The 72,089-nt window shown below is 42.7% G+C and overlaps 1 protein-coding gene and 1 pseudogene across 4 annotated transcripts; one reads left to right on the forward strand and one right to left on the reverse strand.

The window, feature by feature from the left end:
- Positions 1-5,328: 5,328 nt before the first annotated feature.
- On the reverse strand, positions 5,329-37,033 carry AZIN1 (antizyme inhibitor 1). Of its 3 annotated transcripts, XM_081258189.1 has the most exons (13): positions 36,698-37,033; positions 32,105-32,242; positions 24,450-24,595; positions 18,613-18,810; positions 16,430-16,603; positions 15,094-15,266; positions 13,272-13,406; positions 11,267-11,348; positions 10,837-10,911; positions 10,076-10,235; positions 8,800-8,915; positions 8,262-8,476; positions 5,329-7,651 (listed from the first exon to the last, which is right to left on the reverse strand). In XM_081258189.1, the coding sequence occupies exons 4-13, from the start codon at positions 18,712-18,714 to the stop codon at positions 7,540-7,542; spliced, it is 1,344 nt and encodes a 447-aa protein (XP_081114315.1). In that variant the 5' UTR covers positions 18,715-18,810; positions 24,450-24,595; positions 32,105-32,242; positions 36,698-37,033; the 3' UTR covers positions 5,329-7,539. The 3 variants fall into 3 exon arrangements, with proteins under 3 accessions (XP_081114315.1, XP_081114316.1, XP_081114314.1); XM_081258190.1 differs by lacking the exon at positions 24,450-24,595 and having other exon boundaries at positions 18,613-18,792; XM_081258188.1 differs by lacking the exon at positions 24,450-24,595.
- A 13,527-nt stretch (positions 37,034-50,560) lies between these two features.
- LOC308630028 (large ribosomal subunit protein eL8-like) lies at positions 50,561-51,372 on the forward strand (annotated as a pseudogene). The gene has a single exon. The product of its transcript is annotated as a large ribosomal subunit protein eL8-like (transcript).
- The last annotated feature ends 20,717 nt before the right edge of the window (positions 51,373-72,089 follow it).

Here is a 72,089-nt window from a genome sequence, read left to right on the forward strand (position 1 = left end):
GGTTCTGACCTTCTTAAATAGACGTTGAACATGATATAGTCTTTTTCTTTTAATGACTGAGTACAGAGCGCTCTGACAAGCTGCTCTGTAGGGCTGATGGATGCATCCCCCAGCTACTAGCCAGCAGCCGCTGAACACTCACAGCTGCATTCTTCACTGGGAATTGGCTCACAACTTTGTTCATCTCTGACAATTGCCCTCTGCCACAGGGAACTGCTTGCCCAAGGTTATGTCTCTTCACAAGGTGCAGCTTGTAGCCAACGGCTGGCTACTACTGCGATACAAAGTCCCAGACCCCCCTTCTCAGTTTGGTCCAACTCTGCAGGGCCGGCCCAGCTCCAGAACCCCCGACTGGCTCAGCTAAGGACTCGGCTGGAAATACATTATGGCTCAGCTTCTCCCGCTGCCCCCTCCTGCCTCCCTGCTCCTACGAGCACTCAACCCTCTGCGTGCAGCTGTCTTCACCTGTGTTCAGGAAACCCAGTCTAAAACAGTGACACAGGTTTATCAAGGCTTAGGTTCAAATCCCTGCTCTGATACATCTTAGCTGTAAAAGTTGGGGGCAAATTCCTTTACTGATCTGAGTCTCCATTTCTTCAAGTGTAAAACAAAGAAATTAGATAATATCCCTAGGATACTTTGAGCTCCTATTTGTGTGTCACACAGAGGTATCATGAGGCTGTGGAGATGCTTGTCCTTGACGAAATGGCTTAGGCTAGGCTTTTAGTTCCACTGTGTCCTGTTTTTGCTCTTCTTTTCTCAATTGCCATCAAACTGCTGTCATTTGAGGGTGGGGTTGAAGACTTGAGTGTAATCATTTATTACTGATACACTCTTCAAATCTACTCCCAACAGGGTGAAGAGTAAGTCAGTTTTGAAACCGTTTGTTCCAGGGTCGTTGGTTCACTAGGGGTCAACGTTAAGATAACCTGAACTTCGTGGTTCTTAACATATGAATATGCAAAATACACACTCCTCAAATAGCTACCAGCTACCTCAGTTCATCAAGAGTGTAACAAGCCACACCCACCCATAAACTGATGTTACCTTCCACTTTCAGATAACCCCCTTCCACCACTTCACAACTTACAAGCTGCAACACTTCCACAAACCGTGGGTCTTTTTCAAGGTGAAGTGCTACAGTGGCTGTAGTATCTATGTATTTGTTTAACACGTGTACAACTGTACAGCCATTTTAAATTGGTTACCATCAATATTGTAATGTCGTACTGACAGCATGAGCGCTCGCAACCTCATAGTCCCCATCAGCACATGGTGCGGTTTCACATAGTGTAATGATTTTTAGGAAAGCGTATGCCAAGTTCTAGCAAAACTGACTGTACATAAAAGGGAGGGGGCAGTAGCACTGTGCCACTTGGGTAGTTACTTTCCTCAACGTGAACTTCTTGTATGTTCACATAGGTTCTCATAGGAAGCTTTACACGCCCTCCCCTGACATCAATCTAAAATACTCTAGGGCTTCCCTGGTGGCGCAGTGGTTGAGAGTCCGCCTGCCGATGCAGGGGACATGGGTTCGTGCCCCGGTCCGGGAGGATCCCACATGCCGCGGAGCGGCTGGGCACGCAAAAAAAAAAAAAAATAATAATAATAAAATAAAATAAAATACTCTAAACCCAGTTCCTGCTGGGGCAACATGAAGGTAACATTAACTAAACCCATTTTAAAAAATACTTATTTTTGGCTGCGTTGGGTCTTCGTTGCTGCGCACGGGTTTTACCTAGTTGTGGTGAGCGGGGGCTACCCTTCGGTGCAGTGCACAGGCTTCTCATTGTGGTGGCTTCTCTTGTTACGGAGCACGGGCTCTAGGTGCGTGGGCTTCAGTAGTTGTAGCACGTGGGCTCAGCAGTTGTGGCTCACGAGGTCTAGAGCACAGGCTCAGTAGTTGTGGCGCACGGGCTTAGTTGCTCCGCGGCATGTGGGATCTTCCTGGACCAGGGATCGAACCTGTGTTCCCTGCATTGGCAGGTGGATTCTTAACCACTGCGCCACCGGGGAAGTCCCTAAACCCTTTTTTTTTTTTTTCGGTACGCGGGCCTCTCACTGTTGGGGCCTCTCCCGTTGCAGAGCACAGGCTGCGGACGCGCAGGCTCAGCAGCCATAGCTCACGGGCCCAGCCGCTCCACGGCATGTGGGATCTTCCCGGACTGGGGCACGAACCCGTGTCCCCTGCATCGGCAGGCGGACTCTCAACCACTGCGCCACCGGGGAAGCCCCCTAAACCCATTTTTAAAACACATTTTAAGATGATGCCTTTCTTTTGGGAAACACTAAAGTTCTCTTCCCTCTCCCAGCAAGCTCTTTACGTGTCTCTCGTAGAATCAGAAAAGGAGGAAACCAAACTTCAAAAATGCCCTCACTTCCTTTATTTCTGTTGCGAATTTAACAGTAAGAGAGACTATTAAGAGGGTAGGTTTAAGTCACAGAAGTAACTAAAGCTCAGGGGCATTACTGAACAGTAAAACAAAGAAATTGCCTAAGTGCATTAAGACTGGTTTGAAGCAACAAAAGCTCAGAGTATGTGACTGTGTTGCATAAACTACAACTTAAGAGCACCCCACTAAGCTTAAAAAAGAACAGTTGTAGATAAATGCAGAAATTAAAATTCTATTCCCATATATCCTTATGGTATAGGGATTGTTGGTATACCCAAAATTATAAAACTTTAAAAATCCCCCCCAAATTAAGCTCAGCGAGCAGATGGAGATAGTCTGAGTGGTCTCCCCAAATTTAAAAGTTCTCTTAATTTGTTCATGCACGTAGTATATATTGAGAGGCACGCTTACAATGGTGGACTAGAAACACGTTTCTTCCTGAACTAAGGCGAAAACTCACAAGGATGGAGACATCAGATGAAAAAATGAAGCTGGAAAGTGGACAGACTAGTAAATTATTTAGAAACTGCAGGAAACAGAATCCCAAGTTGGCAGGGGGTACCAAAAACCCCTCAAATTCTAAAACGTTGCAGAGAAATTGGCAGCAGTCCCATCTGGAGGAGGGGCAAAATAAGGATTGTCTGGAAGTCTAAGCATTCAGTTCCGAAATCCTTTCTCCTACCCTGCATAGCTGGGCAAGAGCCCACTCTCATTCGTCATGACTGGAGATTCCTTCTCTCAAGTGGGTAAACGGGCCTCTGGAATAATGGACATGGAGCACTGCTGTGGGCAGGGGTACCCTACTCACTGCACACTGAATACAGAAGCTCAACCCCTCTGACCCCACTTGTCTTCTAGAATGCTAGCAGATGGCCCATTACCCTTCAGGAAGGAGACACGAAGTGTTCACTGAGAATGAGCAAAGACTTCAAAATTATGACACGAGTTTCCCCAACCGACCCACTAGGACAGAGCACATTCAGTTGGCAAATTGCACTCACAGCTCCCTATTCGCTCTTTAGCCCCCCACTCAGACAGAAGGGCTACCACACATCCGAAGAATGCCTCTAATAAAGATACAGACCAATCCAAAAACATAGAGAGAAAAAAAAAAGAGACCATCTAGGTCTGGGCTGGGGGTGAGGGGTGCAGGGGAGAGGGCTGGCTGGGGGGAACTTCCAAAAAGCTCTCTCGGAGATCATTAGCTTGTAAAAATTACAGAGATAAAAAAAAGACTTGGGGGACTTCTTCACGGTCCAGTGGGTAAGACTCCGTGCTCCCAATGCAGGGTGCCTGGGTTCCATCCCTGGTCAGGGAACTAGATCCCACATGCATGCCACAACTAAGAGTCCACACGCAGCAACTAAGACCCAATGCAGCCTAAATAAATAAATAACTCCGCGCTTTCACTGCAGGGGGCGCAGGTTCCAACCCTGGTCAGATAACTAAGATCCCGCATACTCCGCAGTGCGGCCAAAAATTAAAAAAAAAAAAGATGGTAGGAAATCAATGAGATCTAGAGAATTAAAATTTTCTGAATTTTAACCGTGTCCCCCTTGCTCTGTATACCGTTGCTAAAGATTGAGTGGTGACAGAATTGTAAGCACAGGCAAACAGGATGAAGTCTGGCACCATCATTTAGGAAAAACTCTAACTGGAATCTGGGGCTGAATCTAATCAGAGTAAGATCCTGCTGGTTTACCAAAGGATCTTTATTCTCTTGCACTCTCATGCAACCCTCCCCCCCCTTTTTTTTTTGCGGTACGCGGGCCTCTCACTGTTGTGGCCTCTCCCGTTGCGGAGCACAGGCTCCGGACGCGCAGGCTCAGCGGCCATGGCTCACGGGCCCAGCCGCTCTGTGGCATGTGGGATCCTCCCGGACCGGGGCACAAACCCGCGTCCCGCGCATCGGCAGGCGGACTCTCAACCACTGCGCCACCAGGGAAGCCCCAACCCCTTTTTTCTATTGCCAATACATGATCACTTCATCTGTTAGCCAGCTGTGGATTAACTTTCCAACTTTCCCATAATTGATCCAGTGCTAAATTTCTTCCTAAGCCATCAACTACAAAGGGGTTTGACAGGCATAAGCAGTATTATAGTAGAATCAGGATTTCAAAGATTAAAATGGAACTGCTTTTGAAACTGAAGCCAATATAAATATAGATCATGGAATTCAGGAGTAAGAAAGATGGTGCTTACCTGCTCCAAGACAACACACAAAAGCTGGTAGCTTATCCCTTTAAGTAGGTAGAGATCAGCCTCCAGCAAAAGCTAGACTAGAACCAGTTTTTGTTTCTTACCCCTAAGCCAGGTTTATTCCCCTGAAAGCCTGCATCTGCAAACACTTTATACCATACTTCTATCCCTACTTCAGGATGGATGAGGCAGGGATTAAAGTATTTGTAAGATTTATTCACAACTTGAATATGCAAGAATATTAAGATTTTTTTTCTGATTTCATACTTTCAAGCCAATTAAGCAAGCATCCTTTACTACATTACTGCTCAAGTTGCTAATAACTATTGCGAGGAAATCAAGAGTAACTCCCCAAAAAGAGACCAAAAAAAAAAAAAACTGGTGTGGCTTTTTCAACCCAAATTTGCATTCAGTATCAGTGTCCACATTTACTTGGAAGGAATATCTAGCTTAATTTATACAGAACTATTTAAGTCTAAGTTTAAAACTGTTAGGAAGCTGGTGAATATGTGACCCCAAAGAAAAATCTTTGGGCTCACATATATATAGGACTTTATCAAAGCCTTCAGTATTCCATATGTAATATCCAGAATCATTTTACCAGATTCAATTTGTTACTATGTGATAAAGCAAGTTAAGAGTCTGAAAGAATACTTACAAGTTAACACACAAAACTGATATGTAAAATTACAACTCTTTCACAACAGAAGCCAAAGCAAAGCAAAACTAAAATGTGAGGAGGAATAAAAACATTTTATCTGTGTATTCAGAATCACACACAAGTTACCTTTACAGTTCAATTTACTATATAGAAATCATTTGGGTTTTATAGGTTTCAGTTAAATTCTGAACTGAGATTACAATATTGTTTAAAAAAATTGTTACATTAATTCATTTTTTAAGCAAACCAAATTGAAATACATAAGTTCAAACTTCTGATTTATGGCAAACAGTCTTCAAATACAACACAGATATTTCTTAAAGTTACCGTATCATTCATGTCTTACTTGCAACTCTGAGCTGTTATACACAGAATAGCTCTCCTATAAATACGGCAAAATCGACACATCACGAAGCTGAAAGTTGTATAGTCAGGCCAATGACTCAAAGTTGTACCACCTCTCAAAAGATTTGGCATTTCTGGACCAAAAAGCACAAGTAAAGAAGGTTAGGAACAATTCCTCCTCCTTATTACAGTTAAAAAAAAGTTGCATGGTAGCTTGGAATTTTGCATAAAACCCCACATTACATCTTGGAAAAAGCCCAAGGGTAGTTAGATGACAACAGATTGGGGTCTTTTTTTTTTTAATTAATAGAACCACAAGATTCAAATGGGAATTAATCAAATCAAAAATATTAAGCACCTACTGGTTTAAGAGATTGAAATTTATTGGAGATTCATGATCAATTTCCTTCCACCTTGAAATCAAGGTGTAAAAACCAGCTATTAAGTGCATTCCAAACTTCTCCTATGTAGCACAGGTAGAATTTTCTGTCCATTGGCACCAAAGTGAAGTCGCATTTCCTCTTGGTAGACAGAAATTCCACATCTGAACATAGAGTAAGTTAGGAAAAAATGACCCCTGTTGCTTATTACTATTGTGATTCTGAGATCTAGGATTACTAATATACTAGCAGTGAACAACGCAAATTCCTGGCAACGACTGTCATGTTAGTGACTCTAACTCACTTCCCCCAATCACCATAAAATTTTAGTATGAAAAGAATTAAAACTACACTAAGCTGAACAAATGGGAAATAACAAGAAGCTAAGTGAATAGCTATAACAAAACAAACCCTAAGTCTGAAATCACTGCAATTGAGAAACTGAAAATAGGTGTGCTTCTCCCCACCCCACCTCACAAGTTTCAATTTAAATAATATTCCGTGCAAAGGAGCATCAGGTTTCTGGATATAGATGTAGCCCTTCTTTAAGATTTAGTGCGCTGCAGAGTTTTCTGCAATTTTACTTCCCTCCCCCAAAGTTTTTTCAAGGTACTTAAGAGAATCTCCCATTTCAGCCAAAAGATTTGTGATTCAAAGATTTACTAAGGTACTCTATGCATTCTATCTGTACAGAAACACCTATTAATTATTACAATTGGTTTATGCAGGATTAACATTTTTGGTGTTAAAATTGTTAAACATCATGCTTACTGCACATCAACTCTCCATAATGAATCTCAACTTCACAATGATTTACCAAACATTTTACTTAAATTACTAATTAAATAACTGAAAAATATACTGAGCCAAACTAAACTTAAATGGGCTATAAAGGAAAATAACCTTCTAAACAGTCCATATACACATCTATTTCGAAACTACCTTTGCTAGCTAGCCCCTTTCCCAAAGTTTTAGCCTGAAAAAACAGTAAAATCTACACAAAATTTTATTGCAATCATACAAGGGTTACATTAGGTCAAATACAACAAATACTATGATGCAATTGTACATTTATTAAACTACAGTTCAAAGCACAAATTTACACATTCTAAATACACTAAACGTATCTAATGAAATCACACTGGTCTTCCACTGACATTTGATATATCTGGGTGAAAGACATTAACTTTACAAGACTTTTTAAACACGAATCCTTAGTATAAAAACTGTGTACTTGTATGTAAACGGTTTAATGGGGAACCCAATTAATGGGCTTCCATCTCCACTAAGTCATCCATTTTGTTGCATATTTTATTTTAAACGCTTAAGGGGTAGGGCAAACTGGTAAGTTTAAATGTGGATACATTATCTTAATCTCCCAATTACCCCCAGTGAATTATAGATGAGAGCTAATTTTGTCTGGTCCCAAATAGCTATTACTAATAGTTTTTGTTTCCAAGAGAATTAACAGAATAAGATTGTTCAAATTTTTTCCACACTGGAATGTAGACCAGACAAGCTTAACCTGCAACTTCATATCTAAAAAAGCGTTAATGCCTGCTTAAGCTTCAGTGGAAAAGTTGTCTTCCTGGCTCAACTGAATGCAAGAAGGCACAAAGAAGAAGTTCTTCATCATTGTGTCTGAAGTAATTCCAGCATCTTGCATCTCATACCTACATAAGAAAAAAGTAGAAAATTTGAATTTAAGGATAAAGACCACACAACCACATAACAAATGGACAATGAACTAGGACTGTAAAATAAGTGATCTTCCAATTACTCTTTTTTAAAAAAATTTTTCATTTATTTATTTGGTTGTGTTGGGTCTTCATTGCCGCACGCGGGCTTTCTCTAATTACATCGAGCAAGGGCTACTCTTCGTTGTGGTGCGTGGGCTTCTCATTGCAGTGGTTTCTCTTGTTGTGGAGCTCAGGCTTTAGGCGTGCGGGCTTCAGTAGTTGTGGCACATGGGCTCAGTAGTTGTGGCTCACGGGTTCAGTAGTTGTGGCTCGCGGGCTCTAGAGCGCAGGCTCAGTAGTTGTGGCGCACGGGCTTAGTTGCTCCGCAGCACGTGGGATCTTCCTGGACCAGGGCTTGAACCCGTGTCCCCTGCATTGGCAGGCGGATTCTTAACCACTGCGTCACCAGGCAAGTCCCCCAATTACTCTTAAAAGATCATTTTGCTATTACTTTTAAGTTGTGCGTTCATTACAGAATTAAAATTAGCAAACGTTCTATCACCTCAAATACCCAATCTACTTTAAAACAAAAACACCATCTTACCAATCACTGTATGACATCATATAATAAATAGCTGGCCTCTGAAAATCGTTAAAAGCAGATGGTTCATGGAAAGAATCTGCTCCCATGTTATCAAAGATAAGCCAATCTCCCACATTCAGCTCAGGAAGAAGACAATTTTCCACAATTTGATCAAGCTCATCACAGGATGGACCCCAAAGGCTGCTTGTAAACAGAGGCTCATCTTCCTTGTATTTCTGCAGGAAAAAAAAGGTTGTTGTTTTGTTGGGTTTTTACTCAGGCAGGCACTGAATTTGAAGGTGGATAAGAGCATTTTTACTATCTCAGATCAAATGTGCCCCTGGAAGAAAGGCCTAGAAGCAGCGGCAGTGATGCTCCTTAACTCCATCTAAGGAAGCAACTAAAGGAACTCAGCCAGAGATATGCAAATCCTCATAAAAGGGGCAACCTTCCCGCATCCTAAAATATTTCTCCAAAAATTGGGATGTATCTTAAAAATAACAGCTCGTTCATAAACTGCCATATAAGCAGTTTTTATATTATTTGTAATAAAACTTGCCTTGTGAACCTCTGGAATGGTATTTAAGTCCTCAGACAGTTTACTTGCGAAAGAACCATAAACACCATCGTTCATATAATACATGAAGGTTGGTTCATCACTTCCGGTTTTTCCTACTGAAATGAAACAGGAAAAGGAAAGATGAGTTTATAGTAGAACATCTGAAAGGTGTATTAAAGTCTGAATTAGTATTTACAGAACTGACTCGTAGGTTTCACATTCCTCAAAACATAAACACCGACACATATATACTGACATACCTTAAAACTGTTAGCCTAAACTACTGAACACACTTCACAAAGGAGGATAACCAATGAAGACGTGAAAACAGTGCTCTACATCACTGGTCACCAGGTAAATGCAAATGAAAAACTACAGTGAGATACCACCGCCACAGGCCTACTGAATGGATGAAATTTAGAACACTGACACCCCCACCCCAAAAAGTCAGTAAAGGTTGGGAGCAACCAGAACTTGCATATATACATTGTCATTGGAGGGGCAAAATAGTAACGCCATTCTGAAATCTTTGCAGACACCTACTCTGTGACCCAGCAATTCTATTCTTAATCATTTACCTAAGAGAAATGAAAAATGTCCACAATACCAGTAGTACAAGAATGTAGTAATAGTTTTATTCTTAATAGCCAAAAACTGGGAACAATCAAATAATCATCAGCAAGAGAATGGATACAATGAATATACAATGTATATTCATTCAGAAAATGAATATTAATTGGCAATAAATGTAAAACAAAATGGTTCAGACATTATACTGAGCTGTCTTAAACAGAAGAATATATGTTATATGACCTCATTTATATGAAGTTCAAGAGCAGCCCAAACTAATCTGTGGTGGAAAAATAACCAGAGTGATTATCTGGCAAAGGAACAAAGCTGAGAAAAAACTTTTATTTGTAGCTTGATAGAGATGACAGTGTAAGCCTTCATTAACTTGTCAAATCATACATTTAAGACTGTACTGGTTCTTAAGGGGAATCAATCACCTGGGTAAGTTTATCTAAAATAAGCCTGTCTCAACATCAGTATCAAGAAGAGCTGGATTCAGAAAGTCTTATTATGGAATGGGGCCTTGGCTAGGGCACTTTGAAAAGCTCCCTGGCTGCTGCCTACTGATGGATGAAGACCACTCACAACTTTATAATCCATGAAATGTCCTACAGTAAATTTATACCTGATTAGTATCTGATAAACTCATCTTCGAACTAATTGGAATTACCTACTAACAGAAACAACTATAAACTTTGTAACTTACCTCCAGAGGAAAACTTGTTTTCAACAACTTTCTTTGCAATGATATTAACTGCAAGTGTAAATGCAGAAGACACATAATAGCTTCCGGGTTCAGAAATTATCTTAATGCCGGATCCTTCAGGAAAGTAGACATCCAACAAAGGGCTGATAACATGATTAACCTATGGATTTAAAACCCCACATTATGGTTTTAATATTGGATTAGATAATTCACAATATTAAGAGACTGATAGCTATTAAATTTTCTAGGAAAATTAAGTAGTTGAATTATAGACCATGAAGCTTTGCAATAAAGCAGGCTTTCAAGTCATCAAAGTTTATTTTCTAACTATCAGAATGGCATAAAAAAAAGATATATCGTAACTCCAATGGCAAATGGCTACTGGTGATTGTTTAAAGTCATGTCTCTATATTCAATCACTATCAATGAAGGAGGAAAATTTCAAGTAAGTTTCTATATATTAGGAAGGTGAGGAGTGGTGTGTATCTGGATAAAACAGCTCAAGCTCTCCAAGTTATGAATTCATCTGTGCCATCAAGTACTGAAAATAGAAACTTTCTGTGATAAAATTATGCTACAGAGTTTAAACTTTTCAAAGTTAAGCTATCTTCTCATTGCCTATTCATTTTCTTAAAATAAAATTTTAAACAATGTTACACCTTTAGGTGCTGCTGTAAAAATTCTCGTCTACAAATCTACCAGGTTAAGTAGTAAAGAATGAGAGATTATTCCAGTATGTCCACCCACTGAACAAGGTTTACCTCTTCCAATTGAAATTCGGTTCCTGTGAAGCCTCCACCAATGTCTAACATGCTCATTGTGAAGCCAAATTCTCCCTAGAGATGTGGAGGGGGGAAAATCTTTAAATGCTTTTCCGAATTGTAATGCATATAGGGACATTTCAAAAAAAAAGGAGGTAAATAATCTCTGTTCCGACCTTTAGTACAGTAAATTTCTTGCTTTCTACTAACAAAAACAGATTCATTCAATGTTATATATATTGTCTTCCTGGTGTTTCTGTATTATCTTTAGACATGCAAGTAAATTACTATGTCATCCCTTCACACCCATTTTTAAAAATGTGCATGTCATAAGAAAGAATGAATGAGAGTACTTCAGAGGTAGAAAACCACTGGATCTTAGATAACATCCTGGCTTAAAATATCGAAATAATTTAAGGGAAAAACTTACAGCCATGTCAAATACACATCGAGCATCAGATAAAGCATGTACATATACTTGAGATTCTTTGCAAGCACTTGAAACATGAAATCTGAAAGAAATAAGAGTAATAAATTTGAAGCTGATGCAAGTTTTAGAGGCCTTTCCTGTAAGTCCTTTCTCATTCACCATACTGACACAAAAAATATTCAAATTAACCTTACCAAATATTTAAAGCATTAGAAGCACGAGCCTCTAATCATCCAAGTTACAATACCAGCCTTTTAGAAAAGTATTATCCAATATTAGGATAATACTATAATTTTATAAACATTTTTTTTTTTTTCTGTACGTGGGCCTCTCACTGCTGTGGCCTCTCCCGTTGCGGAGCACAGGCTCCAGACGCGCAGGCTCAGCAGCCATGGCTGACAGGCCCAGCCGCTCCGCGGCATGTGGGATCTTCCCGGACCGGGGCACGAACCCGTGTCCCCTGCATCAGCAGGCGGACGCTCAACCACTGTGCCACCAGGAAAGCCCTATAAACATTTTTTAATAAGTTAGCAGTTATGCTTCATGACTATCAGATAGGGACATGATTTTTATGCATATATGGTAAAGTAACAAGCATCACCCTACAAAACCTTTAATTTGAACGCACAATTTTATCTAAAAATATAAAAATGTATCTATTGTGAAATAAATACAAGTGAACATTAATTCAGCTGAGTAGTACTGATACTTGTTAGTATTCATTAACAGTGATACTTATCAATGATTCAGACTATTTAAATTTAAATAGGGAATTCCCTAGCGGTCCAGTGGTTAGGACTCCATGCTTCCACTGCAGGCGGCCCGGGTTCAATCCCTGGTTGAGGAACTAAGATCCCACAAACTGCATGGTGCAACCAAATAATAAAATAAAATAAAATGAATTGAAATATGGTTCTTTCTATACCCTGACTGTGGCAGTGGTTACAAAAATATGCTAAAATTCATAGAAGAATATACCCCAAATCAATTTTCCTGTGTTAACAATAAAATTTAGCTGAACTATTAAAACTCTCCAATGCTGTTAATATTATCAAGTAAGGCAGATTTAAGCTTAACAGTGGTGATTCTTTACCCATCTTTATGAGCAATTTTAAAATTTGGAGCATTAAGCTGCTCCAAATTTGATTCAGATCATGGTTCTGAAACTATGATCAAAACCATTAACTCTCTGGGTCTTAGTTTCCTCACATAAAATTGAGAGGGTAGGGCTTCCTTGGTGGCGCAGTGGTTGAGAATCTGCCTGCCAATGCAGGGGACACAGGTTCGAGCCCTGGTCTGGGAGGATCCCACATGCCACGGAGCAACTGGGCCCGTGAGCCACAATTACTGAGCCTGCGTGTCTGGAGCCCGCGAGCCACAACTACTGAGCACGCCTACCACGAAGACCGTGCTCCGCAACGAGAGGCCGCGAGAGTGAGAGGCCCGCGCACCGCGATGAAGAGTGGCCCCTGCTTGCCACACCTAGAGAAAGACCTCACACAGAAACGAAGACCCAACACAGCCATAAATAAACAAATAAATAAAAATTAAAACTCATGACATATGTCAATATTAAAAAAAAAATGAGAGGGTAAAAAAAAGTTACTGATTTTTTGAAGTGCTCCCGAGGAATTAAAAAGAAGAGAAAAAGTCTTAGGATAGGAAAAAGAAAAAATGAAATGACATCTCCAACAACTTAGAAGCTGAATGCCATTTTGGTATTCATTAGAATGCTAGTAAATCCCTCCATTCAATTTAAAAAGAGGTGATTTACATTACTAACTGAATTGTTATTTACTATTTTCTCTCTTTACTGGGTGAGGGGAAGGTACAGGTACAAAATAGTATGAAGGATAAGCATATTTAGTTGCTTTCCTGAACTAAGGGAAATGTGTATATTAAACCCAAAGTTGAATCTATTAGAGTTCATGCAAATGAAATTCTGAATCAGTAACAGAAAGACAAAGATTATCACCACAAAATGAAGTTTAGAACAAATACTCACTTAACCCCAATAATTTGGACATCAAGTTCTTTAGCACATTCCAAAAGATGCCTACAGTTCTTCAGGGTAGTGCCAAACTTCATGTTACCCTCTTCACCTCCAATATTATCTTCTGTTGCAATATGTAGTAAGACCCTAAGAGAAGGGGAAGATGATTGGGGCAGAGTTGGTTTACATCATCATCAGCACATGTGAAGCCTGAAGATTGTAGCAAGTGTGTTGATTATGTTGTCAGCGCTCCAAAATCCAGCGTCGGATGAATCAAGTGAACCTAATGAAAAACAATCCTGTATAGAGAAAAAACTAGCAATTAGGGCCTAAAGCATGAAGCTTACAAGGATGGGAATTTGGAAAATGCAGGAAGTTAAGACTCTGTTGTAGCATCAAGAGTCGGTTGGGCTCTGTAATGAAAGACATTACTTTCAAATCAAGTCCATCAGTCCATAAAACCACCTAGAAAGACTAAATTGAATAGCAATGCCATCATTGTCTTTCAGTAAAAACGATCAGGGCTTTAAATGTTCCAAATTTCCTAAATTGTTCTAGTTAGCTAACCTTCTACCACTTATTCTGAACATTCCTCCCATTAATTTTGTACATATAACAAAAAAATTAGGAAGTCCTAAGTTATTTTACGTATCTCAACAGCAGCCTTTTAGACTGCTGATTCAAATCTATTTGGTATTTCCTTCCAAACCACGACAACCAAGACAAAATGATCACGACGGTCAGGCAATCTCCAAGTAATTACAAACCACTAAAAAATGCAATTATACAAAAATGCTGTTTGTAAAAGCAAAATTATTCTACCTACAAGCAGAACCAGCTCTATCAAGAATATACCATTCCAAAAAAAAAAAAAAAAAAAAAAAGAATATACCATTCCATTTATAATCTAATACAGTAAACACCCCAAATCAGGTCACAGAAAAGGAAGACTCCCCCCACCACCGCCCCCAGAAGACTTTTAAGAGAGACAAGAGGTTCCCTAGAACCACTTTATCAAAAAACTGGCCTTTATCAAAACAAAGGTTTTCAGAGTAATAAATCCTGTCAGGATACCTTTCTAAGAATACCATTAAAGTCAATAAGAAAATTATGAATACAAGGAAAATATGGATATGATACACATTTTCAGCAACATATAACATACACAATAACTTATTAAAAAGGAAACAATTTTGTACTAATATACTTTCAGTATACTGTAAAATCCTCTTGATATACCAATTCATGGCAATATTAATTTTGCCTTAAATTTTTTTGCTTTTAAAAAGTTTTTAGTTAAAAAAATAACTCTTGGGATGCATGTAGGTACAAGTAAAAACATTACACTTCCTGTTTGAGGAGAAGGGCCTTAAAGAAATCCCAGGAATCTATGGACTAGGTTCCTAAGACACTGACACAAAGGACAACCATTCAAGAAACCACATCTAAGGGCAGATTAAACCCTCAGCTAACCAGGAAAAAAGGCCGACCAAAACACATCCTGTTCCCAATATGACAAATAACTAGCATGGTTAATGTAATTGTGAAAATATAGCTGTGGCTCTAATTTGATTATCCTACCAACCAGATTCTCTTCCTTGAATTAAAGATTATAAATTCATATCCCAAAATGCCCTTATCTCATCCCAGCTCCACAGAAGGATCAGAAGTAGCCAATAAAATGCTAGTAGCATTTTCCATAAAGGAACTTGAAATAAGTCACAGTAATCACAACATATACCACTGCTCTACATAAATGCCCCCTTTTCCCAGGCTTAAAGACAACCCCAAACCCTAGGTAATAATATTCCCATGTACCTAGTTTTACACTTACTTGGCATTTGGGTGATTACGTGCAATTTTCTTCAATTCGACTTCATTGTCACATGTCATGATATTCACTCCAACTTTTGCTGCATACTTTATTTGAGACACTTGCTTGCAAGGACTTATGTAAATGATGTTTTCTGGAGATACACCCAATTCTTGCACTAAAGCCATTTCAGTCTAAAAACAGATTTTAAACAGTGTCATCTAAAAGTCAAGCTTTCTATTACTTTTCAATCACTAACACATACCTTTATTTTTTGGTTAAATTCAAATTATATAAGGTTAAATTAGGATTATGTATGTCATAACTCAGATTCCGGTAATGCTTACTATACTGTACTCTGTTAAAAACCTTTTAAAAAGGTATACAGGGACTTCCCTGGTGGTGCAGCAGTTAAGAATCCACCTGCCAATGCAGGGGACACAGGTTTGAACCCTGGTCCGGGAAGATCCCACAAGCTGCGGAGCAACGAAGCCTGTGCGCCACAACTACTGAGCCTGCACTCTAGAGCCCACGAGCCACAACTACAACTACTGAAGCCTGTGCGCCTAGGCCCATGCTCTGCAATGAAGAGAAGCCACCACAATGAGAAGCCTGCACACCACAACAAAGAGCAGCCCCTGCTTGCACTAGAGAAAGCCCACACACAGCAACAAAGACCCAAAGCAACCAAAAAATAAAATTAAAATTAAAAATACTGATCCTATTTTTTATAAAAGGTATATCTCATTTTATTGCACTTTGCAGATACTGCATTTTTACAATTGAAGATCTGTGGCAACCCTGTGTTGAGCAAGTCTACTGGCACCATTTTTTCAACAGCATTATTTTATTTGAAGTATGTACATTATATTTTAGACATAATGCTATTGCACACTTAATAGACCACAATACAGTATAAACGTAACTTTTATATGGACTGAGAAACCAAAAAATTCATACGTGACTCGTTTTATTGCAGTGGTCTAGAACACAATCTGCAGTACCTCTGAGGTACGCCTGTAATTACCATCAGAGAAATCTCATAGTTTAGGATATTATCTTGCTGTCATAAGAAGTAATTTGGTCAAGCTAGCTCTAGGCTAAAAGTGAGGAATAACAGTTTTTGATTAAAGAAAAATAAAGCTTATAAAATCTCATCTCACTAAAACGTTCCTTGAAAGGTACACTTGAAAGTTTGTAAATTTCCAATATTAAACTGCAAATTTAAACCAGAGTTAGGAAACACATTCAAAAGTCAAAACTTCCTTGCAATTGTTCTCCTACTGCTGTGGGTCACCAAAAATTAGTCAATTTTAAAATGCTGCCGTTTAGTAATAAAGTAATGAAAATGACTTACTTTACTGGAACAAGCAAATCCAGTTCCAAGAGCTGCCAAAATCTCAAGTACAGCTGGAGTGGAGTTGCACTTTACCGTGTAGAATGGCTTTATCTGAGCCACTATGTTCTGCCACTGACTGTGTTTCTTCACAATCTTTCCAAGATCTCCCACAAAAAATGCATTTTTCCCTGTCTATTATGGTTATGAAAAAGAGAAACATAAAAAACTATAGAAAACAGAGTATCATAAGTAGGAAAGAACTCCCTTTTCCTCCACAAATGAGCCAAGAATAAACATTTACATAGTACCACACTTAAAGCTTGTTTCTTTTTAAATTTGACTCTGTGCTGTGCTATGCTATGCTGGTATAGAAAATATTCTCTTCAATTAAAAAAAATATATCAATTATAGTGACTTTCTACTTCAGAATTGCCTCAATTTTACTTTTGGGGAGTGGAGGGGAAGGAGACTACCTATTTCCTTCCATGCTTTCCTTAACTGTTTAAAATAAACCTACTTTAGCAGTATAGGATCTAATTTCCTAATACGGTGAGTAGAATGAGGAATCCTGAACAAAAAGCTGTATCTCCATTATGAACTTCACTTAAAGACAGTAAAACAAGGAAACAAAAGAAACCCATTTTTAAGGAGATAAAGTTGGTAGTTTGTGTGCATATAGGTGGCAAACTTGAATTTAAAAATACAGAAGTACACTAAGTGTCAGATAAGTCTGAGTAAGGATATTCTTCCCTCAAAAGAAAGAAAACTGGGGGATTTCCCTGGAGGTCCAGTGGTTAGGACTTGTGCTTTCACTGTTGTGGCCTGGGTTCAATCCCTGGTTGGAGAACTAAGATCCCGCAAGCCTCATAGCGTGACACAAACAAACAGAGATGTGTAATGATTTCGAAGTTGGGGCTACTCTAGGAGTAGAGAGATGACTATGCATGTCATCCAGAGCATAAATTACCCAATGTTAGATGGCAGACAAAATAATCTTATTAAAAACATACAACATCCAAATATTGTTTGAAAAGCCATGAAGATATTACTATTTTCTATAACCCACATTATTTGAAGATATACATTACTGGAACATACTAACCAAGAAACAGACACGACTAGAAATTATGGGTTACGGGTGGCACATATAGGACAGTTGTACTGAAGTTACCCCATCCTTAAAAAACATGCTTCCATCCCCAGGAAGTGTGTTGTAAAAGTGACTAAGACTAGTGACATCAGAGAATTAACTGTAGAATGACTTAGCTGTAGAACAGACTGAACGGTAAGACAAGCGTCACTCTTCCTCACCCCCCAAAAAGAATTCTGACGGCAGAAGAGAGAAATAACAGGATTTTGCTGGTGTGTGAAAAGACTTAAGCACATTTGTAAAGGTCAAGAGAAGAAGAAAGTTTTTTGGATATCCTATTACTGAACACCAGTAACACAAAAACAATTCTTCGAATTTGGGGAATATGGGAAATTAGCTTCAGCAAAAATTCTATCAGTAAGGCAATAAACAAAATTTTTCTATCAGTAAGCATGAAACAAAAATGATCTTAAGTAGCAATAAATATGATTCTATAGAAATTGACACTTGGGCAGTGGAGAGTAAGCATTCAGTATAAATTCTCATTCAACATACACAACCAAGATTATCTGAAATATAAATTAAAATCTATGGAAGTACACAGTTCAGAAAAATGGGTAAGAAGCCATGTACTGATTAAGTGGATAGCTGGCAACATATCAAGAAAATAAAAGAACATACAGGGCTTCCCTGGTGGCGCAGTGGTTGAGAGTCCGCCTGCCGATGCAGGGGACACGGGTTCGTGCCCCGGTCCGGGAAGATCCCACATGCTGCGGAGCGGCTGGGCCCGTGAGCCATGGCTGCTGAGCCTGCGCGTCCGGAGCCTGTGCTCCGCAACGGGAGAGGCCACAACAGTGAGAGGCCCGCGTACCGCAAAAAAAAACAAACAAACCCAAAAAACATACAAAAACAGGTGCTATAAAGCACAGAAGAGAAAGGGCTGTCTAGAAAGAGAATCTCATCACTTCTCAAGGGGAACTGGGGTTGTCATGTCAAGACAACCTGGAACGAAGTACTTTTATCAGATTAAGACCTTGGAAACAAAGCACTGATGCTTCAGATTTCAGAAATTTATAACACTGTTTTCAGAAATGTGAGATGACACACTTACCAGGGTATGTTCATAAACATAGTTATCAATAACATTTCCAAGGTTTGTTCCTTCATCCAACAGGCCAACGGAGTAGTTTGCATCGTCAATAAATCCTTTCATCTCAGCCGTATTCCACAAAGCCGAAAGTCATAAACCAGGAAAAACAAGAGACGGGCCACCAAGCCTTACGTCTGGGTCCTTAGAATATGCAACAAACTGTCAAAATAAAGTTATTTCAAAGTCTGTATTATTTCTTTAGTCAAACCTAATGTATAAGTTGTCAATGAGAGTGTGTTAATAATAAGTACCCAATTTAGTGAAGAATCTGTGATCACTTAACACTTCCAGAAACACTAGATCACTAATATCCTTTTCTTTAGTGCCCATTTTAAAGCAAATAAATGTGAATTTATACATTAAAAAAAATAAGCTTAATATGACAATTTCTTGAGAAGGTAATTGACACATATGCACAAAAGATTACAAGTAAACATGGTCACCTTACATACAGAGTTGCAGAGCCAGTCTGTTTTATTCATCTTGTTTCATGACTCCTCCATCACACACACAATTTTACTCATTTTAAGTAAAGAAAGCTAGCAGAATAAATGTCTGCAGCTAAGAAATCAAAATAGTCTAAACTTCAATACACTGCCAGCCACATAACAGTGTGCTACCAGGTAACTGCAGATAAACGTCTTCTAAGTAAAATTCTAGAGTAGGTGATGTGTAAATATCAACAATAGGAATGAGTGAAAGTGGAGGCCAACTTTAGGGGACAATCCGTAGCTTTGATACACACTATCTAGATCCCACCACAAGCTAAAATGGACTAGTTAAATCAAGTTAACAATGTTAAGTCTCTTATGAGGTGAGCTGATTGGTGACAATGTTACTGGACTAGGAAGTCAGAAGACCTAGTCCTGGCTGTGTCATTTAATAGCTGTGCAATCTGAGGTCAACTTCAGTTAACCACCTTAACTACTTCCTCAAAAGACTGTTGTAAAAAACAAAATTAAAATCACTTGTTTAAGTGTTGACTCGGAAGAGCTAAAATTAAGTCGCCAACTGTCAGAAATACAAAAATGCCATCATAATTTGAAACTAGGAATAAGCTAGGGACCTATACATCCTAAACCATTTATTTACTAAGAACTCTGATTTTTAAAAGGGCATCAGACTAAATCCAACCCCTCCCCAATCAAATAAAGTTTTCCCTCTTTCTCCAAATCACCCACTGTCCTCTGGAGCGGCACACACAATAGGTTTATGTTCTTTGCTGAATTCACTGGTCCCTACATTACTTTAGGCAAAGATTTATTTTAATATAAAGTCCATAAACAAAACAAGTCCTCTAGACAGGATGCTACTCATTGCCTGGGACTGATTTCTGGTTGCCACATTAATTATAACGGACATAGACCAGATCTTGGCAACCTATTTTAAAACCTGCACAGCTTTTCCTACATCCTTGATTGCCCCCTTTCCTTTCCCCTCTCCCTGCTCTATGCAAGAGTTCACCAAGGGTGACGGCCCTTGTCCTAAAAATATACTCCATTTCAATGGTTCTCAAAAGTGTCGGCTTTCACGGAGCAACTAAGCCCGTGCGCCATAACTACTGAGCCTGCGCTCACGAACTACAGCTACCGAAGCCCATGCGCCTAGAGCCTGTGCTCCACAAGAGAAGCCACCGCAATGAGAAGCCCGCGTACCACAACAGAGTAGCTCCCACTTGCCGCAACTAGAGAAAAGCCCACATGCAGCAACAAAGACCCAATGCAGCCCAAATTGAATAAATAAAATAAATAAATTAAAAAAAAAGTGGTTGTACCAAAACAAACTCATCAATAAGCCAGAGCATTAGTCAAATTTCATAAAATACAAGCAGTATTTTAAAAATGACAATTTTATTTCCAATAACTCAACTACATTCAGTTTAGCTGAGCAAATCTCTTAGATTATGATACCAGAAATGATTTAAATCTGTGCCCAGAAAGTACACATTTTAGGCTTGAGGATACATGTTTATTTTAAGCAATATAAGACCAGCTGGAACATCAATTTTAGAGGGGTATTCAACTATGCACTAAAGCAACAGAACAGATAAAACCTACTCATTCAAAAAGATCAATTATTCTATTAATGATGAAACATACTTAATCAAGGTCTTTAGCCTAGTATTTCCACTCATGAGACTCCTAAGGAGACTCTACTCTCTATGCAGTATTTACCTGGGAACCTTGAGTTATCAATTACTGACCATCACAGGCAACTGCTACCAAATGTAAAGTCTAGCTTTTAAAGCCAGGACAAGATGAACCTCAATTTCCTACAGCTAGTGTTTACAAGAAGGCTAATTTTCCTCTAACATCAGGGTCCTAAACAGATGCAAAAACATCAGGCCCATTCAATTCAGTCTTACCTGCTGAATGCCCACATTCTTCAGAAATTTTTCTAGATTAAGTAAGGTTATGGTCATAGGGATAGGGAATTTTTTCCAACTATTTTCAAACTATATAATCTACAGGTTCAACTCTCACTGCCTGCTAAACTAGCTTAAATCTAAAAGCAAACATTTTTTATAGCAGTGTGCCAAGTACTTTATACAATATTCTCTTAACCTTTAAAACCACTATGACAGGGACTTCCCTGGTGGCGCAGTGGTTAAGAATCCGCCTGCCCATGCAGGGGACACGGATTCGATGCGTGGTCCGGGAAGATCCCACATGCCGCGGAGCAACTAAGCCCGCGCACCTAGAGCTCGTGCCTAGCAGCGAGAGAAGCCACCCCCCACTGAGAAGCCCGCGCAACACAATGAAGAGTAGCCCCCGCTCGCCGCAACTCGAGAAAGCCTGCGCACGTCGAAGACCCAATGCAGCCAAAAATAAATAAACGAATAAATAAATATTAAAAAAACCCACTATGACAGTATTATTCTGTTTTACAGATGAAGACACTGAAGCACAGAACAACTAATTAGGCTAGCTCTAGAAATGCTGATGATCAAATTAACAGGCATACCTTGGAGGTTCAGTTCCAAACCACTGTAATAAAGTGAGTATTGCAGTAAAGCGAGTCACACAAACTTTTCGGTTTCCCAGTTCCTATAAAAGTTATGCTTACACTATCCTCTAGTCTATTAAGTGTGGGGAAAAAACCCCCAAAATCCCACACACACCAAAAAATCACGAACAATGTATATACCTTAACTAAAAAATAATGCTGTTGGAAAAATGGCACCAATAGACTTGCTCAAAGCAAGGTCACCACAAACCTTTAGTCTGTGAAAAATGCAGTATTTGCCAAGCGCAATAAAATGAGGTATGCCTGTCTGTTAAAAGGAAAACGGTCTCCCCAGCAGTCCCGTTCCTAGAAAACACAGGATTCCTCTTTTGGAAATCAAACACAACTCTCAGTCTCTCTGATAGACTAAATGACACCCCCATAATCAATTAACCATTTCTCAGACATATAAATTCCCATAGTTCTTAAACTAAAATAAAGTTTATTCACATGTGGTACCAAAACATCCTATCATGCCTTCTCATAGCCTTTCTAACCTTTCTTTATGACTGGTTTCTACATTTCAACCTTGCTCCTTCTATATCTTTTGTCTAAAACTCTCAGGTAACCTCTAAATTTGAATTTTTCTTTCTTTTCCATCCATCTTATCAACAGTTTACATGCAATAACGTACACCCCTGCTTTGACTAACGTATACACCATTGTAACCAGCACTACCATAAAGATAAATTTCTTCATGTCCCTTTTGTCCACCTCAGACAACCATTTATCTGCTTTCTGTCACTACAGACTTTTGTGAAGTGGAATAATTTTAAACAGTAAAGGCCAAACTGAAACAGCTGACAAATAAATGTACTACGAACATGAATAAAGATATGTTAAAGCATGCCCTGCTCTAAAGGAAAGATTGAGAGTACATTAGAGTGGCTATAGTACCATCACTGAAATGGAACTCTGACTTCTGAAGTAACCATAGGGTTAGTTTACCAATCCTTAGCTTATTCACAAAAGGACTGTGACAGAAAAATAAAATAAGATTTGCTATATCGGCAGGACCTGACAAAAAGGATTTTGGGACCAACACACCTAAAACAACTAAGACAGATGTAAACGTATTTTTTTACTTCCGTAATTATACCAAGCACTGCAATAATAGTTGATTAAAACCAATACTAATAACGTCTATACATAAAAGATGGTAAATGTTGAGATAAGTGAGCTCTATCTCGGTTTATCTTCTCAGATGCTCCCTAGGAAGGTCTTAAGATTTCCGTAATTTCCTAGCCCAGAGTAGGTGCTGAGAAAAGATGAAAAAAGGACGATTCTAAGAATGGGGAGCTCTGAAACTTAAGGGTTGTGGTGATGACAGGAAAGAACTCCCTGAAGTGTGTTGAAAAAGAGGTCCATCTTTCACTTCCTTAAAAGGAGCCCAAAACCTTGATATACAAGTGACCCACATGTAAATGCAAAGCTCAATTGTCAGTTAAAAACTAAATGCTATGCCCAGGAAAAACTAATTCCTCAAAAGAATCCACAAAACACAAAGACCTTCAGGAAAGAGGGTTTCTAACACATTTTGAGCCACAATCCCTGTGCTCAAATGAAATGTTCACTTGGAAGCCCAGTATTTCCAACAATTGAAAAGGCTTAAGTTAAGTTGGTGGCTAAGCATAGACTGTTCTTGAGTCTTTCCTACGCCCGATCTCACTGAAAGAGTCCTGAAAGCACTTCATAACCATACCCTCAGAAGCCTATGCTTGCAATTTTCTTAACACGTGAGCAAAAATACTTTAAAGTTTCACTGCTGCAAAAAGGTTCATGTTCTACATTTCTGCTTTACAAGGCACTAAAGTAAAGAAATATTTGAGTAAAATGTTTTTAAGAGGCATTTAAAGTTACTTGGTGGTAATGTTAAACCAAAAATCTGACACACAGCATGCCCTAGGGAGTCAGAATGAAAATAAGTGTGCATGTGCTGGGGGTGAGCAGAGTTTGTACTGTATGCCAGATCCACCAAGTTAATCCACATCACAGGGAATTTCCAAGGATCTCTCCATTAAGAATGCACACTCAGGGAATTCCCCTGGTGGTCCAGTGGTTAGGACTCTGCACTTCCACTGTAGGGGGCCCATGTTCAATCCCTGGCTGGGGAACTAAGATCCTGCAAAGCGCTCCAGCCAAAAAAAAGAATACAGCAGACTCAAACCCAGATGATGCCAAACTTTCCCCATGTTCCAATCTAATCCTGGTTATAATTCCCAACAGACACTGCACCATTTTTTTTTAATGGTGTATAAATCAGAAACAGGACTGATTTATTGGTTCCAACATGTTATAGACCACTACATACTACAGTCTACTGTTGCTGGACACTGACTTATTTAAATTAAACTTAAAAGAGCAAATCCATTTTTAATAAAAGCTTCCAAGTTTATTTTTATCAATAGACACTAAAATGTGCTCTCTACTCACAAGAGCCTTTGAGCTATTCTCACAACCAAACACCTTAATATATGGTGAAAGAAAGCTCAGCTTATTTTACACTAATACAACTGCTGCAATCACAATACTATGTTTATAAATGAAACAATTTCCTCTTGGACATCATAGCTGGGAAGAAAAGAACAAGTTTAACATTCCTTATTTACACCTTCATATTGGTGTTTTTTGATAATACATTTTTCAGGAAGAGCTGCCAAGGAAAGAAAAGGCTCCCAAGAACCACACACTGCTCCCTGGAGTCTTTCATGAGGTCGTGAGTCCTCATGTCATCGAGAGGGTAGCTCCAAGAGGAGTGGTTGCAGCAGCTGGGCACTTGCCTTGTTACACACCTGCTACAAAGGCTTCTACAGTTGATTGTACTTCAGAAGAAACTGATACATCTCTCAAACAATCACAAGATAATTCTGGCAGCAACAGCCCACTTGACACCAAGCTGGATGAATATGAGTCTTGGATTTCTGAAGTGAAGACCTCCCTGGAAGTAGAACAGGGAGAGCTGAAAGTTTGAGAGTACTGTTTCAGAGACATCTAAGCAGGAAACCCAACCTTAACACATGACCAGTTTTCTAAAAGGACTTTTACTCATTAAAAATGAGAACTTAAGATATTTTGAAATTTATACTACTACTATTATTCTGAAGAAGCCTAAGGGTATTTCTACCTTTATTATTACTTTTACACAGGCATTTGATGACTTAGCACTCAGCTCACAGATTTAAAAATAGACACAATGGGGAAAAAAAAAAGATAGACACAATGCTGTCAAAGTCACCTCTGCATTCTACATCCCACAGAAAAATGTTACTTACCACAGAGAATACCTTTAGAAATAATCGGCCACAAGGGATGACACCGGTACTACAAACATGAGGTCTGGAGCAGGCCTCCAGGAAGGTAGTTCCAGGAAGCTACGTATCAGAACTGGTAGGTAGAAGTTCCAATAAATTGTGTGATCATAAGACTGTATGAACTTTTGCCATGTTGGACCAAAAGTGATGGATAATAACAACAGCCTACACTGAGTACTGAGGATCATCAGGACAGGGGTTGCTTTAATTGACAGCAAGAGGAAAGCCAATAATGGCAATAAACACCCTTACATTTATTTTTCAGCTGATAAGGTTGAAAAAAACTAACTCTAGAGGAAGAACACTAAAGGTGACTGCTGAAGAATTATTTTTTAAAAAACAGACAAGAACAAGAATGAATAGGAAATACATAAAGGTGGGGGGAATCCTAAAGGAAATGAGCCCAACAGGCTAAGTTTGAAATGCTTGGGTAAAGGCTGCCCAATGAAATGCCTCACATTAAACTCTAAAAATACATCTAAATGAGGAAATGGAAATACAGGATTTTCATAGCAATATACTTTTGCAAGTGAAATGTCAATTAGGCTCTCTTAAAAAAATGTGTCTTGACTATCTGATGTGAAGACTAAATTTCTTCTGGAGCAAGTATGTACCTGTACAGAAGTGAAATATGTAAATTCCTATGGTAATTAAAATGTAGTAACATTACAGGTAACTATTATAATGCAACATGAACAGCAGCAAATACATAACCATATTATTTCAAGCTCTCTAGTTTTCCTGGTGCAGCACAGGAAATAACCTTTTAAACAAAGGCACTAAACTACTATTTTGATTACCCTAGGGCAGATCTCATTGCCACCTCACCAAGAGGAAAATTTATTTTTATTATATAAAGCATGTGTCCATTACAATGACTGCAGTAAACACCAGGTTAAGGAAGACTGAATACCTCAGAAGCCCCTAAACATCTTTACCAGGTAGCAGTGGTTGCATCTCCTCTAGAATAAGCATGTTCGGACTTTTCCAATCATTCCCTTGTTACTTAATCTTTTTATTCCTCTATCTGCCCTCTAAAACATCGGCTTTACTGGTTTTGAAGCATGAACGGAGTCACTGTTGTTTTCCTACTATGACGTCTTTTGCTCAACTTTATAATTTCAATTCCTTCACACAGATAGATGGGACTGGAGTCCCATCTATTAATTTTCATTGCTGTGTACTATTCTTTGTAGATGTACAACATTTATTTATCCAAAGAGGACCTATAGGTTGTCCCATTTTTTTGCTATATTGTTTATAAACACCATAATATAATTTCTTGCTGTTATTTATGTACCCAAGGGGAACACTGCTCAAGTTGTGGTCTGCAAACTAGCTGCTGATCCACAAATGAAGAACCAAGCAGTGTGCCACAGTCTAGGGCCACATACCTGGGAGTGAAACTGCTATGTTATTTGTGAAAAATTGTTTTTAAGCCTTTTGCTCATTTTCCTACATGTTTTTTGCTTTTTCTTATTGACCTGTAAGAGCTCTTCATGAATTCGGGATAGCAAATCTCTCTCATTTTGAGTTTTATTTATTTTGCTATAGTGTACATGTTCAACATACTAGGATATCCCACCCTACTCTTGGTCATGCCAAATATAACATGTCAACCATGCTGAACCTAGATGATGAACTAAGGAGAGACTATACTTATTTAGGAGCACTTTATAAACTGGGCACCACAGTATCTTTGCAGTAAAAAACAAAAAACAGGGAATTCCCTGGCGGTCCAGTGGTCAGGACTCCATGCCTCCACTGCAGGGGGCCAGGGTTCGATTCCTGGTTGGGGAACAAATATCCCACAAGCCACCCCCCGCCAAAAGAAAGAAACAGATCAGAAATAATCTGAAGTCATATATTCAACATAAACCTAATATTAAGTTCAGTCTGTATGAGCACATGAAGTATAGCAGGGAGCTGGATCTTAAGAACATGCTGGGCAACTAAAGAATTCAACTAGAATATAAAACTGAAAAGCCCCTACAGTCAAGAACAGTTTATCAGACAAACCTAAGGAGAAAGAAGAGAATGTGTAATTCTTATGATTCTTATTAATAGATATTTTAAGATTAATATGGCTAATACCACTAGAGTGATGCTGTCCAACAGAACTTTCTATGATGATTGAAACGTTCTTTGTCACTGTCCAAAACAATAGCCATTAGCCACATATAATTCCCAAGCACTCAAAATGTGCCCAAGCAATTGGAACAGCTGAATTTTTAATTTTATTTGATTGGAATTCTTTAAATTTATATAGCTACCTGGCTAGTGGCTACTGTACTGAACAGAGCAGTTCTAGAGAATGCTGTTTTCATAAAAAAATTTTAAACTTCTAAGGATCAAGTCCACACACATCACAGATAAAAAAAAAAGAACAAAAACCATGGTACCCCCAAATAATTTTGCTCAAGGTAACAAAGATCAATTCACAAGTTTACAAAACTAGACAGTAAAGGAAAGAAAGGTCAAAACTCCACACCAAGTAAATCCTAGAGAAATGAAACGTGTGCTTACATAAGATAATGAAGAAAGGTGGAAAAGTTTAGAGCAGAGCATTCCAAAAGGGTTTTATCATCTTGGCTCCTGTTGCAACTTACTCAGTTACAGGCATTTAAGACCTCATGGTGGCTGGGTATGGTTTGGGCAGGCTGAACTTCATCAGCCTAATCCTTGCAACTCGGTACACTGCACAAATATTTTCTACTTATGCCATAATGTTCTTCACATTATTCCCTGGATTAGAAAAAAGATGGCCAAATCTTTGTTTTGGTTAGGTTGTGACAAACTGCTTCAGCGTGCATGGATGGCCCTGGAATGGAGTTGAAGGACAAAAGCATCTGTGTCTTCTAGGCCTTACCAGCACGACAGCATTGCACTTGCAATGGCCTCCTTAGGGTGGTCTGAACAATGGCCAGCCTAAAACTGCAGCCTACCATTTACCTAGATTTTATAGCTTATGACGTACAGTTTGCACAATATCTTATTTACTCCTAATCAGAAGAATTAAGTGTCTCTAAATGCTTTTTTGAGGGCAGAGGAGAAAAACCCCAAACTCAAAAACTCTAAAATTAAGACCAAAGGGAGTGTAATGGAATACACAGATTGGTAGTGACTATTAACTTTCTCAGCTCTCTTCTGTAATAAATGCAAGAACAATTTTATTCCCTTTAAAAATGGTCTACACTGCTTTCTAATCTATTTGGCCCCCCCAGAAAAGTCTAAATTTGCCTGAAGAAAGAATACCATGTCCCCCAAACCGTTTTATCCATTAACATCCTATTATTCCCATTGGGATTATATAGAATGCTTTTTTGCTACTTTACACAAGCAATGAGGCACCACTGAATACTACTTTTTGTATGCCAAGGGGATACACATACTTTAAAAACTGGTCCCTAAATCAGTGTGTTTTCAATGATAGTTTTATTCGTCTTCGTGATCAAAGAGCACCAACAACCATTAATAAAAGTTCTGTGAATTTGCTTACATCACAGAATCTTTAAATTACCAAATATTGGTAATTTAAATATTTAAAATTTTAGGCAAAACTTGTCCGTTTAGACAAATCAATTAATTGAATCCCTTTTCTATTCTTAGAAACAAAACATTAAAAGGTATATGTTGGGCTTCCCTGGTGGCGCAGTGGTTGAGAGTCCGCCTGCCGATGCAGGGGACACGGGTTCGTGCCCCTGTCCCGGAAGATCCCACATGCCGCGCAGCGGCTGGGCCCGCGAGCCATGGCCGCGGAGCCTGTGTGTCCGGAGCCTGTGCTCCGCAACGGGAGAGGCCACAGCAGTGAGAGGCCCGCGTACAGCAAAAAAAAAAAAAAAAAAAAAAAAAAGGTATATGTTAATAATTAACTCAATCTGACTTCATCACTAGATCTGCTAATAAAAAGCTGGTTAGAAGAGGATTTAGTTTTCTGAAACAGCCTTTAAAATTTTTCCATTAGGCTGATCTATTAATTATAATTGGAGCTGTAGCTAAAATAACTTGATAATATAGCCCACTGAAAAAACTACTGCAGCATAGAGCCTAAGAAATTTAAAACATACACAAAAACTTTTCCACAATTAGAGCCCTTCAGTAATCTGAGATATTATTAAGCTTAAGCATTTGTTATGATATCTTTACAGTGCTCACACATTACACCACACACATATACAAAAGAAAAAATTTTACTATGCAAGCAGCTTATAAAGTTTCCATATACTTAATGAAATGAACTATCTAAAAATTCAGATGGTTACCTGATTTGAAAACCTAACTCAGAAGCCAAATCCTAGAGCTTAGACCACCTAAACAGAAATCCTACTGGAGTGCTGGAAGCATAACATGGGTCATGGAATTATACGTTTGGCAGTGCTATGTGCTAAGTGTTTTCCATGAAGGCCAGTGTGTTAAATCCTTTGACTTCTAATTTTCCAAACAGTATTGTTCCTCCACAGGAAATATCAGGATTTCAATGTCTAGTACTGCAAACAGCTATTGATATCTAAGGAAATTTCTGGAATGTACAATTTCTCTTGCCACCTTTACTAATTCTAGTCAAGAAACCTTTGGGGCAAGATATCTTTCTGGATTCAAAATTTCTCAGATTTTAGAATGGCAATTTAGTACATATACGTTTAATATATTATTTAACGCTCTCCAGGAGGCAGCAGAATTAGGAATATTAGCACTAAATGGGATAAGTCAAAATAAAAATAGCCTCAAATTAGCTCAGATTCAGGTCAACTTTTTGTTCCCAAATCAGGTTAGGTCACATCAAGGAAGCTATATAATTTTTTTTAACTTTAGGATTTTGGAATTACATCAATAAGGGATTGTGGCTGTAGCTTTATAGCAAAGCACCAAGAACTAAAGTTTCACTTAACATAATATACACTGTACCTGGGCATAATAAATAAGTCAGTCACTTTGGCTGCCGGAACCTTCAGAATGAAGTGTTAGCATCTACCTGTGCCTATATACACTACACCTCCACAAACAAAAAACGAGGGGGAAATTATAGACTTTCTGACTTCTACAATATTAACCATCTTAAAGACTTTTCTCTGAGTTGGCAGAATCATTTATAAATGTATGAGCTCACTAATATGTTTCTCAAGTCTAAGAGGAAACACCAGTAGAAATATAAAATATAATGCAAAGTTAGGTTTCCATTAAAGGGACTTGGGGCTTCCCTGGTGGCACAGTGGTTGAGAGTCCGCCTGCCAATGCAGGGGACACGGGTTCGTGCCCTGGTGGTCCGGGAAGATCCCACATGCCGTGGAGCGGCTGGGCCCGTGAGCCATGGCCGCTGAGCCTGCGCGTCCGGAGCCTGTGCTCCACAACAGGAGAGGCCACAGTGAGAGGCCCGCATACCGCCAAAAAAAAAAAAAAAAAGAGACTTGAAATAAAAATCTTACCCTTTAATATGTTCTTGCTTAAAACATGAAGCTTGTTATGAAACTTCCAACTTTGAATCTATTCCCCTCTCAACTATGGAGTCAACTACACCCCACCAAGAAAAGTTTTCTATCTCTAAGCCAACTTGGGAGAAAACATCAGATATGCTGGAAGGAGAATAGATGACTAACAAAAATTAAAGAGATAACTGGCTTGGCACTGAACTGGTGGCAACTGTACTTCTCTTTAATATGCATACAAGCCACTTGGTTAAAATGCAGATTTCTGATTCAGGTTTGGGTGGAGCTGAGAGTCTGCAGTTCTATTCTAGGTTATGCTAATGCTACTGTTCCAAAGACCACACACATTGCATTAACAAAGGGTGATTAAAACCCTCAAAAAAGAGAAATCATTGTATCAATTTACAATTAAAGGAACTATTCTAGTTCAACTTCATTTTACAGCTGTGATTTAAAAAATAAGCAATTTGCTCAAATTCACACAGCTAGGAGAAAGCCAGTACGGGAAACCCTCCAGTCTGGGTTCCAAGTCAGTAGAACTTTCAAGAATTTGTATTATTTAAACTGTTTCCCCCCTTTCTCTTTAGACTTAAAAAAAGAAGTCTAAAATTGTAATTTGAGGTTAACGGTAAAATGTGTTGAAAAGGTCTGCTTTAACATCCGCTATCCAATTAGACCTCTTTCCTGAAATTTTCTAATGTTACTCCCTCCAAGTCTCTAGCCCACTTAAAGACATTCAAACCTCAACACCAAAACCCAAATTTCAATTGCAAGAAATCTACAAATAATAAAAAAATTTAAATGAACCACACAAATCTAGGAGCACAAGTTCGAACAACAGTTTACTGTGGAACTGCATATTGCACACAGGTTTAAATTCAAAGTTAAATTCATACACAGAAAATCAAGTATAGTCAAAAACTACCCCTGAAAATCTCTTGGGAAGGTAGCTGGTTGAGAGATAAACGTGTATCATCTCTCAGTAATACCTCTAAAAACAACCAGTTTTTCTACCAGGTGAGTGTTATACAAAGTCATTTTGTGAAAAAGAACATAAACTCTTTAGAAATTACATTGTATTTGGCAAGATGCTCGTAACTAGAAAAACAAGAACTAAGATTCACCTCTTATATCCCATGCTCTGTGGCAGAGGTTTGAGTGGAATGGAGAACAGAATTTTTTGCCTGAATACTTGAATTCAAGTATTGAATACTTGAATTTTTTACTTGAATACTCCAAATACTTGAATCTAACAAGTTTAATGGTTGAATGGCGTGCTAAACTACTACCCACACCTCATTAAAACACAAACAAAAAACCACCTCTCCAACTTATATTAAAATCTGGAATAGTAAGATTTCCTAAAACTTACCCTGCAGTATGTACTTAGATACAGTAACAAATAAGGATCCAGCCACTAGTAAACAATGCATACAACTGAATCAACTTTAAGGGTAAGTGGGAGAGTTCCCTGGTGGCCTAATGGTTATGATTTCAGGCTCTCTCACTGCCATGGCCTGGGTTCAAGCCCTGGTGGGGGAGCTGAGATCCCTCAAGCCACGCAGTTCGGCCAAAATAAAAGGTGGGGGGCGGGGTGGGGCGTAAGTGGTAAATACAATTTCAAGTTTTGAAAAAGACTGAGCAACAAGAACTCTCCTTTACTTCTATTTTGCAAGACCCTCCCTCACCCTCTGCAGATGTGAAAATACTTACATGGACAAGTTAGGAGATGGAACCCCCCTATCATCAGCTAGGTTCCCAAGGTGGCTCAGCGTTGAAGTCGAACTGCTCTCTATACAGCACTTCTCCTAGGCCCTCTGGGTAGTTGTATACTTGGTCAGAAAGTTCGCCCTAAAGAAGAAAATAAAAGTATGTAAGTCCAGTGGTAAAAAATGTTAGGTGGCGCTTCAAGAAGGTTAAATTGATGTAAAGATTAAGTGCGGGAAGAAGTTTTAGTTTGAAGTGTTTCATTAAAGCACATTACACAAAACGATGTTTTCAAAGGGTTTATCACAGTACCAAGTACTTTTTTATGTAGTGAGCATTTCCAAGCTGCTAGAGTACAGAACTGACAGAATTTGAGGTCATGGTCATCTTACCAAGTTACTCTACCTACTCAGTTTCCAGCCTTCACCGAATTTCATTTTTGCTTTTATTTGTCCTCCAAAACTCAAACTTCTAAGTGGCCTATAATTTTAAGATGTCCAAGTGCCCTCACTAACCTGGTGTGTGTGCAAGATTTTATATGTATATCTAATAGTCTGAAACTACCCACAAGCCTTCTTCTACTCTCCAAATTCTAAGTTCTTCTTTGCTTAAGTGTAAAAATCCTACTACATATCAAAAAGAAAAACATTTTGTGACTTAGCTAATACACTAAGTACACACATGAAATAACTTTTGAGACCTGCCTTACATATCCGACAAGTAACCTCTTACGGTTTACCTCCTCCTCATTCCCAACCTAAGTCACTCTACTATCACTAGGAACAACATATGAATGTGAATGTGCCTGGCATGCTACAAAATGCTAAATAAGTTTTAGAAATGGTTTTTACCTATTATGATTTGACAGGACAGACTTATCACCCCTAACCTAAACAGCTACATCTATACTTCTATTTGTAATTCAGTGATTGCTACCTTAAAGTAATACAACCTGACAGTATCTGCTAGAAGATGGGTGGTAAGAAGGGAACCAGAAAAATAATGAAATTTAGGAATTAGAAGAATCTGAGATTTCAGAAGCACTCTAGACACATCTTAAGCATTATCTCATCTCAACCAGGATAGAGGCACTCTTAGGGGAGGTAAAATGTTCTTTCAATCTACTAGGGGTATCCTGCTCACATGCTCAATGACACTTATGGACAATGAGGCAAAAACCTATACTAATATGCAGCAGTGACTATATCATCATGTTAGATTCCAACTAAGTACTCCAAAACAAAGGTTCCAATTCTTCCCAAACCAAGGTAATTTTAAAAGTAAATTAAAAGCCGACTCACACTAGAGACAGAGTTTATTCTTAACTGTTCTAAGGAATAGGATAATTATCCTGGCTGAAACATTTTCATCCACCGCCCCCCACCCCGACCCGCTATAGATCAATAGCTATTTTGCTGCTTAATGCAACCCAGGAGCAGTACTGTGAAATGTTGAGAAGATTACACTTCAGACATTCAAGAATGTTCTTCAGAAGGATCTCTAAAATATTTCCACCTAATGAAAAAGATACTAGTAGGAAATGGAGACTCTAAACTTTGAAAGGCACCCTTTAATATAAATAAAAGGGGTACAGCGTCATTTACATACAGGATGAACTGAATGTTCATCTGTACAGTCAAGATAAACCATAAGAGGAGGTTAAATAAAAATATGGAGCATTTCCCTGGTGGCTCAGTGGTTGGGAGTCCGCCTGCCAGCACAGGGGACGTCAGTTCGGTCCGGGAAGATCCCACCTGCCGAAGAGCAACTAGGCCCGTGCGCCGTAACTACTGAGCCCGCCTGCCACAACTACTGAAGCCTGCACGCCTAGAGCCCGTGCTCCACAAGAAGAGAAGCCACCGCAATGAGAAGCCCGCGCACAGCGACGATGACTCAACACAGCCATAGATAAATTAAATAAATAAATAAATAAGAAAATAAAAATATGGAAAAATAGAAGGTATAGGGAAAGATAAATTTTTCTCATTTAGAATCGTGTTTCTATCAGTTGGATCATGTACAACACTGCAATCAAATTCCTTAACTGTTTGAAGAGAATGTCCCTTGCTACACTATCTTGGCAGACAGCACAGGGAAAACTAGAGTTAACTGAGTCAGCAGCTGGCCAATAAATCACCAAAAACCTCCCATCACTTTGACAGTAACTACCCAGAAACTTAGTATCCCCCAAACTATCAGTATTTCTCTGAACAACTTACCTTGCTTTTACCAACGACTTTTCAAGTTGTTCTGGGTATTCTTTCCAAAAACCCCAAACCCTAGTCCAATCATGAGAAAAATATCAAACAAACCCAAATTGGGGACACTTCACTGGATATCTGGCCAGTACTTCTCTAGACTGTCAAAGACATGAGAAACTGTCACAAATCAGAGATGACTGGGGAAGACATGACAACTAAATGTAGTGTGGTATCTTGGATTGGCCCCTGGACAGAAAGCACATTAAAAACTGGTGAAATCCAAAGAAAGTGTGGAGTTTAGGTGGTAGTAATGTATCAAAGTCAGTTTCTTAATTTTGACAAATGTACTATGGATACCTCTTACTAATAAGGTAAACTAGGTGAGAAGTACAAAGCAACTCCATGTTATCTTTGTAACTTTTCCATAGATCCAAAATTATTCCAAAATAAAGTTGTTTAAAAAAAAATCAAGCAAGGTATTCATATAATGGACTACTACTCGGCAGTTAAAAGTAACAATTTACTGATGAATGGATGAATATCAAAAACATTCTGAGTTAAAGAAGCCTTTTACAAACTACAATGCATACAGTATATATGCCTATGAAAGTTCTAGAATAGGCTTCCATAATAACTAATCTATATGGTTAGTAAAAAGTCAGAACAGTGGTTGCCTCTGTGGGTAGTGAGGGATGGAGTTTGAAGGGGCAAAAGAGAATTTTCTGGGTTTGATGGCAATGTTCTCATCTTTGTTAAAGGTTTGGATTACACAGCTGTATTTCTGTCAAAACTCGTCAAACGGTATACTTAAGATTTGTGCATTCTGCTGTTTTGTGAATTTTACCCTATTAACTCTACTTAATGATATGTGCATACTGAAGTTGGAGGGGTGAAGTGTTCTGATGTCTCCAACTTACTTTGAAATACATAGAAAAATAAAACTGATGAATGCACAGTGGAATGGCAAATAAAGGAAAACGTTAAGTGTTTACTGAACGTAGGTGAGGGTACAATTCTTTCACTCCCTCTGTATGTTTGACAATTTATAAGTTAAACCTGGGTGGCAGGAGGGACGGCACTGATTATTACTTGATTCCGGGACCTACCATATCACCTATAATCATCAAGAGCCTATCTTTCCTTCTAACTCTTCTGGGCTTATTTGCCTTCAAAACCAGCATCTGTACTCTCCTATGGTTGCAAAATAAATCAAAGGATTGTTAGAGCCTTGCCCTATAATCATTAGCTGTATTTCTGCCAGGCTCGTCCACATCAACCTTTCCTTGATCACACATCAATTCTCTCCCTTAAGTGTCCTCCGGTTCCCACCCAAGCAGGGGGTTCAACGGTGGAAACGCGACGGGACACAAAACATCTTAATGTATACACGAGGCAACCACAAAAGCCAGTTAAATCTGCTGAAACATCATGGGGCCGTAAACTGTGTTCCCGACCGTTTCAGGTCGCCGAACCAGCAGCTTAGCCTAAGAAACACACGTTCAGGATATACACTAGGGAAGGGTTAAAAGAGCACCATTAACTGCCAAAACAGTGCTTGATAAGCCACCCAAGCCTACCGCTCTCTCTGCCCTGGAATCGTGGCGCGGCCGGGAAAACGAAGCCATGGTGACTAATCCTCGGGCTCCAGGAGGTGGCTGGGGTGAGTGAAGGCGACTCGGCCCAATCAGGAGCGCCGCAGGGGGCGGAGCAGCAGCCCCGAGGCTTCCAGAAGGGGCCAAAGGCCTCTCGCTCGCTACCTGACACCGGGGCTTCCCCGCCGCCTGGCCCCTTGCGGCGTCAACTTTCCTCCAGCAGAGGGGGGCCGCACTCCCCGCACCCTCGAGCACCCGTCCTCCTCCGGCAGCTGTCACAGGAGGCCGGTGCCGGGCCCGCCCCGCTCCATTCATAACCTAAGGCCGCGGCGGTTGCAACCGGTCGCGCTCCCGCCAGGCTCCCGGAGGCGAAGGCGCGGCACCGCTCAGGGTCTGGCGGCGGGACCAAGGCCCCTCAGGGTTGCAGCCAGTCCCCCTCCCCGGAAACAGCAATGCACCACGGGAGCGGGGTGGGGGCCGCACGCCGCCCGGAGGCGCCGCCGACCCCCGGCGGCGAGACCCCCGCGCGCGCCCCCCCCACACACGCCCCCTCGCCCCAACAGCAGCTGCTCGGGCTCGGCCCGGCGGCCAGCGGCCTCCCGCCGCCCCAGCCCGCCGCGCCGCCGCCACCGCGGAAGCACCGGCAGCCACCACACACGCCGCCATCCGCCATGTTCGAGGCGGCCGGCCGCGGGGCGCTGCGGGGACGCCGGCCGGGCGGCGGGGCCCAGCCCCAGGCACCCGGCAGCACCCCGAGGCCGGCCCCGCGCCCCGGCCCCGGCCGCGCCCCTCGGGTCGGTACTCACGTGAGATAACGGCCCAAAGAGTCGGGTAAAGCGTCTTCTCTTTTTAGGCGGAATTTTTAAAGAGGGATGTGGTTACCTTGAGCAGAAATACCCAAGGCGGCCTGGGCCATAGGCTGCGGGGACGACGTGGGGGGAAAAGCGCGGCACCGACACCAGCTGTGCAGCAGTGGCGGCGGCGGCCGAAGGAGAGAAATAGAACAACAGCGCGGGCAGAAGAAGAAAGGCGAGGGCTGGGTGCGGAGAGGATTCAGCCTCGTCACACCGCAGAGCAGAGAGCGAGAAAGGATGAGAAGAGGCAGAGAAGGCGAAGAAACGAAACACTGCAACCGAGCGAAGAGCCAGAGAGTGTGAGAAGGCGGCACCAGAGACGCCATTATTTATAGAAAGGGGGCGGGGTCTAGTGATGTCACGGCGGCCGGGTCGCCGCGGGAGCCGGGCGGAGCGGGGCTGCGGCCCGGAGAGAAGGGAGGGGGCGGAAGAGAAACGGGTACGGCGCGGAGGGAGAGAAAGGGGGTGGGGCCGGGCAACCCCGCGATGCAGGTGCCGGTCGTCCGGTAGCTTCCCGCCCTCGGCAGCTTCCGCGCCCGTGGAAGACCGCCGCGCGGACGTGGGCGGGCGGGGGATAAGGGAGGTGGCTCCGGCAGAACGCTGCATCGCCTGCGCCCCCGCCGCCTGGGCGCCTGCGCTCACGCCCGAGGCGGGCCCGGGCGCTTTAGGAACTGTGCCGAGCGCAGTCCGGGGCCATGGGCTGCGCGACGCGAGCACTGCCTGGAGAGGGTGAAAGGGAGGTCCGTGCCAGCCACCCCGGAGACTCCCCCCCTCGAGAGCCTCCGCTTTGGAGGGCTCTGTAGGCTGCGCCTGGGGACTGCCCTCCCAGGGTGAAGCTCCAGTCCCCGCGGGATGCAGCGCTCCTTTTAGGAAGCGAGTTCCTAATGGCCAGGACGGCTCGGCCCAGTGTTCGGGTGGTTGCAGAGGCTCGTGACCGCGTGGAAATGTCCCCGTGCTCGCACGTTGCAGTGTGGTGCAGTAGGAATTTTTTTTTAATTAGTGGCATTTATGTCTTCCTTTTTAAAAGAGTTGGTGCAGTCAGACCCAGTCCTTATTAACGAAGGACCAGTGTCGGAGAGGGCATTATCGACGTTACAAGGGCACATTACTTTAACCCCCTACGTCTCGTTGCGCGGTCATTTGAATTTTACTACTCCATAACAAACTTATTTTTACTGGCGAACCTAGGACGACCTGCATGGCTTTTAATTCTCATCTTTTAAAAATGTCTTCGCGCTACTCATCAGAAACCCTGAGTCCTCCCGTGCTATATTGCCTTGCAACTCAAACTCAATGAAATATGTACTGACACACCCCTCCAAAATCTTTGAGATAAAGACCCAGACTTTTTTCCTCTGGTACTTCCCGACGGTCTGTTTACTTTGTGAGCTGCACTGTGGTTGATTACTAAATCATGAGATAAGAAAGTAAGAGAACATTCCTGAGTAGAATGGTAGCAACGCTGAAATGTAGGCTCTGGGATGAAAGTATTAGGTAGAAATCAGGAGCTGTGGACTCTTTTCCTGATTTCATATCTCCATATTTCACTGTGCTGTCTCTTGATTTTCTCTTTCATTCCATAAAAATTCTTTTCGCTTCAGAACATTTATAAGCACAGCACTTTACTAGACCCCCTCCCGGGTGGAGGGAGGAGGGCTAGAAATGAATACCCCACTTGAAATCTTGCTTACAATCTAGCAGGGGAAATAAAACAACTACACAAAATAACTAAATTGTTGCCAGATAGATAAAATGTTGCATGGAACCTAGTGGAAGTGGGAAATGATCGCAGCTAAGTGAGAGAAAGGCTGGTGGGGAAAGGTAGAGATAGATTTTGAGAGCAGACATTCCAGACATGGGAAATAAGTGATTTTGAGAGCAGGTATTCCAGGCAAGGGAACTATGTGAGAGAAGGCACAGAAATGGGCCAGTTCAGAGAACTGTGAGTGACCTTTGTGATTCCAACTTAGGGCATCGTGTTGCAAATGAGATGGAAAAGGTGGGTTAGGGTGAGATCAAGAAGGGATCAGAGCTTGGACTTCATTCTGGAACCATTTAATCACGGACATGATATACTCAAAGATTTTTAAAAGATTACTCTGGCATCAGTGGAATTGAAAACAAAATGTGGAAGAGGGAAACAGTGAAGGATACTCTTATAGCAGTTAAGAAGAGTACCAGGAGGTTCAGAATAGATGGGAGGGAAAAGCCAAAGAAAGAGTAGAGGTAATCTTGAACGTCAAGGGAAAGGAGAAGTTGTCAAATGATTTGGAGATATGAAACTAATCAACAGGGAGAATTCTGGAATCATGAACAGAGATAGAAATAGAATGACCTAGTTCGGAGGGAAGACTATGAGCCTTCCTTGAGCATAGTTTGAGCTGTTGATGAGATATCCATGTAAAAACTGTCCAGGGTTTCCCTGGTGGCGCAGTGGTTGAGAGTCCGCCTGCCGATGCAGGGTATGCGGGTTCGTGCCCCGGTCCGGGAAGATCCCACATGCCGCGGAGCGGCTGGGCCCGTGAGCCATGGCGGCTGAGCCTGCACATCCGGAGCCTGTGTTCCGCAACGGGAGAGGCCACAACGGTGAGAGGCCTGCGTACCGCAAAAAAAAAAAAAAAAGGTCCAAAAGCCCCTGGAAATAGGGAGATCTGGAGCCCTTTTGGCTGTGAATTGAGGAGCCTCTCCTACAGACATGATAATTAAGGAAATGTTAAGGTCTACAGGAAAAGGGATATAAGCACATGACCTAGAGAAATGCCAGAGAGAAGACAGGCCAGTAAAGAGGACCAGCCAGAGGAGTTGGAGGAGAATCACAGTAGTATGATGTCAAGCCATTCAAGGAAGGTGTTTCAAGATGGAATGAATGATCAGGATGTCATATCCCTGAAACGGCTGAAAGGGGGTTCTGATTTAGGAAAATGGCAAGTCATCGGTAAACTCCAAACTCAGGTTAAGAAGTCTGGATTTTTAACACAAAAACGTTTCAATCATGGGAGTGATTTGAATTTTAGAAAAGGGGAGAGTGTAGGGGTGGGAAGAAAAAGGACTATACGTGTGTGGCAGGGAGAACACTTGGAAAGCTATTATAAGGATCCAGTAAGGAGAATGATAAGGGCCTGAAAACAAGTTATGTGTGACCTTTAACTGAACTTCAGTGGAGTGGGAGGTACAGACACATGGCAGAGGTTCCAGTGGGGAGCAGCTGAAGTGAAGTCAGTGAATGTCCACTCTTTCAACTGGATTGGACCCTAATCCAACATCATTTATACAATGAAGCAACCCAACAATTTATCATTCAAACTATGTGCCCTCACAATTAGTATTTGTGTATTCAAATCTAAATAATGCTAGCTTTTAATGAATACAATAGAGCCTTAAAAACTATTTCAATGAACTAGACAACATAGTATGTAACTTTAACAGAATGATAGCTGCCTAATGAGAACAGCATATTTAATTGTGTTTCGGGTTTGAGGTTTGGGTTTTTTTTGCCAAGTTAGGTTACACATACACAAAAACACAGGTAGCACCAGAGAAATTATTATCATTAAATAGAGAGCCTTAAGATAAAATGATATAACACCATTCACACTTAGATCATACTGGTCTGTTGATGCAAAGTTGTGTGCCTTTGTGCCAGTAGATGTAAAAGACTGAATGAATTAGATTGTTGATAAAGACAAGTCACTCAAAAAACAATAGGAAACCCTAAAATTACTAGCCTGTAATAGAAATATCTTGTAGTCACATATATAAATGTGACAGAATAAAGAGTCCAGTGGTAACTGAGAGTGAAAATCCTAATTTAATGGGAGTGTTTAAAGAGAGCTTAATAAGAGTTTCTATTGCTAAGGTACATTCTTAGAGTACGCCTTATTATGTAGAAAAGCAAAATATATAGATTTCGAATAGTTAAAACATTCACACTTTAATATGTTATGATATTTCAGTTGTCTGCATCTTTTTGTGCACTGATAATATTCAAAAAAGCTAACTTGCTTATCAAGAATCTGGTGCTATGTCTTTTACGGACAGGTAAAAATGAGTAATTACTCACTTGCTCTGTAAATTACTTTGCTGAGCACAGAGTTCAGATTATACACCATTCTCTCTTTGAACAGAATTGATATAAGGTGCTATCCTTTATTTGCTAAGAATCTGTTGTTATAATCTTTTAGAGTCGTAATTCCTTTACCTAGGTTGATTTTCACCTCAGATGAGGAATCACTTAATTTGGAAGGAGACTTTTTATTGTCATATTTAATTTTTATTTTCTCACGAAATGTAGGGATCAGGTCAGCAGGGGTTATGTGGCATTCCAGTCCAGGTGCCCTGCATCCCAGCACTGATTTGAAATCACTCATGTCCATCACCCATATCTTTGTCCACAGGACAATTTGAACTATAGAATGGTATGCCTGGCAAGCAAAGGGTGAGAGAGCCCAGATACAAACCCAGTTTGAGGGAAAATAATTTTTTTCTATTTTCATTGCAGTGGTTGTGTATGTCATTTGATATGGGTCAGCATATCTCTCAAGTGATTTGGATGGTTTCTAAGATAAGCACGTCATAAGCAATACACTGACGTCTTTTATTACTTCAAGAAATAACAAATTACTCACTGTTAATTTAAGAGGACTGTTTTTGAAACCTATGTAAAAGGGCAAAGCAATAATCCAGTTTTACAAATTAAATGTAACATGCAAGTATTCCCTGGTGCTCCAGTGATTAGGACTTCAAGCTTCCACTGCAGGGGTCATGAGTTCGATCCCTGGTCAGGGAACTAAGATCCCACATGCCACACAGCTTGGCCAATAAATAAATAAATAAATAAAAATTTAAAAAAGAAATGTAACATACATGACTAGAATAATCAATGGACGTGACCCATGAGTTTACTCCCTCGTATCTTTCTCTAATCCTTGGAAGTTAGGAAATCCTTGGAAAATTAATCTCATTTTCACTTTGCTGTCAGGCATTATCTGATAAGTGTTTTGTTTGTTGGGTAATACATAGCAAGATAAGCTTGTATCTCTCTGTCTCAAAACAACTTCCTGGCAGATATCCTAAACTTTTTGGTTAAGGGCATAGAGAAGACAGGAGCTCTTGGGCTTCCCTGGTGGCGCAGTGGTTGAGTGTCCCCCTGCCGATGCAGCGGACAAGGGTTCGTGCCCACATGCCGTGGAGCGGCTGGGCCCGTGAGCCATGGCCGCTGAGCCTGCGTGTCCGGACCCTGTGCTCCGCAATGGGAGAGGCCACAGCAGTGAGAGGCCCACGTACAGCAAAAAAAAAAAAAAAAAAGGAGCTCTGAAATCTATTCTTGTCCAGTTTGAATTATGATTTACTCTATTTTTTAAAATAAATAACCTAGCCTAGGTGCTGTCACCTGAGCACCTAAATGATTATTAATAAGTAACTGCGGGCTACATTTTATTTAATGAGAATTTTTTGTTACTTTGTCATTTAACTTGAAGTTTTGCAAGTTCTCGGATAAACATTTATATCAATCTAAATTTGCTTTACCTAATACTAACTAAAAGGAGAAAAGGCCATGCAGTAAAGACAATAAAAGATTAGTTCCTTCTTTTTTTTTAAAATAAATAAATTTATTTATTTATTTATTTATTTATGGCTGTGTTGGGTCTTCATTGCTGGGTGTGGGCCTTCTCTAGTTGTGGCGAGTGGAGGCTTCTCATTGTCGTGGCTTCTCCTGTTGCAGAGCATGGGCTCTAGGCATGCAGGCTTCAGCAGTTGTGGCACGTGGGCTCAGTAGTTGTGGCTCGCGGGCTCTAGAGCTCAGGCTCAGTGGTCGTGGCGCATGGGCCCACCTGCTCCGCGGCATGTGGGATCCTCCCGGGCCAGGGATCGAACCCGTGTCCCCTGCATTGGCAGGCAGATTCCCAACCACTGCGCCACCAGGGAAGCCCTAGTTCCTTCTTTACTTAAATAGGGAGAAGAAACATAAATGACTTGATTTCACAAAAGTAATATTTTTGTGTCATTCAACCGTCTGTAACAACAGTAGTTTGAGAATCTTCATTTCATCTAGGTCCTACTTGTCTAAATCACTTAATTCTAAGCCACCTCCATTGCTTTTATTTGTTTGTTTGTTTGTTTGTTTAATTTTTTTGGCCGTGCAGTATGCAGGATACTAGTTCCCTGACCAGGGATCGAACCCGTGACCCCCGCAGTGGAAGCTCAGAGTCCTAACCAGTAGATAGCCAGGGAATTCCCCTCCATTGCTTTTAGAAAATGTAGTCCTCATTCCTTTGGGAGAACATCTCCCCTCCCATACCCTGAGTTCTGCTGGGAACTGCTGCCTTCTCAACCTTCTGCCTCGCTGGGACAAAGCAACCAGTTTAAAGGTTGACAACTTCTCACCCTCTCTTGGGGGCAGAGGCAGCTCAATAAGGATTGGCACATATTTGATTCAGACCTTGGTTGGAGGGAGGAGGAATGGACGAGGGAATCATTTTTTCTATGGCTCAAGTCATGACAGTATGAGCCAGGAGCTGCTGCCATAAGAGTCCCAGTAGAAAGCTGTGTGAGAAAATGAAGCCACTGCTCATCATGAAGAAGGGATAGTCAGCATTCTAGTTGTCCCATTTTTCTTGCTCTTCAGTTATGCCAACAGAAAAATTCATTTTTCTTACTTAAGTTTTTAGTTCCAACTAGCTTTCTGTTACTTGCTACTAAGAATCAAAGCCTACACAAGAGAGTGAAAGGAAAAGACCTTCATTCAGGTTAAAAAAATCAATTGCATGGGAATTCCCAGGCGGTCTAGTGGTTACTGCTTTCACTGCCATGGCCCTGGTTCAATCCCTGGTAGGGGAACTAAGATCCCACAAACCGTCTGACAGCCAAAAAAAAAAAAAAATCAATAGCACAAGTACAAGACAGGAGAGACCTATTGTTCATTAATTGTCTAAATAGTACCTAGAGAAGGTAGTTGGCCACAAGCTTGCCATGAACTGATAAGGCATGTGTGGAATTGCTAAAAAACAGAACCAAAGCAAAAAAAAACTTGAATGCAATGATTTTGAACATTCAATAAATTAATGCATTAACAGAAGTACAGGTTAGAAGGGAAGTAGTGGTTTGGTTTACTGTTTTGGTCAGAAACCAACCAACAGAAAAAGTAACTTTTTTGGGGGAAATTTTTATTGTTGTAAAGTTCTAGGTAGTACATTGTACAGGAGAATGAAAACGAGATAGTTTGGAGGATGATAGCCATAAAGGTGAGGAGGCCTAGAAACAACATATTATTAGGAGTGATAAAAATATTAGAGATAAATTGGGGAGAAAAAAACACAGGGAAAATGAAAAAAAGGTAAAAGCAAAAGCTACGATTTTTTATATACCAAGTGCCAGGCACTAATGCTAAAGCCCCTTATATTATTATTTAATTCTTCAGTAAGCTTGTCAGGTAGATCTTACTATGTCCATTTTACAAATGAAAAAACAGAAGTACAGTGAGGTTATGTAACTTGCTCAAGGTCACCCAGCTAAAAAAGAAAAGGTCCAGATTCATGTCCAAAGATGTCTAATGCCCAAGACCCAGCTTCAAGCCCCTCAACTATATTGCCTCTTTGGATTCACCTATAGACTATGTCAAGCTCTACAATTGGACAAGAGAAACTACAGTGTCAGTCCAGACAGCAGAGCTAGGACCAGTGGGTTTCCTTGGCTAGATGTGCTATCTCATTCCTTCCCTTGAGTTTCCACAAGGTTTGGTTTGTGCCTTTCTATAGCCCCTTTAATTTCTTGTCTTATGTTATTGTAATTATTGTCTGAACTTTGTGAAAAGTTCACAAAGCTTCTTTATGGCAAGGATTTTATTCTTATTTTTTTAATCTGATGGAACACTCAGCACAGTGCCTTGCACATAGACCTCTGATTACTTCCTAACAGCATAGTAACTGACAGTGCCCTAGGATGTCTTGTGGAGCAGAAAGCTATCAATATCTTGTCACTGGACTCACTCAGAGATACAGAGGGGATTTCTGCCCTGGGAGGATGTTGGAGAAGAGGGACCTCTTAGACACTTTCCTTACTTAATCACAAAGTGAAGGTGAAACATATTCATTACTATTCATTAAATATTATTTTTTTTAAACCAGGAAAATTTAGCATTATTTTAACTTTAAATGTGATGATTACATATTAACATGTGAAGTTCTATTTCTTTATAATGCATTATTTACTCATACTAAAATTAGGATGCATTTTATCTGTGATTAGCCATTATTGATTCCTCCTCCTCCCCAAGGAAATCAATAGCCTACAGTAGGAAAAAAAAAAAAAGAAAAAGAAAGAAAAGAAAATGCCTCTAATTTGAGAGAACTGAATAGTGCTTGTTTGTTTGTTTGTTTTAATTTTACATGGTAGTCATAAAAATGGAGATAAGCTATCCAAGAAAAACTGGGGTGTTTTATGTTTACTTGTGTGCCTGTTTACCAAGAAAAGAGTGTGTGCTTTTCAAAGAAAGTGAAGAAATAGAAAATGAGGGACGCTATAATAGGATAACATTAAGAATGCTGTAAAAGAAAGAAGTCTCAGTCTTTGTTCTTTGTACACAAAAACAATGGTGCTTAACAACATATTTGATTCCTAAGTCAAAGTTCCAGCTGCCAGCAGCAGCCCTTGAGTGGGAGGTGATTTAACACAGAGGGTCTGTGTTGTGGCATGCCTCTTACTTCCCAGGCACCGTACCCACTGGCAGCAGTTACATGACTATCAAGCCCTGGGATCCAACTTTTGGTTGCTAATACCACAGTAAAACGAAGAACCAAACCTTTTAGTTGTTAGAGAACAATGGTCAGAAAATCAAAATCAATATTCTTCCAAATATGATGAGCTGGCATTACTCCGGGCCTCCTGTCACTTCTTGTTCTGCCTTGTGGTTGCTTAGATCTGGGGGAGTTAGATTAGACTGGACCAAAGCCTGAGTGATCAGACAGCTCCAAAGAGTAACTCAGACTTCCAGGGAAGAAATGGGACGACCCATTCTACAGTGAGAGCCCTAGTCATGAGGAGAGAAGCCCTTAGAGAAGCTCCTCAATATTCTGTCAGTTTTGACACTTTGGGAAACTGCCAAACCAGCTTACTTGAAGTTCAGCCATACTCATAATCCTACGCATCCAGAATACTGAATGTATGGGTGAGGAAAGCAAGAAGGTACTAGAATGTGTGTCAGCTATGGGGGCCTACAAAACTCACAGAATGAGTAAAATCAACAATGAAAAATAAAACTAGAATTTCAGCTTTATCGTACTAGAGTAATAGCACTGAAAATGGGAGAATAGCCTTTGTGTTTTTCCTAAGTACATTCTAAATTGTAATCTTAAATTTCTGAATTACTTCATGCAAGTTTTTAGTTGGTCAGTGTGCTCATAAAATATTTTTAGAAAACAGATGAAACTTAGGAGGGCTAATTTAGTAAAATGGGTTTCAAGATCTTGTAGACTATGTTAAACTATTAGGATTTCTAAAGATATATTTGAAATCAAATGATAAAATCCCGTGAATCGCTCAATGTTTCACATTTTGATAAGATTGGAGACTTTTCAAATTAGGAAATATTTATTTCATGCCTTCCATATTTCCACTCAACTTTAAAATCAGTACCTAAGAACTCCACAGTCCAAATTATAATCGTTGGATAAACTTTTAACTTGGCCATCTTGTCTCCTGATAAACTCCTGTTTATCCGTTAAGAATCAATGCAAGCGGGACTTCCCTGGTGGCCCAGTGGTTAAGAATCTGCCTTCCAGTCTGCCTTCCAGGGGACTCGGGTTCCATCCCTGGTCAGGGAACTAAGATCCCATGTGCCACGGGGCTACTGAGCCCACGCACCGCAACTACAGAGCCCACCCGCTCTGGAGCCCATGCACCGAAAGGAAAGATCCCATGTGAGGCAACTAAGACCAACACAGTGCAAGCATAATTTCCTCTCTTGAAATTTCTACGACTTTTCCCTCTAGGTAAAATTGCCTTCTTTGTGCCCCACCTGTGCCTGCGCCCACCTCAGTGGATTCAATATTTATTAAGTTGCCAATTTAAGTGAACTAGCTACAAAAGTAATGAGTATGAGTGTCTAAGAATATAACTGTTAGATATTATGGCAGGCAGTTGCTAAAATGGCCTCCAATAATCCTGCCCCCTAGTATTCACACCCTTATGTAACCCTTTCCCCTTGACTTGCTTCTAATGAATAGAATTTGGCAAAAGTGATATGTTACCTCTGAGATTCAGTTGTATGAGACCGGGGCCCTCTCTCATTCACTCACTTTCAGAGAGAAGACAGCTGCCATGTTCTAAGTGCCCTTATGGAGAAGCTTACATGGTAAGATACCAATGTCTCCAGCCAACAGCCAGGGAGCGGAGGCTGCTTCCAAGCTCACTCAAAGCTTGGAAGCAGATTCCCCAACCACACCCCACGCCAACCCTGGCACGCCTTGATATGACTGCAGTCTGAGACCCAGAGAAGGTCAATAAGTTGTCAAGTTCCTATAGCTAACAAACAGCAAAGCCAAAATTCCTGTCTCTTTTCTGCCTCTTGATTCAATTCTCTGCTGTCTCCTCCTATGGCTTTTTCCTCTTCTCACTGTTTCCTCTCCCTTGGATAATTCATCCATTCCTACAGTTATTTGACAAGACGATTCCTATGACTCCAAAATGGATATCACTAGTTTTGATCTGTCGTTAAAGTAGAGCTCTGAATGGCCAACTGCCTCTAGGACATCTCTTCTAGGATGTCATGTGTTATCTCAAATTCAAGATTTCTTTATCTATATAACATGATACTTAGTTGTTCCACGGTTAGATGCAAAGTCTCACTTAGCTGTCAGATTCAAATGAATCTAGGTCCCAAACTAAATTCATCACTGTCCACTCCTTCCCCCTAAACTGATCCTCCTCTTTCAGGTCTCCCCTGCCCATGCTTGATATAACTCTCAGCCAGGTTCAAATTTTTGAAAAATTTTAATCCCTTCTTTTCTTTATATCTCCCACATATAAACCAAGTTCCATTTGTTTTTATTTTGAAATTATCATTTTTTCTCCTCCCTAGTCCAATCCTATACCACATCATGTTTGGATAGTTGCAAAATCTGTGGCAAGCCCAATTTTTCCTGCCCCGATCCACTTAGCATGGATATTTCTCATACTAATCTTCCTTAAATGCTGTTTTCATATCCTTCCACTGGTAAAAACCTATAATGAAGCTTTGTTTCTTACAAATCATATCTTTTTTTAACATCTTTATTGGAGTATAATTGCTTTACAATGGTGTGTTAGTTTCTGCTTTATAACAAAGTGAATCAGCTATACGTGTGTATATATATATCCCCATATCCCCTCCCTCTTGTGTCTCCCTCCCACCCTCCCTACCCCACCCCTCTAGGTGGTCAAAAGTAGACTGCCTATTTTCTCTTCATTTGTTTGGTCTGGTGGGTTTTTACCTTCCTCCTTCATCTGCTGTGTGTTTCTCTGTCTTCTCATTTTCCTTAACTTACTGTGTTTGGGGTCTCCTTTTCGCAGGCTGCAGGTTCGTAGTTCCCGTTGTTTTTGGTGTCTGCCCCCAGTAGCTAAAGCTGATTCAGTGGGTTGTGTAGGCTTCCTGGTGGAGGGGACTGGTGCCTGTGTTCTGGTGGATGAGGCTGGATCTTGTCTTTCTGGTGGGCAGTACTGCGTCCAATGGTGTGTTTTGGGGTGTCTGAGGCCTTATTATGATTTTAGGCAGCCTCTCTGCTAATGGGTGGGGTTGTGTTCCTGTCTTGCTAGTTGTTTGACATAGTGTGTCCAGCACTGTAGCTTGCTGGTCGTTGAGTGGAGCTGGGTCTTAGCGCTGAGATGGAGATCTATGGGAGAGTTTTCGCCATTTGATATTATGTGGAGCTGGGAGCTCTCTGGTGGACAATGTCCTGCACTCGGCTCTCCCACCTCAGAGGCTCAGGCGTGACACCCGGTCAGAGCACCAAGACCCCGTCAGCCACACGGCTGCTAGTGTTGGAGGGTCTCCTGCAGAGGCGGGAGGTGGCTCTGGCTCACCGTGGGGACAAGGACACTGGCAGCAGAAGTTCTGGGAAGTACTCCTTGGCGTGAAGCCTCCCAGAGTCCGTCCACAAATCATGTCTTGACTCCTCTGCTGGCTTATAAGGCTCTTCAGACCCCAGCCCCACCCTTGGGAGCCAGCCTTCTAAACCCCCATACAAACCTTCAGCTTCGGTTTGTCTGGTTTGCTCGTGGGCCCTCGAGTTATCTGGTGATCGTGTCTGCCTCAGGGACTTTGTACTATTGTTTTATTGTCTACCCAAATTCTACTGTCCGAAGTCCCAGCTGAAGTCCAATATCCTGTTTGAATCCCAGGAGGCCTGTCCCACTGTTACTAAACTTGACATCACAGGTCTTTCTGGGCCTTTAAGGCCACTATGACTCACTGAACTACCCTATTCCCATTCCATATAAGTGCCAAAATGTGAGTGCCTCTGGTCATCCATCTTATCCTGTACACTGGTCCCCAAACTGCCTTGTGCCTTCCCACACGCATTCCCCAGCTGCTCCTTTCCTTCTCACACTTTTCTGTTTTCTCTGGAACCCCCATTCCGTGGTGAACAAATCCTTCCACATCCCCAGTCTGTCTCCCATTCCTTGCCGTAACTGAAACCTGGCTATCGTCTTTAATTGAGGGGTGTTTACTCTAACAAGCCTCACATGCTTCAGGGTTGGAAGGCAGGATTGGCCATTTCCCAGCTCCACAATATTACTGCCAGACCATTACTCTGAAAATAAATAGGAGATTAAGTCAGCTGGCCTGCCCACGCCCTATCCATGCCTGTATCATCTGACACCTTGCTGCCACTCCCACGACGATTAAAAAAAAAGGCACTTAGGTCATTGTCCTCCTTTCCTAAGTTAAAGTTCCTGTATTATAGCTTTAAAACAACTTTCATTATTCTTTCTCCTTAAAAAGATACTATAGTAATAAAATTCGCCTATAATCTCAGCTATCCCCACCCCACTCCAGTGATGGCCACCATCCCTAACTGGACATGTATCCTTCTGAAGTTGCAGTCTTGAATCTCCTTGTGAAGTCAGTGTCTTTAGAGATAAGCTTTGGGTCACCTTAGCCATTTTTACTGCTCAACTCCAGGGGCCCTCACCTGCCCTAAACTATTCAGTATTGGGGTCTTTAATCCCAACATTCCTCCCTCTGATCGCAACCTCCTTTACCTTCCAGCAGCCTCATGCCATCCCCATACCTGCTCTTCAGGTATAATTGCCCAATTTTTTTTTAAAATCAAGCTGAAATTCACAAAATGTATAATTAACCATTTTAAAGTATAAATTCTGTGACATTTAGTGCATTCAAAATGCTGTGTAAATACTACCCAATCTGTAGATTCAAACGTGATTGCTATCAAAATCTCCATGGCTTTTTTTGCAGAAATAGAAAAACCCATCCTAAAATTCAAATGGAATCTCAAGAGAATAGCCAAAGCAACCTTGAAAAAGAACAAAATCGGAAGACTCACACTTCTTAATTTCAAAACTTACTACAAAGGTGTAGTAATCAAAACAATATGGTACTGTCATAGGACAGACATATAGACCAATGGAAGCTAATAGAGAGCCTAGAAATAAACCCTGAATATACGGTCAAACGCTTTTTAACAAAGGTGCTAAGACCATTCAATGAGGAAAAGACAGTCTTTTTAACAAACAGTGCTGGGAAAACTGTATATCCACATGCAAAAGAATGAAGTTGGACCTTACTTTACGTCATATACAAAAATCAGCTCAAGCTCTCTCTGCCAGCCGTTCAAGATGCCAAAGGGAAAGAAGGCCCAGGGGAAGAAGGTGGCCCCGGCCCCTGCTGCCATGACGAAGCAGCAGGCCAAGAAGGTGGTCAATCCCCTGTTTGAAAAAAGGCCCAAGAATTTTGGCATTGGACAGGACATCCAGCCCAAAAGGGACCTCACCCACTTCATCAAACGGCCCCGCTATATCCGGCTGCAGTGGCAAATCCTCTATAAGCAGCTGAAAGTGCCTCCTGCTTTTAACCAATTCACCTAGGCCTTGGACCGCCACACAGCTACTCACCTGCTTAAGCTGGCCCACAAGTACAGACCAGAGATGAAGCAAGAGAAGAAGCAGAGGTTGCTGTCCTGAGCTGAGAAGATAGCTGAGGGCAAAGGGGATGTCCCCACCAAGAGACCACCTGTCCTTCAAGCAGGGGTTAATACTGTCCCCACCTTGGTGGAGAAAAAGAAGGCTCAGCTGGTGGTAATTGTACATGACGTGGATCCCATTGAGCTGGTGGTCTTCCTGCCTGCCCTGTACTGTGAGATGGGGGATCCCTACTGCATCATCAAGGGGATGGCCAGGCTGGGACATGTGGTCCACAGGAAGACCTGCACCACCATTGCCTTCACACAACTCAACTCGGAAGACAAAGGGGCTCTGGCTAAGCTAGTGGAAGCCATCAGGACTGACTACGATGATGATATGACAACATCTGCCGTCACTGGGGAAGCAACACCCTTGGTCCAAAATCAGGGGCTCACATTGCCAAGGTGGAAAAAGCAAAGGCCAAAGAGCTGCCTACCAAACTGGCCAGATGAGTGTACACTATTGAGTTTTCTGTACATAAAAGTAATAAAAATTCTTTGGCCAAAAATAAACCCAAACAAACAAAGAAAAATTAGCTCAAATGGGAATTCCCCAGAGGTCCAGTGGTTAGGACACAGCGCTCTCACTGTGGGGTCCTGGGTTCAACCCCTGGTCAGGGAACTAAGATCCTGCAAGCCACGCGGCACAGCCAAATAAAATAAAATAGTATATATGAGCTATGTATTATATGCACACACACAGAAACTATAAACTTCTTGAGATTTGGAGCTGTATCTCACCCCAGACATTTTTTCCCACAGGTCTAGTACACCATAGTCTTGTCCCACAGGAAGTTTTCAATATATATTTTTAATTAAATGAATGAAGGAGAGAGAAAGAATACTCTGTTTAATTCTTCCATTACCACCAGCATTATTTTTCTAAAATTCAGAGGCAATCAGGCCATTTTTGGCTCAGGATTCTTGCATGACTTCCCTCCCAGTGCCTCCGGAGTCGAGTGTGGGCTCGTTACCTGGCAGGCAACCTCCCTCCCTCTGCCCTCTGCCATCCTCTCCACCTCATCCTCACCATGGTACAATGGAGGGAATGGCTTTGGCCTTTGTGCACTTGGTAAAATAGGGGCAATAGACACCACCTCAAGGATTGCTGAAATGATTAAATAAGGTGACATCTGAAAATGTACAGCATATATTTGAGACCAGTCAATTCGTGCTGGTTTCTTTTTCTCCCTCCTGCACCCTGCTCTTCAGCCACATTGTAGTTTTTGCTGTCTCAGAGCACACACATAGTTTCACTCCTCCAAGTTTTTGCTTATCCTTTTCCCACTGCTTCACATATGTCCTCCTGGTCACTCTATAAAAATTTAATGAACACTTCAAGACATATCTCAAAGTGTATTTACTCAGTGAAAGTTTTCTGACTCCCCCCAGGAGATTTAAAATTGTCTGGGGGCTTCCCTGGTGGCACAGTGGTTAAGAGTCTGCCTGCCAATGCAGGGGATATGGTTCGAGCCCTGGTCCGGGAGGATCTCACATGCCGCGGAGCAACTAAGCCTGTGCGCCACAACTACTGAGCCTGTGTGCCACAACTACTGAAGCCCACGTGCCCAGAGCCCATGCTCTGCAACAAGAGAAGCCACGGCAATGAGAAGCCGGCGCACCTCAATGAAGAGTGGCCCCTGCTCGCCGCAAATAGAGAAAGCCCGTGCACATCAACGAAGACCCAACGCAGCCAATAAATAAATAAATAAAATAAATTCATGTATTAAAAAAAAAGCTGTCTGGGAGGAAGAAAAGCTTACCTCTACCCGTCTAGGTTCTTCTGGCTGGTCTAAGAATGAAATTGATGTAAGACTGATGAACAGGAGAAAATCAAATTTTAATCTGTGCATATGGAAACCCTACATACATGAGAGGTTCAGAGACAGAAAGATAAAATGAGGCATATATGCCGTCCTGAGCTAAGGAATGGGATCGGGGCCTGGAATTTCCAAGGACAGGAAGGCAATTTCAGGATGATAAGAAGAAGAGCAGATGGCTGGGAATTAGATGTTTACTCTGCCATATAGATGGCGCTGCTTAGATAAAATTTATTTCTGGTAATAACATTTTCTGGGAAAAATCCCCAATTTTAATTCTTCCAGGTAGTTAAGGGAGGGGCAGTAGTTTCTCTTGAGCCTACAGGGTCTCCATTGCCTTTAGCACAAAATAATCCACATACCAAATTACACACCTTAGGGAGGCCTGTTCTTAACCCTTACAATCCTTTTTAAAGCGTTCATGTAATTTTATAAGTTTCTTAAAAGTTTTCTTTTTTTTAAATTTATTCATTCATTCATTCATTTACTTATTTATTTTTGGCTGCATTGGGTCTGCGTTGCTGAGCGCAGGCTTTCTCTAGTTGCAGCGAGCAAGGGCTACTCTTTGTTGCGGTGCACAGGCTTCTCGTTGCAGTGGCTTTTCTTGTTGCCGAGCACGGGCTCTAGGCATGCAGGCTTCAGTAGTTGTGGAGCGTGGTCTCAGTAGTTGTGGCTCGTGGGCTCTAGAGCTCAGGCTCAGTAGCTGTGGTGCATGGGCTTAGTTGCTTCGCGGCATGTGGGATCTTCCTGGACCAGGGCTTGAAGCCATGTCCCCTGCATTGGCAGGCAGATTCTTAACCACTGCGCCACCAGGGAAGCCCCAGTTTCTTAAAAGTTTTCTAAGAAACTTTCATAGAATTGTCTTGTATTATAATTATTTGTGGGCTTATCTTATGGGCATATATGTCTTATCTTCAGAACCCAACACAATATTTATTAAATTGAATTGTTTTTTTTTCTTTTTTTTTGGCCGTGCTTCAAGGCTTGTGGGATCTTAGTTCCCTGACCAAGGATTGAACCCTGGGCCCTCAGCAGTGAAAGCATGGAGTCCTAACCACTGGACTGCCAGGGCGTTCCCTTGAATTGAATTTTTTTGACCAGGAAATTTGGGGCTTAGATTTCATAAATGAAATACATCATAAAGGCTTTCCAAGTACAGTCTCCCTATAAATAGGTTCTCTCTTTATGTGATAACATCCAGCCTGGCAATTTAGCACCCTTGCCACCCACAGCTCTCTGGAAGATATAGCTACACAAGACAGTGTAAGATACTGTGACTTCTAGGGATGGGCGGTGGAGGTGATGGGGGTGGGGAAACGCACAGCTGATTGGACCAGGGGTGAGCACACACCTGACCCAGCAAGAACCAATCATTTGCTCAGAAACGACTTGTGTGGCCCAGGTTTTCTCAGAAGAGCTAGTTCCTTCCTCTCTGAAGGACTTCAGTGTGTGTTGTCAGTTGGTGGGCCCTGGAGCTTACTGGCCATGGTGTAAGTCCAGGAGGAACAGCCAGGCTGTGCCTCTGGCAGAGTGAAGGAGCAGAGAAAGGAAGGCAAAATGGAGGAAAGGCGGAAGCTGGCACAGAAGCAGTGACAGACACAGGGAAGAGTCACCCTGCTCCTGAGGGCTCCCCAGTTCTCTGGCCAATTTGAATGGAGCCCAGCAACACTTCGTTTTCTGTCCTTGGATCCTGTGAGATCTCTGTGTACTCTCAGTAAGTACCCCGTTTTACCTCAGTTGGACTGATGTTTCTTACAGTCACGCACATCCGGGCTACAAAAAGGAAACTATTTTGCTCAATCAACTCCAGCATGTAATGTGTCCAGTCACCTGAATTAATATCTCATCTTTGTCCCTCCTTTACTAGCTAAGGATGACTTTCGGCAAAATTTTTGCTCACTCCATGTCTCATTTCTTTAATAGGTAAAACGCAATAATTTCATATCATGTTTTACCGCTTACCAATTACTTTCCATACATTATGTCACATTAATTTTTTTTAAAGTTCTTAGAGGGCTTCCCTAGTGGCGCAGTGGTTGGGGGTCTGCCTGCCGATGCAGGGGACGTGGGTTCGTGCCCCAGTCCGGGAGGATCCCACATGCCGCGGAGCGGCTGGGCCCGTGAGCCATGGCCGCTGAGCCTGCGCGTCCGGAGCCTGTGCTCCGCAACGGGAGAGGCCACAGCAGTGAGAGGCCCGTGTACCAGGAAAAAAAAGAAAGAAAAAAGTTCTTAGAATACGGCAAAGAATTTTAATTCATATTTTACAGACTTCCCAAGATCTATATATACTCAGGTCACCGTCAGCCTACCTCAGAGAATATAAATATTTTTTAAAAAGGATAATAAATTGTAGCTTGAATGAATGAATGAATGAATACACTCTAAGATCTCTTGCATGAGAATTTTTGTTGAAAAACTTTCAAGTCGTTAGAGGTAACAGTGACTTCATATTCTATTTATATAAGTCCTGTTTCAAAATATATTGATACTGAGTTCAATAGTAGGACCACTAGATTGAAGACCTCTGGTTATGATAAAGTGCTATATTTCTAAAAATATGCATAATATTCCTGCCGTGGCATGTGCTTCATGAAGGATTCCAGTTACCACCTGGAAGTTTAATTTCAAGGCTACAGGCTCAAGACCTTACCTAGACCTGTGAGCAATACCTGGTACTTTCCCACTTTAAAAATATGCTATCTTGGGTCACAAAGAACTTTCAGTACTAGCATGATGCCACACAGTCCTGTTCCCCAGAACTTGCTCATGGTGTCCCCAAGGCCACTGACACAACCTGACCAGATCCCACCACAGGCAACTTTCTTCCTCTCCTTCCTACCTGCCAGGGCTGCCTGACAGGCTGATTCTGCTCAGAGCTCGCAGCCCACACATGGCTTAGGGGGAGGCTGATCGTGCTGCTCCCCCGAGCTGCCCTGCACTGTTTCACACAGAGTCCTGCTGAGTCACCACCTTCTCCTCCCAGCTGCCGCCATCAGACCACATGGCTTCTTTCTCATTTCAGCCGGAAAGAGAAGAGTACCTTATGCAAACTAGGCGCGAGCACAAAAACGCAACCCCCTTCCTCCCTCACACCAAAAAGCACGTCCTTATATGATGTAGGGATTAACCAACACAGCGTGTTATAATTGCACCCACCTGAAAAAGAGACGGAAGGAGAAACCAGGTTTGGGGTTGGTTCACTGCTGAAAGAGCTGACCCTCAGTTGGACCTGTTCAATACAGTTCCAAGAGAAGCACCAAGTGTGTGTGTTGGAAGAGATCCTAACTTTCAGCTCTTTCGCTATAATGCTGATAGCTCCCATTATAGTCATATGTAATAATGTAACATTGACATCATATGCTATGTTAATTCCTGTATGTACACTCTGTACACAATAGAATGCATGTAAAGCCTTTAACATAGCGCCTGTCACAAATAAGTGTTCAATGAATGACAGATATACAAGTAGTGGTAGTATATTATGTTATTATATTGCATAATATATTATTATTGCAGTACTAGTAGTAGTGTCTTATTTATCCCACCCCCAAATCTTTGCTGAGCTTTTGCTTATCCCTCGGCCTTCCCTTCAAGAAACATCTACTGAGCATGTTCTACGGACAGAGCACTGTGTTAGGCCCTGGGGGCACACAGAAGAGTAGGCCTGGGCTCTTTCAGGCATGGGTTCCAATCTACCTTAACCACTATCTTTCTGGGTGGTGTTGGGCATGTCCTTAAGCTTTCTGAGATTAAACTTATTCAACTGTGGGCTTCCCTGGTGGCACAGTGGTTGAGAGTCCGCCTGCCGATGCAGGGGACACGGGTTCGTGCCCCGGTCCGGGAAGATCCCACCTACTGTGGAGCGGCTGGGCCCGTGAGCCATGGCCGCTGAGCCTGCACATCCGGAGCCTGTGCTCCGCAATAGGAGAGGCCACAACAGTGAGAGGCCCGCATACCGCAATAAAAAAAATTAAAAAAAAAATTTATTCAACTGTTAAATGAGTACAATAATTTCTGTGTCATAGGATTCTTGATCGGATTAGAAGCACATGCAAAGGACTTAGCCCAGAACATTACTCATACAAGGAGACACTCTTAATATAATCTTAGCATCATTTAACATGGAATTTTTATATGTCACTCTTAAAAAAGAATCCTGGGATTTCCCTGGTGGTCCAGTGGTTAAGACTCTGTGCTCCCAAGGCAGGGGGCCCGGGTTCAATCCCTGGTCAGGGAACTAGATCCCTCATGCCACAACTAAAAAAATCCTGCATGCCACAACTAAGACCCGGCGCAGCCAAATAAATAAATATATATATATATATAAAAATTAAAAAAAAAGAACCCTAGGAGAGAAGTCCTTTTCAAGCTCCCGCAGGGATCACTAGTAGAACCTGGGACTCAAACCCTAGTCTACCTGCAGGCCACATAGTGAGCCAATGCGATTCTGAGTTTGAAATCAGGATTTTCTCTTAGACACCTTGGTATATCTAGATTCCACATGTCTCCTGGACAGATGAAGCATCGATATACATGGAAAGGAGATTTTTAAAAATAGAGGAATCTAACTCAAGCATAAATTCAAATTTTTTAGAAATCTTCAGACATCTGATATGACATGAAGTTACATACCACGGCATCCCTGTTCTGTGATGTTTCTGATGGAAAAGGAAGACATGTGAAGCTGTAGAGGCAAACAAACCTCAAAAACCCTCCGGGAAAGAGATGTTTCTTTGTCGATGACCATCCGGACCTCACGGTTTTGGAAACCTTGAACAGAATCCGTTTGCAAGGAGGCAACCCTTGCTCCTACCCCATCCCCCCTACACACTTAACTGTAGCTTATATCCTGAGAACGTTAAAGTCTTCACATCTGAAAGATTTGCAGTCCCAGTGAAAACTAAAATCAAAACTGATCTGGGGAAAAACAGTAATTTTCTGACCTCTTTGTACTCACTCTTCAGAGCATTTTTTATGCTTGTTTATTTTGGTAATGTCTCTTGGTTATGTGTTTTTCTTGCTTTGGTTTCATATAAGAAATGTTCCATCTGTGTATTCATTTTCTGGATTTATTCCATAGAATTTTAAGTAAAAGATAGCTTAGAGCAGTGTTTCTCAAACATTTTTTCTCTTCAATCCATAGTAAGAAATATATTTTACATTTTAACCCAAATACACATGTATTTACAAATATCTAAAAGTTTCATGAACTAATATCCATACCATGAGGTATGCACTATGATCTTTTTATTCTATTCTATCTTGTGTATAAAAAGTTGAATTACAGGTCCAGGAGGAGTGGGGGAGAGATGAATAGGCGGAGCACAGGACATTTCTAGGGCAGCAAGACTGTTCTGTATGATATGGTAATGATGGACACATGACATTATGCATCTGTCAAAACCCATAGAATATCACGAACAGTGAACCCTAACATAGACAATGGACTTTAGTTAATAATCGTGTATCAATATCAGTTGATCAATTAAAAATGTCCCTTCTGTGCAATTTTTGTGTTAACCTAAAACTGCTCTAAAAAATGAAAGCTATTAAAAAGTATCTTAAAAAATAAAAATAAAAGTTGGTTGTAATTTATAAAATTAATTTTACTACCTGCTGGCGGCTTCTTTTCCACAATTTAAAAACTTGTGACCTGTAGGAAGTGCCCTGGCCTTCTAACCAGCTCTGTTGCTCCATGGAGCCTGGCCTTAGACAAGCTGCATGATATTGTGTCAACTTTCCCATCTGAGAAATGGGGTTTTTTGATCAGAAAAATGCCAAGATCCTTTCCAGCCCCCAAATTTAAGTATTAATTCTAAGAACCTTAGAATGAAAGAGAAATCATTGTAAATTACACCTACATTATTTAGGTCAATGCTGTTTTTATAGGCATCTCATGGGCACTGTTATTTTGTCTATTTAAAATAAATAAGTGAAAAGTAATGGTTCCCAAACAAACTATATAATTGCATTTTTCTCCGGGCTCCTGATTCAAGATCCTTGTGGGAGAAGCAAATAAAGAGCATTTAGAGCTGATGCACATGGCACTCCTAGTGTGGGTGTTTGTCTGCCCTTCTTCACCTGAACTCGGTTCTCACGGTTCGCCCCGCTCAGTGTTGGCTGGGAGCCGACTGTAGCCAGGCCCTGTGCTGGGGGCGAGTGCAGTGCTGTCCCACCTCTTGTAGCTTGGGTCAGGAAATGGAAATCAGGCTACTTCACTCCAGATCTTTCTTGCTTTCCCTACCCCAGGACCACTATGCAGAAGACAGCAATCTGGGAAGGATGCACGTAAGCTCTGGCTAAGGCTGACCTGGGGTGAATCTCAGTGCTCAATGCTGCTTCTCAACAGCTGTTGAACCTCAGGTAAGTTATCTGACCACTCCCCTCAGTGTTCTCAAGTGAAAATGGGGTAATAATATCCCACCTCACAGGACTTTCCGAGGATGAAAGAGGGAATGGAGCTGTCATCTTGGTCCTACACAGTGCTGCAAAGCAGATGAAGGTGCCCTTGGAACACCCTTCCCATTTTTCATATTTGCTTTGCTCCCTCTCTACCTCACCCCTACTTTCTGCAGCCAACAATGCTATAGACGCTTCCCAAACACGTAGTGCTTCCTCTCACCCATTCAATTTATTTGCCTTATTTTCTAAGAAAGGATGACCCTAAGCAAGTTGTGGAACAAATCACCTGTGTGTTTCCCCTCCCATGACAAGAAGTTCCTGTAGGGGAACCCAACTGGCATTGAACGTCAGAGGCAGCCTAGAGAAGGAAAAGTCCATCACAGTAAGAGGGCAACACTCTGGGAGGTGCAGTTGCAGTCTTCCTGCTCCATTTTAGTGGGACTGCTTTTAGGTTGATTGCACAGCAAATAATAACAGTAGCATCTAGGTTATTTAATGAAAGTCTATAATTTGCTGGGCATGTGCTAAACAGTTTGCATAAATATCTCCAGGCCTCACAACCACCATGAAAGGCTGGGTTTTCCTTGGTGTCCCTTGAGCCTCTCCATAAAGCAGCAACATGAGCTTGAATTCTAGGTCTATTTCCCTGAGATCAGGGAAGCCCAACCTGACAGTGGGGTGTGGGGATGGAGGAGGGGGAGGAACGATTGCTTTAATAACAATCACAGAAATCCCTCAAGAATAGTTACCAGGGTGAGGGTACCAGCCAAGGGAACACCCGGGAAAGAGCAGCCCCAGCAGGGAGGGGGCCACCCTTACTGGTGATTGGAGTCCAGCAATGCCACTGATTGGAGGTGGTGAGCCAAGCCCGTGTCGGGCCTCGCTGACGCATGGCTGGGCTGAAGAAAGAACTCATTGAATTGTTCATGGAAAAGAGTGGTGCCTGAGAGGCCAGAGCTGGAGAATGAGGCCGCCTCAAGCACAGGGCTTGGCAGGACACCAGGGTGAAAGGTACAGCGAAGGCCTCCCAAAATCAGTTCTTGGAGCAGGGTTTTATGTCACAAGCTGGCCACTGAGGGGAAAGATGGGCACTCGCAGGTTTTGCCTGTGTGTTGAGGTTCACTGCTGACATCAGATGTGTCTGAGCTGCGGCTCCGCCTTCGCATGAAAGGGGACACCTGGACCTGCCTGAGCAGGAGGTGCCTGAAGCTGGACAAGTCAGGCTATGGCCTGGGGCTTTGTCAGCGGGCCCCGGCTTCTTGCTTCCTAGAATCTACCTGCACAATCAGGAGCGAGAGGCCTTGGTGGCCATAACCTGGGTCTAATTCTGGCCTGCCAGCTGAACGAACAAGGTAGCAATGATAAAACATTATTTACTGTGTGCAAACACTGCCCTAAGCACTTTGTGTCTCTTACCTCACTTACTCTTCTTTTTTTTTTTTAAATAAAATTTATTTATTTAGTTTTGGCTGCTTTGGTTCTTTGTTGCTGCACGTGGGTTTTCTCTAGTTGCGGTGAGCGGGGGCTACTCTTCGTTGTGGTGTGTGGACTTCTCATTGCAGGGGCTTCTCTTGTTGTGGAGCAGGGGCTCTAGGTACTCAGGCTTCAGTAGTTGTGGCTCGCAGGCTCTAGAGTGCAGGCTCAGTAGTTGTGGCACACGGGCTCAGTAGTTGTGGTGTGCAGGCTCAGTAGTTGTGGTGCACAGGCTTAGTTGCTCTGCAGCATGTGGGAATCTTCCCAGACCAGGGCTTGAACCTGTGTCCCTTGCATTGGCAGGCAGATTCTTAACCACTGTGCCGCCAGGGAAGCCCCCCTCACTTACTCTTCGAAACAACTCTGGGTACTATTATTATCCCCCTTCTGCAGATGAGGAGACTGAGGCAAGGGATATTTAGGTAGTTTGCCCAAGGTCATACTGCCAGGTACCGATGGAGTCAGGATTTGAACCTGGCTGTGTGACTCTAGGAACAGAGCGTTGGGCTGCTTTCTTACCCTGCCTCTGATTCTCCAGAATTGTAAAATGGGCTAAGCAGAATGCTTCCTTCCTAGTGTGTGGTGATAGTCAAGCGGGATAACCCGGGTAGCAGCATGGGCACAGTGCCTGCATGCAAAACAGTGTGAGCTGCTGTTGGTGTGATTTATCATAGCCCTCTGAGGCCTTGCTACTCTTTCTATTTCTTCTCAGATAATTTTTTTTTTTTTTGCGGTACGCGGGCCTCTCACTGTTGTGGCCTCTCCTGTTGTGGAGCACAGGCTCCGGACGTGCAGGCTCAGCAGCCATGGCTCACGGGCCTAGCCGCTCTGCGGCATGTGGGATCTTCCCGGACCAGGGTACGAACCCGTGTCCCCTGCATCGGCAGGTGGACTCTCAACCACTGCGCCACCAGGGAAGCCCTCAGATAATTTTTTGATTAAGCTTCATGAGCCTTTCAGCTTCTTGGATTGGGACACAGTATCTATTTGGCATGCGTGGAGGGGCTGGGCAGCAAAGTTTAAAAACCCTGTGGGCTGAGTGGGGATTCTGTGCTTACCTGAACAGTATTCCAAGAATCCTTCAAGGATGGAAGTTCAAGTTTAGTCCTCTGAGCAAAAAGTTTAGAGAGGTTCTTCTCCGCCTTTGTTTAACTGTAAAAAAAAAAAAAAAAAATTCTCCATAGTAATAACAACAAACCTCCTGGCTTTGTTTTGTTTTTTGTGGCTCCCAGCACTCACAGAAAAAGAAAACAGATAAATTAAAACCACTTATGTCCAAGGTTCCCATAGGTAAGAGGAGGAAAGCTTTCTCCTTCTTGGGTAGGGGCATATACGTGGAGGCGAGGGAGGGGTTTCACACCATTCTGGTGCCTCCCCTCCAGTGCCAAAGCTGAGGCAGAATGAGTGACTCAGGAAAAGCCCCAGGGAAATTCTAGGTCTTGCTTCCCTGCATGCCAAGGGGATTCTTGAGTCTCCCCTCAAGGCAGGGAGCCCCTCATATGCAGCCCAGCCCCTCTATGGAGAGAAGTTTCTACTCACCCACCTCTTAAAGAAGGTACCTGTCGATGAGAAATTAATCAGTCGATCTAAGAAAGAAACGGAAAACTTGACTGGAGCCAAATTTGAGGATTATAACACGGGAAGAGCACATCAGAAAGCTCTGAGAACTGTTCCACCGGTTAGAAGTCAAGGCACAGTTATATAAGTTTTTTGAGACAGAGGGCTGTACATAAATGACGTATCATTGACAGTTTACATAATCCAGATCTAAGCGTCATCATGGTGGGTCATGTGACCCCTTATAAGATCAAGAAAGAATGTTATCTTTTAAGGAGTTGTCTTCTTGTTGCTCTTTATGGCTGAGCAGGTATCGCTGCTCATGGGGGAGGTCTGGTTGAAGTATAATGCAGATACACAATGCACAGTGAGGGGAGAGGGGAGGCCAAAGGGCAGAGATGAATTTTTTTTTTTTTGCCTCACCACGTGGCATGCGGGATCGCAGTTCCCCCACCAGGGATTGAACCCATGGCCCCTGCAGTGGACTCGCAGAGTCCTATCCACTGGACCGACAGGAAATTCCCCAGAGAAGAATTTTTATGTTTAGAGTTTTCTTGTCTTGCCTTAAAATATTAATTTTATTTCACATGCCTAAGGACTTGTGGATGGGGAGATTCTGGATTCCTTTTTTTGTTCCTTTTCCAGTTCTCCTGGGCTCAGCTGTGTGCTGCCTGGTCCTTAGGGACCTGCCAGCCCAGGGCCCTCGTACACTCATGCTTATCCATAGTGTTGTAACTGCTCCAGTCCTGATGTCAGCACGCTAGGTCACTCCAGGTCCTGCTGGACCACTGTGGGAGGAACAGAGCAGAGAGGCCTGGGTCAAATGGGCTGCTTCCTAGATTGCCCCAAGAGACCTGCAGAGAGCTGGTGGGCTTGAGGATTAAAGACATGAAAAGAGTCATAAGCCAGTGGCTCAGATTTCTCTTGCTGTTCCCATAGAGAGGCATTGGCTGATAGAAAATACTGTGCAAAATTGGAAGCTGTGGCAATGTTTGTATGTCCAACCATCTTCACTTCCATATCCAATCTCTGCAATTGCCTGATAGGGATGATTTGCCAGCCTCCAAAAATGTCTGTGGAGGGGAGCAAAGGAGAAGGCACTAAGGAAAGATGAGGGAAAGGGAAAGAGGGGAAACCAATATCAAGGGCGCTTAGGAGATTTTTCAGGGAAGGTTAACCGGAAGCAAAAAAAAAAAGTCACAAGTTCTGTTTTTAGAGGATATAATACACCTGTGTATATAATCACAGCCCCGCTTAGAAATGCCACAGGGAACTTTCCTTTTCCTCTGCCTCCTCCCATGCAACAGAAAGCTCCAGTTTGGATTTGACACAGGAAGTGTGATGTAGTGCACACGGCCACATTACACCAACTTTCATGAAACTGGGAGGCCAGAACTTGATGCTTCCTGGTGGGAAGGACCTCTGGGGACTCTTGGGCTCCAAGGGGACTCCAGGAAGAATGATCTGGTTCACTTGTAACAAGTGGAGAGTGGCCAGTTCTGAAAGCTTGCTTTCGGCAAAGAAAAGCTGGATTTGGCTGAGCGATAAGCGTGGGCACCTTTGACCCTTTTGTGCTAGGCAAAAAGGGAGGAGGTTGACCTCAAAGAGATAGAGACTGTTTTCCTTTGAGCTAGAGGACCCAAGCTCTATTTTGTTTCTGCCTGGAAGACAAGTAGAGCTCATTCCAGTGCTGTCAAAGGTCACCAAATACCAGCACCCCTCGTCAGAGTAGCCGTGCTCAGTGTGGGCCAAAGACACCTGGGTTGGTGGTGGTGGATTTTGTTCTGTTTTGCCCTGCAAGAGTGGGTACAACAGTCATTTAAGGTCTGGTTCCCCTGGTGCCAAAAACCAAATCCCAGTACCTCCGGCTTCTGGCTCAGTTGTCCCCAGCCCTCGCAAGTAATCCAGCTGGAACATGGAGAACAGAAGGGGACCGGATCTGCCCCTTCCTGTGGGTGGCTTCCTTTAGAGTTCTTGCCCAGGTCAGCGCACTTCCCGCTGCCAGAAACGGCGGAGCCCAGTGTTTGGGGCCCCAACTCAAATTACTTCACAAGACAGCAGCAATTAGTTGCCTGGGGCCAATGGCTCCCCACAATCTGCACTGCTGAAGTAGTCTGTCACAAACTGATTTGTAATTCCAAATGTACCTGTGCCCCACCCAGATGTCAACACCTTCGTAATTACCCTAATCCTAAAACCTGGTGCCCGGCTGAAAGGAAGGAGGAGGAGTGGGGATTCAAAAGAGCAGCAGCTGCAGGGCCTAGATGTGCCATCCAACGCCTGCTGAGAAGAGCTCGCATTTATCCAGCACTCACTGCCAGGTATGCACTGAACACTTCTTTATTTCCTGTAACCCTCACCACAGTGCTGGAAGGTGCCGGTGATTCCCATCTTGCTGATGGGGAAACTAAGGCTCTGAGAGATGGAGTCGTTTGCCACGTGGCCAGTAGGAACTGAAAGCAACTTTGAACTCTCTCCTGATTCTCGAGCCCTGAGCTTTGCAGCATCAGGGTGCACTGCTGCTTCAGGCTGATAGATTTAACGAGGGTGGGTGCCAGGAGATGCCAGTTGAGCCAGGAAGGCAGTCATTGCCAAAGTGTCAAAAGCAGAAGGGGTCTGAGACCTGAGAAGTGGCAGCCCAGTAGCTGGAAAGCACGGGGCCAAGCGGAGGTGTTCCTGGGACACTAAGTGGAGGCAGAAGGGCAGACCCCGCGCCCGTTGAGGAGCATAAAACGCAGCACCCTTGGCCACTGCCTTATGCTGACCCGGTTTGGAAGTGGCAGAGGTGTGGAGAGCCAGGGAAGAGTTTCTGAACTTGTGTTAATGTCATCTCCCAGCTAAAGGCTGGTGGAAACAATGAAGGTGATGTTGCTTAAGTCATATGCAAATATAAACTGGTCTTCTTCCAAGATGTTTTGTTTTGTTCTGTTTTGTTTTTTTGTGGTACGCGGGCCTCTCACTGTTGTGGCCTCTCCCGCTGCGGAGCACAGGCTCCGGACGCGCAGGCTCAGCGGCCATGGCTCACGGGCCCAGCCGCTCCGCGGCATGTGGGATCTTCCCGGACCAGGGCATGAACCCGTGTCCCCTGCATCAGAAGGCGGACTCTCAACCACTGCGCCACCAGGGAAGCCCCTTCCAAGATGTTTTGAATGGAATGAATGCCCCATCCGGGGTACCTCCCAATACCTAGCCCCTAAAGAGCCCCTGTGAGGCTTCTCTATCCTTCCTAACCTCGGCTTCCTCCCCGTGCCCGGCTGTGCAGGTGTCTCCCTGTAATAGTGAGGGCCAACCTCTCCACTGAGTGCCAGCACCAAGGCGTGGCACCACGCTATCTTCTCCCTCACCGCACAGCCAGACATGCTGCTTGGTGGATCTGGGGTCACCCTCTCCATCTGTCTCTCTTTGATAGTTCCATTTTTCTTCCATTACTGTGCATTTAGTGGTTGATGAATTCAGAGCATCACATACATTTTTTTTTTTTTTTTTTTTTTTGCGGTACGCGGGCCTCTCACTGTTGTGGCCTCTCCCGCTGCGGACCACAGGCTCCGGACGCGCAGGCCCAGCGGCCATTGCTCACGGGCCCAGCCGCTCCGCGGCATGTGGGATCTTCCCGGACCAGGGCACGAACCCATGTCCCCTGCATCGGCAGGCGGACTCTCAACCACTGCACCACCAGGGAAGCCCCATCACATACATTTTTAAGAGAATGCTTACCATACACCAGACACTGTTCTAAGTCCCGTACATGTATTGACTCTTTTTATCTTCATAAAAGAACATGAGGTGGTTAGTACCCTAATCTCCATTTTACAGATAATAACACTTGGGGTCCAGAGAGGTTAAGCTACTTGCCCACGTTACACAGCTGATGAATAGCAGAGCCCAAGTAAGAATCTAGGCCACGAGCCCAGTACCCACAGTCTTAGCTGCTCTGCCATAGTGATTCTGGACTGAGTCAGGGTATCCATTCAAGCCTCTCTTCCCGGGCATGCCAGACCTATTCGTGGCTGGGTTGCTGCTGCCATAACTGGCTCTGGGCTAGAACACTGAAATTATATCAAGTTCCCAGGTGAGGACGATGTTCTTGTCGTTGGTCAAGGAATATGTCACAGAGTGTTGTGGATGCTCTGCAGAGGGTGGCGCTGAGTGATTCACCTTCCCTGGGACACCCTCTTCTCTCGCTTTGTACCTGGGCACTGTGACTCAGTTTCTAATGTCATCGGGGGTGAGTCCCGGACCCCTTTGGCAGCATCATCACCTATTCGTAGAACATGCAGTCAGACATCCGGGACAGGTGCAGAGCAGAAATTCACAGGAGGAACAACATTTAGGGTCACTCACAGGAAAGTGCCAATTCCAGAGCTTAAGAGGAACCTTGGAGGGAGTGAAGATAATAATAACTAATGCTTATTAAGCCCTCACAACGTGCCATCCCTGGTCTAAGCACATTCCAGAAACTTTGTCATTTAATCCTCACCTTGGCCCTCTGATGTAGATCCTATTATTATCCCCCTTTGGCAGATGAAAAAAATGAGGCACAGAGATGTGATTTCCCAAGATCACAGGGCTCATAAACAGAGGATCCAGGATTCAAACGCAGCCGGTTTCTTCAAAAACTGAGCTCAAACATGGCGCTACTAGGAATTCCCTGGCAGTTCAGTGGTTACAACTTGGCGCTTTCACTGCCATGGCCTGGGGTTCAATCCCTGGTCGGGGAACCAAGATTCTGCAATCCACACAGTGCAGCCAAAAAAAAAAAATGATACTACACCTGACATCTGAGCCCTTGTTTTTTTTTTTTTTTTTTTTTTTTTTTGCTGTACACGGGCCTCTCACTGCTGTGGCCTCTCCCGTTGCGGAGCACAGACTCCAGACGCGCAGGCTCAGCGGCCATGGCTCATGGGCCCAGCCGCTCCGCAGCATATGGGATCTTCCTGGACCGGGGCACGAACCTGTGTCCCCTGCATCAGCAGGCGGACCCTCAACCACTGCACCACCAGGGAAACCCAAGAGCCCTTGTTCTTAACTGCAACTCTATTTGGGGGAGACAGGGACTTTCAGCTGTCTCACTACCAGCTCCATTGTCCGTCTTGGATGAATGAGGCCCCAGAAACAAAGTGAAAAGAAAGCTTGGCCTAAAATAACTGCATGACTCCTGACTGCAGAACAAGGTCAGGAGGTGAGGCAGGGGAGGGGGGTGCCTCCAGGTGGCAAATTCAGTAAGGGATGTTTCTGACTAGGCTCTAGAAGGAGTCAGAAGAGAGACTTCCCAGTCAACATCCATGGCAGCAGGGGCACAGGGAGGGAGAACCCAGGTTGTTCCCTTGACCCTCTGAGTCCCTAAAACAAGACTGCAGCTCTGGGCATCCTTCCCCTTCCACCCTGACCTTGCTGAGCCCTCATTCTTGCCACCTGTTGCTGTTGGTTGCTTGCCCCCATTTCTGAGGTGCTGACAGGAGGGAAATGTATTGCCCGGCTGGTAACAGAGCTTTCATTTTAGCATTGGAAAGCCTGGGCATCACCACTTTGATGGCTGCTAAGTATAACATTACTAGTTTCTTTTGGATGAAATCTTAAAATTTTGCAAAGATATTTGCAAATCATATATCTGAAAGGGATTAATATCCAGAATGTATACGGGACTCCTACAACTCAACAAGAAAAAAATAAACACCCAATTAAAAAAATGAGCAAAGGATTTGAATAGATATTTCTTCAAAGAAGATATGCAAGGAGCTAATGAGCACATGAAAAGATGCTCAGCATCCCTTGTCGTTAGGGAAATGCAAATCAAAACTACCAAACCCATTAGGATGGGTATAACCAAAAAAAAAAAAAGGGAAAATAACAAGCCTTGGCAAAGATATAAAGAAAGAACCCTTGGGCTTCCCTGGTGGCGCAGTGGTTGACAGTCCGCCTGCCAATGCGGGGGACACGGGTTCGTGCCCCGGTCTGGGAAGATCCCACATGCCGTGGAGCGGCTGGGCCCGTGAGCCATGGCCACTGGGCCTGCGCGTCCGGAGCCTGTGCTCCACAATGGGAGAGACCACAACAGTGAGAGGCCCACGTACCGCAAAAAAAAAAAAAAAAGAAAAAAGAAAGAAAGAACCCTTGTGCATTGTTTGTGGGAATGTAAACTGGTGCAGCTGCTGTGGGAAATAGTTTGGCAGCTCCTCAAAAGGGTAAACATAGAATTACCATATTGTACAGCAATTGCACTTCTAGGTATATACCCCAAAGAATTGACAGCAAGGACTCAAATACTTGTACACCATTTTCATAGCAGCATTATTCACAATAGCTAAAACGTGGAGACAATGTGTATCAATGCAGGAATGGATGAATTGTGGTATACCCATATGATGAAATATTATTCAGCCATAAAAAGGAATGAAGTTCTGACACGTGCTAAAACATGGATGAACATTGGAAACATTATGCTAAGTGAAATAAGTCAAACACAAAAGGACAAATATTATATGATTCTACCTGTATGAGGTACCTAGCATTGGCCAATTCATAGAGAGAGAAAGTAGAATGAAGGTTATTGGGAGCTGGAGGGGGAGATGAATGGAAAGTTCAATGAGGAAAGAGTTTCTGTTTGGGGTGATGGACAAGTTCTGGAAGTGGATAGTGGTTACACAACATTGCAAATGTACTTAACGCCATTGAACTATACCTTTTTTTTTTGCCTTTCGCGGGCCTCTCACTGTTGTGGCCTCTCCCGTTGCGGAGCACAGGTTCCAGACGCGCAGGCTCAGCTGCCCTGGCTCACGGGCCCAGCCGCTCTGCGACATGTGGGATCTTCCCGGACCAGGGCACGAACCCGTGTCTCCTGCATCGGCAGGCGGACTCTCAACCACTGCGCCACCAGGGAAGCCCCTGAACTATACCTTTTAAATGGTTAAAATGATAAATTTTTTAATGTATATTTCAGTACCATTTTTTAAAAATCACCAAAAAAAAAAAGTATATAAAAAGTTCTGTGGGGTGTCATCTAAGCAGTTTATAATTCCATTGACAGTCACTATAACTACCCTACAGAGAGGAGTACCATGTGAGAACCACACTTGGCTCTCCAAGCTGGAACTGAAAACACCACTAGTCTACTCCTTGGAGCTCCTCCAAAGTGAATCTGTCCACACACGGTTGCTATTGGACCCTACCTGTTGCTACAGTATCACTGTGCTGTTACTAAGGAATGAGACATGTCCTGACTTTCAGAGCATTCACACAGTACATAAAACCACTTTGTTCCTTGATATAAGGCCACATCTCCTTCAATACTTAAGCATTAAAAAAAAAAAGTGAGCTAAGGATTTATTTGGTTAGAGTTTAAACTCCAATCATTGTTTAGTCAGGGATAGAGCCAATTGCAGTGTTTAAGCTTCATCATTTAGACAGGGACAGAGCCAACTTTACAGAGTTCTGGAAGGCAAGCCTAACCTCAGGGTACCTTAACAGTTGTTCTCTGTGGCCCATCCTGAGAATTTAATTCAGAACAAAACTTTCATCCATTTATAACCCCAGTTTCTTCCATCTACTGGAAATACAAAGAAGAATAAGGCATAACTCCTGCTCTCAGGAGGCTGAGAGTCTGATAAAAATGTGGAAATAATACAAATAGATTAAAGTAAATTTTTTTTTTTTTTTTTTTTTTTTTTTTTTGTGGTACGCGGGTCTCTCACTGCTGTGGTCTCTCCCGTTGCGGAGCACAGGCTCCAGATGCGCAGGCTCAGCGGCCATGGCTCACAGGCCCAGCCGCTCTGCAGCATGTGGGATCTTCCCGGACCGGGGCACAAACCCGTGTCCCCCGCATCGGCGGGTGGACTCTCAACCACTGCGCCACCAGGGAAGCCCTAAAGTAAATGTTAATAGTCATGTGTTCAATGTGTTCTGGGGTGACCGGGGTCAGGACTGGGGGCAAGAAGAGGGGCCATCATGGGTCACAGAGACAAGATGACATTTCAACCGAATCCTGATGGAAGAATGGAGTTTTCCAGGGCGACAAAACACAAAGAGGGACTTCAGGGGGACGGGACGGCATATGGAAAGCCACAAAGCATGACATGATGGGCCATCCAGAAATCCACAAGCAGCCAGGTGTGGGTAGAGCAGGGTGAGTGGGAGAGTGGCAAGATCCTGCAAGAATATCGAAGGAATTTAGGTGTTATCATGTGCCCCATGGGCAACTGCGGGAGGACGTTAACCACGGAGGGCTCCTGGAGGGGCACAATCAGGTTTTCATTTCTGTAAAAAAATTTAAAGATTGGTGGATGGATTTGAGGGATTAGAAGCTTGGCACAAGGAAGCCAGCTGGAAGGTTGTCAGAGAAACCAAGGTGAGAGGCGAAGAAAGCCCAGACGCAAGGGCCATTTCAGAGGCAGCAGAGACAAGGTAATAACTGTAGCTATTTTACTAGCTCGAGGTCCAAAATGAGGTCACATCTCTTTTCGGCTCTGCAGAGCTGAAAGACAGCCGGTCCTCCCACGCCCCCTTCTTGTGACAAAGCTGTGGGAACCCCAGACTTGCAAGGGGAATGGGGTCTGTAGCTGCTTCCCCGCTCCTTTCTCTTCTCTAGGCATCCTTGCTCAGCCTCCCTACATTATCTGAAGACATCGTTTTACTTTACTATGATTTTAATTTATTCTATTTTATTTTTTGACTTCAGTTTCACAGATGCTTCAAAATTCAAGACAGGATAGGAAGACAGTGAAGAGCGTTCCTCTCACTTCTCCCCCATCTGCTCAATTCCCACCCGGACCTGCAAAGGGTAACCACTGTTTCTAGTTTCTTATGTGTCCTTCCAGAGATATTTAAAAATGTGCATTCAAGCAAATATGATGATACATTCTTCCCTTCCTCCTTTTATTTCCTTTCCTTTTGGAGGGTCCTTCATAGAATACGTTTACAAAACCCCAGGGGAGGGCCTCCCTGGTGGCGCAGTGGTTGAGAGTCCGCCTGCCGATGCAGGGGATACGGGTTCGTGCCCCGGTCTGGGAGGATCCCATATGCCGCGGAGCGGCTGGGCCCGTGAGCCATGGCCGCTGGGCCTGCGCGTCCGGAGCCTGTGCTCCACAACGGGAGAGGCCACAGCAGTGAGAGGCCCACATACCGCAAAAAGAAAAAAAAAAAAAACCCCAGGGGAGCTCATTGGGTCTTAAGGAGTCAGTCCTGGTTACCATTATGTCTACTGATAAGCCCTTCTCCTCTGCAGTGGCTAAAGGTATAAGGGCCCCAAGCAGGAAGTCATCTAGTGGGGAGGCCTCATCTCCTCAGGAGGCTCCATCCATCCCTGGACCTATTGCAGTAACTGAGGCACGAATGCCAGCCAGCCACAGCAGTCTAGGCCAGACCCTGAACACAGTAGAAAATGAGGCATCGCTGAGGCTCCCAGTCTCAGGCTGAGGAGGGAGATGCCCTGTGTGACGCTTAGATGCGACCACTCCACAGCCAAGAGGACCCGCACTCTTAGCCATTTTCCCTGGGCTCACCCATGGGGTCAAGTGGCTGGACCACAGGGCACCAGCTCTGGTACGGCTCCCAGAGTCAGCTCTCCAGAACAGAACCCCACTCTAACCCTGAGCCCCCTGGGGGACAGTTCTGTTCTTTCTCGCCAGCCAACCTCAGCCCAAGTCCAGCAGGGATATTATATTAACTTTTATATTGTAAAGAGAGGCCCTAGGTTTCACTGTTTCCTTCCAGAAAGTTCTTTGCAGGTTGCAAACATGAGTGCCTTTGGGAGGAGCATTGCATCACTTCACACACCAGAAGCAGCTCAGCCCCGAGGGCTTGGGGACACATATAGGTTTTTGATTTCAGTGCTTGGGGCTGAGTTCTTTTTGGTGGGTAAAATGGATTGTAATAATAAAGGAGGAGGTTGAGCTTGGGGAGGGCCTGGGAGAGGAAATCAGCTCT

Source organism: Mesoplodon bidens, assembly GCF_964165515.1.
Source record: "Mesoplodon bidens genome assembly, chromosome: 16".
Classification (NCBI taxonomy): Eukaryota; Metazoa; Chordata; class Mammalia; order Artiodactyla; family Ziphiidae; genus Mesoplodon; species Mesoplodon bidens.

What these genes read in the sequence shown, in the direction of transcription:
- AZIN1 (XM_081258190.1), bottom strand. Translation starts at nt 18,714, where the DNA reads ATGAAAGGATTTATTGACGATGCAAACTACTCCGTTGGCCTGTTGGAT. An exon ending in ATGTTTATGAACATACCCTG is followed by an intron (nt 16,604 to 18,612) that starts GTAAGTGTGTCA and finishes TAACCATAATAG; the next exon opens with ACAGGGAAAAATGCATTTTT. An exon ending in GATGTGTATTTGACATGGCT is followed by an intron (nt 10,912 to 11,266) that starts GTAAGTTTTTCC and finishes CCACATCTCTAG; the next exon opens with GGAGAATTTGGCTTCACAAT.